Consider the following 71,774-nt stretch of genomic DNA (forward strand, 5'->3'; position numbering starts at 1 on the left):
TCGAGAAAAATAGACTAGGAAGTCCAATTAACAAAACGGAGACGTTTTGTAGATGTTTGGGGATGATCCGGACACAGCGGTGACGACTGCCCGGATCGGGTCCGGGACAGCTTTCGGACGCGCGCGGGAGGAGGTCCGTGGACTGACGAGAGAGCCTAGGTTAGGCCTGGCAGTAGGTAGTGGACTGTGCAAAAGGTCTCAGGCTGAGAGACGAGAAGAGAGGCCCGGCGACTGTTTCCGGAGACCGAAAACGTCCGACGATAGACCGGCTACATTGCCGCTATAGTTATCCGTTGGGGCGTCAAACGAACTCCGAATGCGATGAAACTTGGCAGGCGGCCTACTGACAACAAAAAAACACCGCATGCCAACTTTCAACCCATTCTGAGAATATTTTCCGTCCACTTATAAAATACCATTTTGAACATGCCGCGGGCGCGTGCAAGTGTGTCTGGGCTCAGAACGGACAACGGAAGGAACTGGGAGAACCCGGGCGAATGCAAGTTTTGAAAACATGATGATGCAATGCACATGATGACATGACAAGAAGCGACACGCAAGAAAATGACAAAGCAACAATAGCGAATACTGGAAGACACCTGGCGCAACGGTCTCGGGGCGTTACATCCATGCTATATTATCTACTATTTTGGACATTATTGGGCTTTATTATCCACTTTTATATTATTTTTGGGACTAACCTATTAACCGGAGGCCCAACCCAGAATTGCTGTTTTTTTGCCTGTTTTAGGGTTTCGAAGAAAAGGAATATCAAACGGAGTCCAAACGGAATGAAACCTTCGGGAACGTGATTTTCTCATCGAATACAACTCAGGAGACTTGGACCCTACGTCAAGGCACGTAACAGGAGGCCACGAGGTAGGGGGGCGCGCCCTACCCTACAAGGCGCGGCCCCACCCTTGTGGGCCCCCTGTTGCTCCACCGACGTGCTTCTTCCTCCTATATATACCCACGTAACCCCAAACGATCAGATACGGAGCCAAAACCCTAATTCCACCGCCGCAACTTTCTGTATCTACGAGATCCCATATTGGGGCCTGTTCCGAAGCTCCGCTGGAGGGGGCATCGATCACGGAGGGCTTCTACATCAACACCATAGCCTCTCCGATGAAGTGTGAGTAGTTTACTTCAGACCTACGGGTCCATAGTTAGTAGCTAGGTGGCTTCTTCTCTCTTTTTAGATCTCAATACAATGTCCTCCCCTCTCTTGTGTAGATCTATTCGATGTAATCTTCTTTTTGCGGTATGTTTGTTAATACCGATGAATTGTGGGTTTATGATCAAGTCTATCTATGAATAATATTTGAATCTTCTCTGAATTCTTTTATGTATGATTGGTTTTCTTTGCAAGTCTCTTTGAATTATCAGTTTGGTTTGGCCTACTAGATTGATCTTTCTTGCAATAGGAGAAGTGCTTAGCTTTGGGTTCAATCTTGCGGTGTCCTTTCCCGGTGACAGTAAGGGCAGCAAGGCACGTATTGTATTGTTGCCATCGAGGATAACAAGATGGGGTTTTCTTCATATTGCATGATTCTATCCCTCTACATCATGTCATCTTGCTTAAGGCGTTACTCTGTTTTTAACTTAATACTCTAGATGCATGCTGGATAGCGGTCGATGAGTGGAGTAATAGTAGTAGATGCAGGCAGGAGTCGGTCTACTTGTCTCGGACGTGATGCCTATATACATGATCATACCTAGATATTCTCATAACTATGCTCAATTCTGTCAATTGCTCAACAATAATTTGTTCACCCACTGTAGAATACTTATGCTCTCGAGAGAAGCCACTAGTGAAACCTATGGCCCCCGGGTCTATCTTTATCATATCAATCTCCTACTACTTAGTTATTTGCTTTGCTATTTACTTTGAGTTTATTTTACTTTGCATCTTTATCATAAAAATACTAAAAAAATTATCTTTATCATATCTATCAGATCTCACTCTCGTAAGTGGCCCTATAGGGATTGACAACCCCTATTTGCGTTGGTTGCGAGGATTTATTTGTTTTGTGCAGGTGCGAGGGACTCGCGCGTAGCCTCCTACTGGATTGATACCTTGGTTATCAAAACTGAGGGAAATACTTACGCTACTTTGCTGCATCATCCCTTCCTCTTCGGGGAAAACCAACGCAGTGTTAAAAGAGGTAGCAGTAAGTCAGCAAGCAATGCAGTTCATCCGTTTGGTGTTTAAATTAAGGTAGGCAATGCATCACCTGATCATCGATCAGAAGGCAGTCAAGGCCGAACAAAGTGTTGTTTTTTGGATTGAAGGACTCCCACAACCGCGAGATGCGCACCCGCACTTTACATTTGTCCATTCCATACTTTAACTGAGACAGTGGGATGAACTCATCCTCAATTGAACACATTTTGGCCTGGAGGGCTTGAAGATGCAAGTTAGCATAGAGACAAAAGGAAATAGTGATCAATCTTTTGTGTTGTATATTCTTTAATCCCACATATAGATATGCTTAAGAGTCCGGCGATAAATTTCTCAGTTGTGTTTTTGTGATGAAAAGGTGTCGGTTGTGTTGCCTGTACATCTATTTTTGGATGAAATCTCTTCTAATTTTCGTGGATTTATTAACAGTGATTTCAAATCAAGTGATGAGTTTGGAGGGCAGATTAGAATAATAGAAATGCTAGTGTGAGTTCCAATGCTGCTGCCACTATGTGGTGTATATGGAAAATGAGAATAACAAGATTTTCTATCTACAAGTGTGGCGTCAACAACTAGAATATGGCGTCAGCAACTAGCGGAACAAGGGGGAAATCACCACAAGAGAAGTACTAAACTGAGGCCTCTGCCTGTCCATAGGATGCAAACATTTATAGGAGTATATAAATCAACTTAACCACAGGTTGTGGCGGAAAACTAAAACGAATCTGAATAAAGATATTCGAGGATAACAAGATGGGATTTTCTTCATATTGCATGAGTCTATACCTCTACATCATGTCATCTTGCTTAAGGCGTTACTGAGGTCATAAGTCAGCAACCGGCGCACTGAGGCCATCTCAGATCACAGACTCAACACCGTAGTGGAAGCTTGAAACTATTCGAGGATGGGGAAGCACTACTCGAGAATCAGGATTGTCGGAGAGGAATCCTTCGTGAGGACATCCCGGAGAAAATCGATGGCGATGAGACAAGAAACCAGATAAGAACTACTACTCGTAAATTAGTAATGCAAGGGCTAGAAAAAAGAGGTTGCTCTGCTCTTTTCCCCATTGGAAGACCTGGGTTACCTCCATCCTCCGGAACCGAAGTCGTAGATGTAACTGATATTCTCCTCGCCGTCGCCGAGAACAAAGACCAAATGAGGAGGAGAGCTCCTCGTCGGCGCCTTTAGCGCTCGTAAGGAGTTCGGGTGCCCACGCGAGCTCCCTTTATGGGCCGGCCCACTCTGCCATCGGTCCGCACTCCCGGGCATCACTCGCTCGCTCGCTCGATCGATCAAGTCGCGTCGCCTGCTCTTCATTTTTTTCTGCTTTGCTACTTTTTAGGGCAAAAATGGAGGGAATATGCTTGTAAGTTTTTCATAAATATGAAAAAATATGATTAAGAAAAAAATTCATTGAATAGGAAAAAAGTTCATCGATTTTGAAAAGAGTTCATCGAATACGAAGAAAGCTCATCAAATTTAAAAAAAAAGTTCATCGAATTTGAAGAAGAAAAGTTCATCGAATACGAAAAAGGTTCATCGATGTTGAAAAAAGTTCAACGCTTTTGAAGAAAAGTAATCGAATTTGAAGAAAAGTTCATCGAATTTGAGTTCATCGAGTTTGAAAAAGTTCATCGGATTTGAAAAAAAGTTCACCGAATTTGAAAAAGTTCATCAAATTTGGAAAAAAAAGGTCATCGAATTTGAAAAAAGTTCATCAAGATTTAAAAAAATTCATCAATTTTGCAGAAAAAAACTTGAAGAAAAAAATTCTCGAATTTGAAAAAGGAAAGAAAAAAAAAGAAAAAACAGAAGAAAGATAAAAGAGAACAAAAACATGTAAGTAAACACAATAGCTTGGGTGGTCTGGTGGTTGTCGTGTTCTACTTTCAACTCGCTCGACGTGGGTTTGATTCTTGGCTCTCCCATGCTTTTTGCGCTTTAGAAACAGAAGAAAAAGACCCCAAAGGGGCAAATTCAATTAATTTTGGCCGTCAAATCATGTCAATTCAATGACCTAAACTATTTCAATGTCGAGCGCTTAATACGTTTAGTGTGTAGTTAATTTCATACCAAAAATAGTGTTAATCACATAATAACATGAAAATAATATCCTACTTAATATCCGCATGCACTTAATATATTTCTAATGCACGTACACATTGACTAGTTTGAAAAAGAGCAGAATCTATATCTATACCAATATAAAAAGAGCCAAAGAGGCAGGTCCAATTAATCTTGACCGTCAAATCATGTCAATCCAACGACCTAGACTGCTTCAATATCGAGCGCTCAACACATTTAGCGTGTAGTTAATGTCATGCCAAAAATAGTACTAATCACATAATAACATAAAAATAATATCCTGTTTAATATCCGCATGTACTTAATATATTTTTAAATTAACGTGCATTGCATATACACATTGACTAGTTTGAAAAAGAGCAGAAGAGAAGAAGAGCAGAAGGGCGAAGAGACGACGGTCTCCTACACGGTGTACAGTGGCCGAGCCTGGGCCGGTGTCCTGACAAGCCCAAGAGGAAAGTATAGAAAAATGCACCTAGTCTTAAAAGCCTATGGGTTCATGTCAGGCCCATTGATGGGACGAGACAGCCTCAGTCCCGTCATTTCTTCTTTTGACCATTTTAGAACTCGTGTAAAGTTAACACAAAGGTGAGATATTTATTTATGTTCACGTCAAAAAGACATATTTATTTATGTTAAAAAAGTTGAAACATTTATTTTGATACGACCATAATAGTATATATATTTTCAACAACAGAAATTCCTTACATTTTTTACCCTTAAATCTCTAAAGTCCAAACCCTTGTAAATCACTCACTTAAGTGGTTGGAGTTGCCCGTTGTGTCTATGTGTTGAGTACTTTTCAAATCATCGGCCCCCAACCTTTTGGAACAAGCTTGCGTCTTGCTTTATATATAATAAAGCAGCAACCGAACAAAGTATACGGCATTGGCTTCGACCTAGCACCACAACACACCACGTACATCGTGGGTGTGCTTGGTTGTAGCATTCAGCATGTGGATGCAAAATAAACCTCTTTAGTTGTCTTGGCTACTTTTAAGTTGTGGCACTCATGCTTATTTAAAGCAGCCATGGATACGGTTGTGGAGAAAATGTTTCCTCATGGCCAGGCTCCAGCGGACGCAGTGTAGCACGAGGTTTCTGAAGGAAATATGTCCTAGAGGCAATAATAAAGTTGTTATTTATATTTCTTTATATCATGATAAATATTTATTATTCATTCTAGAATTATATTAACTGGAAACCTAGTACATGTGTGAATACATAGACAAAACAGAGTGTCAGTAGGATGCCTCTACTTGACTAGCTCGTTAATCAAAGATGGTTAAGTTTCCTAGCCATAGACATGAGTTGTCATTTGATGAACGGGATCACATCATTAGAGAATGATGTGATTGACTTGACCCATCCGTTAGCTTAGTACTATGATCGTTTAGTTTATTGCTATTGCTTTCTCCATATCTTATACATGTTCCTATGACTATGAGATTATGCAACTCCCGAATACCGCAGGAACACTTAGTGTGCTATCAAACGTCACAACGTAATTGAGTGATTATAAAGATGCTCTACAGGTGTCTCCGATGGTGTTTGTTGAGTTGGCATAGATCGAGATTAGGATTTGTCACTCCGATTGTCAGAGAGGTATCTCCAGGCCCTCTCGGTAATGCACATCACTATAAGCCTTGCAAGCAATGTGACTAATGAGTTAGTTACAGGATGATGCATTACAGAACGAGTAAAGAGACTTGCTGGTAATGAGATTGAACTAGGTATGATGATACCGATGATCGAATCTCGGGCAAGTAACATACCGATGACAAAGGGAACAACGTATGTTGTTATGCGGTTTGACCGGTAAAGATCTTCGTAGAATATGTAGGAAACAATATGAGCATCCAGGTTCCGCTATTGGTTATTGACCGGGGATGAGTCTCGGTCATGTCTACATAGTTCTCGAACCCGTAGGGTCCGCACGCTTAACGTTCGATGACGATCGGTATTATGAGTTTATGTGTTTTGATGTACCGAAGATAGTTTGGAGTCCCAGATGTGATCACGGACATGACGAGGAGTCTCTAAATAGTCGGGACATGAAGATTGATATATTGGAAGGTTATGTTTGGACACCGGAATGGTTTCGGATGAGTTCGGGCATATACCGGAGTACTGGGGGGTTACCGGACCCCCCCCCGGGGGGGGAGTTAATGGGCCTTAATGGGCCATGGTGGGAGAGAGGAGGAGGCGGCCAAGTGGGAGCCGCGCGCCCCCCAATCCCAATCTGAATTGAGAGGGAGCCCCCCCCCCTTTCCTTCCCTCTCTCTCCCTCTTCCTTCTTCTCCTACTCCAACTAGGGAAGGGGGAAAACCTACTCCTACTGGGAGTGGGAATCCCCCCTTGGACGCGCCACAGAGAGGCCGGCCCTCCCCTCCTTCACTCCTTTATATACGGGGGAGGGGGCACCCCATAGACACACAAGTTGATTCTTAGCCGTGTGTGGTGCCCCCTGTTGGAAATATGCCCTAGAGGCAATAATAAAATGGTTATTATTATTTCCTTGTTCATGATAATTGTCTATTGTTCATTCTATAATTGTGTTATCCGGAAATCATAATACATGTGTGAATACATAGACCACAACACGTCCCTAGTGAGCCTCTAGTTGACTAGCTCGTTGATCAAAAGATAGTCATGGTTTCCTGACTATGGACATTAGATGTCATTGATAACGGGATCACATCATTAGGAGAATGATGTGATGGACAAGACCCAATCCTAAGCATAGCTCAAAGATCGTGTAGTTCGTTTGCTAGAGCTTTTCCGAATGTCAAGTATCATTTCCTTAGACCATGAGATTGTGCAACTCCCGGATACCGTAGGAGTGCTTTGGGTGTGCCAAACATCACAACGTAACTGGGTGACTATAGGGGTGCACTACGGGTATCTCCGAAAGTGTCTGTTGGGTTGGCACGAATCGAGACTGGGATTTGTCACTCCGTATGACGGAGAGGTATCTCTGGGCCCACTCGGTAATGCATCATCATAATGAGCTCAATGTGACCAAGTGGTTGATCACAGGATCATGCATTACGGTACGAGTAAAGTGACTTGCCGGTAACGAGATTGAATGAGGTATTGGGATACCGATGATCGAGTCTCGGGCGAGTAACGTACCGATTAACAAAGGGAATTGTATACGGGATTGATTGAATCCACGACATCGTGGTTCATCCGATGAGATCATCGAGGAGCATGTGGGAGCCAACATGGGTATCCAGATCCCGTTGTTGGTTATTGACCGGAGAGTCGTCTCGGTCATGTCTACATGTCTCCCGAACCCGTAGGGTCTACACACTTAAGGTTCGGTGACGCTAGGGTTGTAGAGATATTAGTATGCGGTAACCCGAAAGTTGTTCGGAGTCCCGGATGAGATCCCGGACGTCACGAGGAGTTCCGGAATGGTCCGGAGGTGAAGAATTATATATAGGAAGTCCAGTTTCGGCCATCAGGAAAGTTTCGGGGGTCACCGATATCGTACCGAGACCACCGGAAGGGTCCCGGGGGTCCACCGTGTGGGACCACCTATCCCGGAGGGCCCCATGGGCTGAAGTGGGGAAGGGAACCAGCCCCTGGTGGGCTCGTGCGCCCCCCTTGGGCCTCCCCCTGCGCCTAGGGTTGGAAACCCTAGGGGTGGGGGCGCCCCACTTGGCTTGGGGGGCAAGCCACCCCCCTTGGCCGCTGCCCCCTTGAGATCCAATCTCTAGGGCCGGCGCCCCCCCTAGGGGCCCTATATATAGTGGGGGGAGGGAAGGCAGCCGGACCCTAGCCCCTGGAGCCTCCCTCTCCCTCCCGTGACACCTCTCCCTCTCGCTGAGCTTGGCGAAGCCCTGCCAAGAACACCGTTGCTTCCACCACCACGCCGTCGTGCTGCTGGATCTCCATCAACCTCTCCTTCCCCCTTGCTGGATCAAGAAGGAGGAGACGTCTTCCCAACCGTACGTGTGTTGAACGCGGAGGTGTCGTCCGTTCGGCGCTCGGTCATCGGTGATTTGGATCACGACGAGTACGACTCCATCAACCCCGTTCTCTTGAACGCTTCCGCTCGCGATCTACAACGGTATGTAGATGCACTCCCCTTTCCCTCGTTGCTAGATAACTCCATAGATTGATCTTGGTGATGCGTAGAAAATTTTAAATTCTGCTACGTTCCCCAACAGTAGCATCATGAGCTAGGTCTATGCGTAGTTTCTATGCACGAGTAGAACACAAAGCAGTTGTGGGCGTCGATATTGTCAATTTACTTGCCATTACTAGTCTTATCTTGATTCGGCGGCATCGTGGGATGAAGAGGCCCGGACCGAACTTACACGTACGCTTACGTGAGACTGGTTCCACCGACTGACATGCACTAGTTGCATAAGGTGGCTAGCGGGTGTCTGTCTCTCCCACTTTAGTCGGATCGGATTCGATGAAAAGGGTCCTTATGAAGGGTAAATAGAAATTGGCATATCACGTTGTGGTTTTGGCGTAGGTAAGAAACGTTCTTGCTAGAAACCTACAGCAGCCACGTAAAAAACTTGCAACAACAATTAGAGGACGCCTAACTTGTTTTTGCAGCATGTGCCGTGTGATGTGATATGGCCAAAAGGATGTGATGAATGATATATGTGATGTATGAGATTGATCATGTTCTTGTAATAGGAATCACGACTTGCATGTCGATGAGTATGACAACCGGCAGGAGCCACAGGAGTTGTCTTAATTTATTTATGACCTGCGTGTCAACATAACCGTCATGTAGTTACTTTACTTTATTGCTAAACCGTTAGTCATAGTAGTAGAAGTAATAGATGACGAGACAACTTCATGAAGACACGATGATGGAGATCATGGTGTCATGCCGGTGACGATGATGATCATGGCACCCCGAAGATGGAGATCAAAAGGAGCAAATGATATTGGCCATATCATGTCACTATTTGATTGCATGTGATGTTTATCATGTTTTTACATCTTATTTGCTTAGAACGACGGTAGCTTAAATAAGATGATCCCTCACATAATTTCAAGAAAGTGTTCCCCCTAACTGTGCACCGTTGCGAAGGTTCGTTGTTACGAAGCACCACGTGATGATCGGGTGTGATAGATTCTAACGTTCGAATACAATGGGTGTAAGCCAGATTTACACACGCAATACACTTAGGTTGACTTGACGAGCCTAGCATGTATAGGCATGGCCTCGGAACACGGAATACCGAAAGGTCGAGCATGAGTCGTATAGAAGATACGATCAACATGAAGATGTTCACCGATGTTGACTAGTCCGTCTCACGTGATGATCGGAGACGGCCTAGTTGACTCGGATCATGTTTCGCTTAGATGACTAGAGGGATGTCTATCTGAGTGGGATTTCATTGAATAATTTGATTAGATGAACTTAATTATCATGAACTTAGTCTAAAATCTTTACAATATGTCTTGTAGATCAAATGGCCCACACTAATGTTGCCCTCAACTTCAACGCGTTCCTAGAGAAAACCAAGCTGAAAGATGATGGCAGCAACTATACGGACTGGGTCCGGAACCTGAGGATCATCCTCATAGCTGCCAAGAAAGATTATGTCCTGGAAGCACCGCTAGGTGACGCACCCATCCCAGAGAACCAAGACGTTATGAACGCTTCGCAGTCACATGCTGATGATTACTCCCTCGTTCAGTGCGGCATGCTTTACAGCTTAGAACCGGGGCTCCAAAAGCGTTTTGAGCAACACGGAGCATATGAGATGTTTGAAGGGCTGAAAATGGTTTTCCAAGCTCATGCCCGGGTCGAGAGATATGAAGTCTCCGACAAGTTCTTCAGTTGTAAGATGGAGGAAAATAGTTCTGTCAGTGAGCACATACTCAAAATGTCTGGGTTGCATAACCGCTTGACTCAACTGGGAGTTAATCTCCCAGATGACGCGGTCATTGACAGAATCCTTCAGTCGCTTCCACCGAGCTACAAGAGCTTTGTGATGAACTTCAATATGCAGGGGATGGAAAAGACCATTCCTGAGGTATATTCAATGCTAAAATCAGCGGAGGTGGAGATCAAAAAGGAACATCAAGTGTTGATGGTGAATAAAACCACTAAGTTTAGGAAAGGAAAGGGCAAGAAGAACTTCAGGAAGGACAGCAAGGGGGTTGCCGTGCCCGGTAAGCAAGCTGCCGGGAAGAAGCCAAAGAATGGACCCAAGCCCGAGACTGAGTGTTTTTATTGCAAGGGAAGTGGTCACTAGAAGCGGAACTTCCCCAAATACTTAGCGGACAAGAAGGTCGGCAACACTAAAAGTATATGTGATATACATGTAATTGATGTGTACCTTACCAATACTCGTAGTAGCTCCTGGGTATTTGATACCGGTGCGGTTTCTCACATTTGTAACTCAAAGCAAGAGCTGCAGAATAAGCGGAGACTGGCGAAGGACGAGGTGACGATGCGCGTCAGGAATGGTTCCAAGGTCGATGTGATCGCCGTCGGCACGCTGCCTCTACATTTACCTACGGGATTAGTCTTGAACCTCAATAATTGTTATTTAGTGCCAACTTTGAGCATGAACATTGTATCAGGATCTCGTTTAGTTTGAGATGGCTACTCATTTAAATCCGAGAATAATGGTTGTTCTATTTATATGAGAGATATGTTTTATGGTCATGCCCTGCTGGTGAATGGTTTATTCTTAATGAATCTCGAGCGTAATGTTACACATATTCATAGTGTGAATACCAAAAGATGTAAGGTTGATAATGATAGTCCCACATACTTGTGGCACTGCCGCCTTGGTCACATAGGTGTCAAACGCATGAAGAAGCTCCATGCAGATGGACTTTTGGAGTCTCTTGATTATGAATCATTTGACACGTGCGAACCATGCCTCATGGGGAAAATGACCAAGACTCCGTTCTCAGGAACAATGGAGCGAGCAACCAACTTATTGGAAATCATACATACTGATGTGTGCGGTCCAATGAGTGTTGAAGCTCGCGGTGGCTATCGTTATGTTCTCACCCTCACGGATGACTTGAGTAGATATGGGTATGTCTACTTAATGAAACACAAGTTTGAGACCTTTGAAAAGTTCAAGGAATTTCAGAGTGAGGTTGAGAATCAACGTGACAGGAAAATCAAGTTCTTGCGATCAGATCGTGGGGGGAGAATACTTGAGTCATGAATTTGGCACGCACTTAAGGAAATGTGGAATAGTTTCACAACTCATGCCGCCTGGAACACCTCAGCGTAATGGTGTGTCCGAACGCCGTAATCGCACTCTATTGGATATGGTGCGATCTATGATGTCTCTTACCGATCTACCGCTGTCATTTTGGAGCTATGCTTTAGAGACTACCGCATTCAATTTAAATAGGGCTCCGTCGAAATCCGTTGAGACGACACCGTATGAATTATGGTTTGGGAAGAAACCTAAGCTGTCGTTTCTAAAAGTTTGGGGATGCGATGCTTATTTCAAGAAACTTCAACCTGAAAAGCTCGAACCCAAATCGGAAAAATGTGCCTTCATAGGATACCCTAAAGAAACTATTGGGTATACCTTCTACCTCAGATCCGAAGGCAAGATCTTTGTTGCCAAGAATGGATCCTTTCTAGAGAAAGAGTTTCTCTCGAAAGAAGTAAGTGGGAGGAAAGTAGAACTTGATGTAGTATTGCCTCTTGAACCGGAGAGTGGCACAGCTCAAGAAAATGTTCCTGAGGTGCCTGCACCGACTAGAGAGGAAGTTAATGATGATGATCATGAAACTTCAGATCAAGTTGCTACTGAACTTCGTAGGTCCACAAGGGCACGTTCCGCACCAGAGTGGTACGACAACCCTGTCCTGGAAATCATGTTTTTAGACAATGGTGAACCTTCGAACTATGAAGAAGCGATGGCGGGCCCAGATTCCGAGAAATGGTTGGAAGCCATGAAATCTGAGAAAGGATCCATGTATGAAAACGAAGTATGGACTTTGACTGACTTGCCCGATGATCGGCGAGCCATAGAAAATAAATGGATCTTTAAGAAGAAGACAGACGCGGATGGTAATGTAACCATCTATAAAGCTCGGCTTGTCGCTAAGGGTTATCGACAAGTTCAAGGGGTTGACTACGATGAGACTTTCTCACCCATAGCGAAGCTGAAGTCCGTCCGAATCATGTTAGCAATTGCCGCATTCTATGATTATGAGATATGGCAAATGGACGTCAAAACGGCATTCCTTAATGGTTTCCTTAAGGAAGAATTGTATATGATGTATCCGGAAGGTTTTGTTGATCCTAAGAATGCTGACAAGGTGTGCAAGCTCCAACGCTCGATCTATGGGCTGGTGCAAGCATCTCGGAGTTGGAACATTTGTTTTGATGAGATGATCAAAGTGTTTGGGTTTACGCAGACTTATGGAGAAGCCTGCATTTACAAGAAAGTGAGTGGGAGCTCTATAGCATTTCTCATATTGTATGTGGATGACATAATGTTGATGGGAAATGATATAGAATTCTTGGAAAGCATAAAGGCCTACTTGAACAAGTGTTTTTCAATGAAGGATCTTGGGGAAGCTGCTTACATATTAGGCATCAAGATCTATAGAGATAGATCGAGACGCCTCATTGGTCTTTCACAGAGTACATACCTTGACAAGATATTGAAGAAGTTCAATATGGATCAGTCAAAGAAGGGGTTCTTGCCTGTGTTGCAAGGTACGAGATTGAGCACGGCTCAATGCCCGACCACGACAGAAGATAAAGAAAAGATGAGTGTCGTCCCCTATGCCTCGGCCATAGGGTCTATCAAGTTTGCTATGCTGTGTACCAGACCTGATGTAAACCTTGCCGTAAGTTTGGTAGGAAGGTACCAAAGTAATCCCGGCATGGAACACTGGACAGCGGTCAAGAATATCCTGAAGTACCTCAAGAGGACTAAGGATATGTTTCTTGTTTATGGAGGTGACGAAGAGCTCGTCGTAAAGGGTTACGTCGATGCTAGCTTCGACACAGATCTGGATGACTCTAAGTCACAAACCGGATACGCGTATATTTTGAATGGTGGGGCAGTAAGCTGGTGCAGTTGTAAGCAAAGCGTTGTGGCAGGATCTACATGTGAAGCGGAGTACATGGCAGCCTCGGAGGCAGCACAAGAAGCAATCTGGGTGAAGGAGTTCATTACCGACCTAGGAGTCATTCCCAATGCATCGGGCCCGATGACTCTCTTCTGTGATAACACTGGAGCTATTGCCCTTGCCAAGGAGCCCAGGTTTCATAGGAAGACCAGGCATATCAAGCGTCGCTTCAGCTCCATTTGTGAAAGTGTTCAAAATGGAGACACACATATTTGTAAAGTACATACGGACCTGAATGTAGCAGATCCGTTGACTAAACCTCTCCCTAGAGCAAAACATGATCAACACCAGAACTCTATGGGTGTTCGATTCATCACAATGTAACTAGATTATTGACTCTAGTGCAAGTGGGAGACTGTTGGAAATATGCCCTAGAGGCAATAATAAAATGGTTATTATTATCTTTCCTTGTTCATGATAATTGTCTATTGTTCAGGCTATAATTGTGCTATCCGGAAATCGTAATACATGAGTGAATACGTAGACCACAACACGTCCCTAGTGAGCCTCTAGTTGACTAGCTCGTTGATCAAAAGATAGTCATGGTTTCCTGACTATGGACATTAGATGTCATTGATAACGGGATCACATCATTAGGAGAATGATGTGATGGACAAGACCCAATCCTAAGCATAGCTCAAAGATCATGTAGTTCGTTTGCTAGAGCTTTTCCGAATGTCAAGTATCATTTCCTTAGACCATGAGATTGTGCAACTCCCGGATACCGTAGGAGTGCTTTGGGTGTGCCCAACATCACAACGTAACTGGGTGACTATAGGGGTGCACTACGGGTATCTCCGAAAGTGTCTGTTGGGTTGGCACGAATCGAGACTGGGATTTGTCACTCCGTATGACGGAGAGGTATCTCTGGGCCCACTCGGTAATGCATCATCATAATGAGCTCAATGTGACCAAGTGGTTGATCACAGGATCATGCATTACGGTACGAGTAAAGTGACTTGCCGGTAACGAGATTGAATGAGGTATTGGGATACCGATGATCGAGTCTCGGGCGAGTAACGTACCGATTAACAAAGGGAATTGTATACGGGATTGATTGAATCCACGACATCGTGGTTCATCCGATGAGATCATCGAGGAGCATGTGGGAGCCAACATGGGTATCCAGATCCCGTTGTTGGTTATTGACCGGAGAGTCGTCTCGGTCATGTCTACATGTCTCCCGAACCCGTAGGGTCTACACACTTAAGGTTCGGTGACGCTAGGGTTGTAGAGATATTAGTATGCGGTAACCCGAAAGTTGTCCGGAGTCCCGGATGAGATCCCGGACGTCACGAGGAGTTCCGGAATGGTCCGGAGGTGAAGAATTATATATAGGAAGTCCAGTTTCGGCCATCGGGAAAGTTTTGGGGGTCACCCGTATTGTACCGGGACCACCGGAAGGGTCCCGGGGGTCCACCGGGTGGGGCCACCTATCCCGGAGGGCCCCATGGGCTGAAGTGGGGAAGGGAACCAGCCCCTGGTGGGCTCGTGCGCCCCCCTTGGGCCTCCCCCTGCGCCTAGGGTTGGAAACCCTAGGGGGGCGCCCCACTTGGCTTGGGGGGCAAGCCACCCCCCTTGCCCCCCCTTGAGATCCAATCTCTAGGGCCAGCGCCCCCCCTAGGGGCCCTATATATAGTGGGGGGAGGGAGGGCAGCCGGACCCTATCCCCTGGCGCCTCCCTCTCCCTCCCGTGACACCTCTCCCTCTCGCTGAGCTTGGCGAAGCCCTACCGAGAACATCGTTGCTTCCACCACCACGCCGTCGTGCTGCTGGATCTCCATCAACCTCTCCTTCCCCCTTGCTGGATCAAGAAGGAGGAGATGTCTTCCCAACCGTACGTGTGTTGAACGCGGAGGTGCCGTCCGTTCGGCGCTCGGTCATCGGTGATTTGGATCACGACGAGTACGACTCCATCAACCCCGTTCTCTTGAACGCTTCCGCTCGCGATCTACAAGGGTATCTAAATGCACTCCCCTTTCCCTCGTTGCTAGATAACTCCATAGATTGATCTTGGTGACGCGTAGAAATTTTTTAAATTCTGCTACGTTCCCCAACACCCCCCTCCACATATTTCCACCTCGGTCATATCATCGTAGTGCTTAGGCGAAGCCCTGTGCCGGTAACTTCAACATCACCGTCAACACGCCGTCGTGCTAACGAAAATCTCCCTCGGCCTCAAATGGATCAAGAGTACGAGGGGTGTCACCGAGCTGAACGTGTGCAGATCGCGGAGGTGTCGTGCGTTCGGTTCTTGGATCGGTTGGATCGAGAAGACGTTCAACTACATCAACCGCGTTACTAAACGCTTTTGCTTTCGGTCTACGAGGGTACGTAGACACACTATCCCCCTCTCGTTGCTATGCATCCCCTAGATAGATCTTGCTGATCGTAGGAAAAAATTTAAATACTGCGATCCCCAATAGTGGCATCCGAGCCAGGTCTATGCGTAGATGTTATATGCACGAGTAGAACACAAAGGAGTTGTGGGCATGGGTACATACATATTGATTACCGTCACTAATTGTTTCTTGATTCGGCGGTATTGTTGGAAGAAGCGGCCCGGACCGACATTACATGACCGTGTTCATGAGACTGGTTGTACCGATGTGCTTTGCACACAGGTGGCTGGCGGGTGTCAGTTTCTCCAACTTTAGTTGAATCGGATTCAATGAACAGGTTTCTTTCTAAATATCAAAAAGCAATCACTATAGCGCGTTGTGGTTTTTGATGCGTAGGTAAGAACGGTTCTTGCTAAGCCCGTAGCAGCCACGTAAAATTTGCAACAACAAAGTAGAGGACCTCTAACTTGTTTTTGCAGGGCATGTTGTGATGTGATATGGTCAAGCAGTGATTATATAAATTGTTGTATGAGATGATCATGTTTTGTAACATAGTTATCGGCAACTGGCAGGAGCCATATGGTTGTCGCTTTATTGTATGAAATGCAATCGCCATGTAATTTCTTTACTTTATCACTAAGCGGTAGCAATAGTCATAGAAGCAATAGTTGGCGAGATGACAACGATGCTACGATGGAGATCAAGGTGTCAAGCCGGTGATGATGGTGATCATGACGGTGCTTTGGAGATGGAGATCAAAAGGCACAAGATGATGATGGTCATATCATATCACTTTTATTGATTGCATGTGATGTTTATCCTTTATGCATCTTATTTTGCTTAGTACGGTGGTAGCATTATAAGATGATCTCTCACTAAATTTCAAGGTATAAGTGTTCTCCCTGAGTATGCACCGTTGCTACAGTTCGTTGTGCCGAGACACCACATGATGATCGGGTGTGATAAGCTCTACGTTCACATACAACCGGTGCAAGCCAGTTTTGCACAAGCAGAATACTCGGGTTAAACTTGACGAGCCTAGCATATGCAGATATGGCCTCGGGACACTGAGACCGAAAGGTCGAGCATGAATCATATAGTAGATATGATCAACATAGTGATGTTCACCATTGAAAACTACTCCATCTCACGTGATGATCGGACATGGTTTAGTTGATATGGATCATGTGATCACTTAGATGATTAGAGGGATGTCTATCTAAGTGGGAGTTCTTAAGTAATATGATTAATTGAACTTTAATTTATCATGAACTTAGTACCTGGTAGTATTTTGCATGTCTATGTTGTTGTAGATAAATGGCCCATGTTGTTGTTCCGTTGAATTTTAATGCGTTCCTAGAGAAAGCTAGGTTGAAAGATGATGGTAGCAATTACACGGATTGGGTCCATAACTTGAGGATTATTCTCATTGCTGCATAGAAGAATTACATCCTGGAAGCACCGCTAGGTGCCAAACCCGCTCTAGGAGCAACTCCAGATGTTATGAACACCAGGCAGAGCAAAGCTGATGACTACTCGATAGTTCAGTGTGCCATGCTTTACGGCTTAGAACCGGGACTTCAACGACGTTTTGAACATCATGGAGCATATGAGATGTTCCAGGAGTTGAAGTTAATATTTCAAGCAAATGCCCGGATTGAGAGATATGAAGTCTCTAATAAGTTCTACAGCTGCAAAATGGAGGAGAATAGTTCTGTCAGTGAACACATACTCAGAATGTCTGGGTACCACAATCACTTGACTCAGCTAGGAGTTAATCTTTCGGTTGATAGTGTCATTGACAGAGTTTTTCAATCACTGCCACCAAGCTACAAAAGCTTTGTGATGAACTATAATATGCAAGGGATGGATAAGACAATTCCCGAGCTCTCTGCGATGCTAAAGGCTGCGGAGGTAGAAATTAAGACGGAGCATCAAGTGTTGATGGTCAACAAGACCACTAGTTTCAAGAAAAAGGGTAAAGGGAAGAAGGGGAACTTCAAGAAGAACGGCAAGCAAGTTGTTGCTCAAGTGAAGAAGCCCAAGTCTGAACCTAAGCTTGAGACTGAGTGCTTCTACTACAAAGGGACTAGTCACTGGAAGCGGAACTACCCCAAGTATTTGGCGGATAAGAAGGATGGCAAAGCGAAAGGTATATTTGATATACATGTTATTGATGTGTACCTTACTAATGCTCGCAGTAGCGCCTGGGTATTTGATACTGGTTCTATTGATAATATTTGCAACTCGAAACAGGGGCTACAGATTATGCGAAGATTGGTTAAGGACGAGGTGACGATGCGCGTGGGAAATGGTTCCAAAGTCGATGTGATCACCGCCGGCACACTACCTCTACATCTACCTTCGGGATTAGTTTTAGACCTGAATAATTGTTATTTGGTGCCAGCGTTAAGCATGAACATTATATCTGGTTCTTGTTTGATGCGAGACGATTATTCATTTAAATCAGAGAATAATGGTTGTTCAATTTATATGAGTAATATCTTTTATGGTCATGCACCCTTGATGAGTGGTCTATTTTTACTGAATCTTGATAGTAGTGATAAACATATTCATAGTATTGAAGCCAAAAGATATAAGTTTAATAATGATAGTGCAACTTATTTGGGGGACTGCCGTTTAGGTCATATTGGTGTAAAGCGCATGAAGAAACTCCATACTGATGGACTTTTGGAATCACTTGATGCTTGCGAACCATGCCTTATGGGCAAGATGACTAAAACTCCGTTCTCCGGAACAATGAAACGAGCAACAGACTTATTGGAAATAATACATACTGATGTATGCGGTCCGATGAGTGTTGATGCTCGTGGCGGGTATCGTTATTTTCTGACCTTCACAGATGATTTGAGCAGATATGAGTATATCTACTTGATGAAACATAAGTCTGAAATACTTGAAAAGTTCAAAGAATTTCAGAGTGAAGTGGAAAATCATCGTAACAAGAAAACAAAGTTTCTATGATCTGATCGTGGAGGAGAATATTTGAGTTACGAGTTTGGTCTTCATTTGAAACAATGCAGAATAGTTTCGCAACTCACGCCACCTGGAACACCATAGCGTAATGAACGTCATAATCATATTTTATTAGATATGGTGTGATCTATGATGTCTCTTACTAATTTACCGCTATCGTTTTGGGGTTATGCTTTAGATACGGCTGCATTCATGTTAAATAGGGCACCATCGAAGTTCGTTGAGAGGACACCTTATGAACTATGGTTTGGCAAGAAACCCAAGTTGTCATTTCTTAAAGTTTGGGGTTGCGATGCTTATGTGAAAAAGCTTCAACCGGATAAGCTCGGACCCAAATCAGAGAAATGTGTCTTCATAGGATACCCAAAGGAGATTGTTGGGTACACCTTCTATCACAGATCTGAAGGCAAGATATTCATTGCTAAGAATGGATCCTTTCTAGAGAAGGAGTTTCTCTCGAAAGAAGTGAGTGGGAGGAAAGTAGAACTTGATGAGGTAATTGTACCTGCTCCCTTATTGGAAAGTAGTTCATAATTGAAATCAGTTCCAGTGATTCATGCACCAATTAGTGAGGAAGCTAATGATGATGATCATAAAACTTCTGATCAAGTTACTACCGAACCTCGTAGGTCAACCAGAGTAAGATCCGCACCAGAGTGGTACGATAATCCTGTTCTGGAAGTCATGTTACTTGACCATGACAAACCTACGAACTATGAGGAAGCGATGATGAGCCCAGATTCCACAAAATAGCTTGAAGCCATAAACTCTGAGATGGGATCCATGTATGAGAACAAAGTGTGGACTTCGGTTGACTTGCCCGTTTACCGGCAAGCCATAGAGAATAAATGGATCTTCAAGATGAAGACTGACGCTGACGATAATATTACTGTCTACAAAGCTCGACTTGTTGCAAAAGGTTTTCGACAAGTTCAAGGAGTTGACTACGATGAGACCTTCTCACCCGTAGCGATGCTTAAGTCCGTCCGAATCATGTTAGCAATTGCCACATTTTATGTTTATGAAATTTGGCAAATGGATGTCAAAATTGCATTCATTAATGGATATCTTAAAGAAGATTTGTATATGATGCAACCAGAAGGTTTTGTCGATCCAAAAGGTGCTAACAAAGTGTGCAAGCTCCAGTGATCCATTTATGGACTGGTGCAAGCCTCTCGGAGTTGGAATATACGCTTTGATAATGTGATCAAAGCATATGGTTTTATACAGACTTTTGGAGAAGCTTGTATTTACAAGAAAGTGAGTGGGAGCTCTGTAGCATTTCTGATATTATATGTGGATGACATATTGCTGATTGGAAATGATACTGAATTTCTGAATAGCATAAAAGGATACTTGAATAAGAATTTTTCAATGAAAGACCTCGGTGAAGCTGCTTATATATTGGGCATCAAGATCTATAGAGATAGATCAAGACGCTTAATTGGACTTTCACAAAGCACATACCTTGATAAAGTTTTGAAGAAGTTCAAAATGGATCAAGCAAATAAAAGGTTCTTGCCTGTGTTACAAGGTGTGAAGTTGAGTCGGACTCAATGCCCGACCACTGCAGAAGATAGAGAGAAAATGAAAGTCATTCCCTATGCTTCAGCCATAGGTTCTATCATGTATGCAATGCTGTGTACCAGACCTGATGTGTGCCTTGCTATTAGTTTAGCAGGGAGGTACCAAAGTAATCCAGGAGTGGATCACTGGACAACGGTCAAGAATATCCTGAAATACCTGAAAAGGACTAAGGATATGTTTCTCGTTTATGGAGGTCACAAAGAGCTCGTCGTAAATGGTTACGTCGATGCAAGCTTTGACACTGATCCGGATGACTCTAAGTCACAAACCGGATACGTATTTTTATTGAATGATGGAGTTGTCAGTTGGTGCAGTTCTGAGCAAAGCGTCGTGGCGGGATCTACGTGTGAAGCGGAATACATAGCTACTTCAGAAGCAGCAAATGAAGAAGTCTGGATGAAGGAGTTCATATCCGATCTAGGTGTCATACCTAGTGCATCGGGTCCAACGAAAATCTTTTGTGACAATACTGGTGCAATTGCCTTGGCAAAGGAATCCAGATTTCACAAGAGAACCAAGCATATCAAGAGACGCTTCAATTCCATTCACAATCAAGTCAAGGAGGGAGACATAGAGATTTGCAAGATACATACGGATCTGAATGTTGCAGACCCGTTAACTAAGCATCTCTCACGAGCAAAACATGATCAGCACCAAGACTCCATGGGTGTTAGAATCATTACAATGTAATCTAGATTATTGACTCTAGTGCAAGTGGGAGACTGAAGGAAATATGCCCTAGAGCCAATAATAAAGTTGTTATTTATATTTCCTTATATCATGATAGATGTTTATTATTCATGATAGAATTGTATTAACCGGAAACTTAGTGCATGTGTGAATACATAGACAAACAGAGTGTCACTAGTATGCCTCTACTTGACTAGCTCATTAATCAAAGATGGTTAAGTTTCCTAGCCATAGACATGAGTTGTCATTTGATGAACGGGATCACATCATTAGAGAATGATGTGATTGACTTGACCCATCCGTTATCTTAGCACTATGATCGTTTAGTTTATTGTTGTTGCTTTCTCCATAACTTATACATGTTCCTATGACTATGAGATTATGCAACTCCTGAATACCGGAGGAACACTTAGTGTGCTATCAAACGTCACAACGTAACTGGGTGATTATAAAGATGCTCTACAGGTGTCTCTGATGGTTTTTGTTGAGTTGGCATAGATCGAGATTAGGATTTGTCACTCCGATTGTCGGAGAGGTATCTCTGGGCCCTCTCGGTAATGCACATCACTAAGCCTTGCAAGCAATGTGATTAATGAGTTAGTTACGGGATGATGCATTACGTAACGAGTAAAGAGACTTGCCGGTAACGAGATTGAACTAGGTATGATGATACCGATGATCGAATCTTGGGCAAGTAACATACCGATGACAAAGGGAACAATGTATGTTGTTATGCGGTTTGACCGATAAAGATCTTCGTAGAATATGTATGAACCAATATGAGCATCTAGGTTCCGCTATTGGTTATTGGGCAGAGATGAGTATCGGTCATGTATACATAGTTCTCGAACCCGTAGGGTCCGCACACTTAACGTTTGATGACGATCGGTATTATGAGTTTATGTGTTTTGATGTACCGAATGTAGTTTGGAGTCCCGGATGTGATCACAGACATGACGATGAGTCTCGAAATGGTCGATACATGAAGATTGATATATTGGAAGGTTATGTTTGGACATTGGAATGGTTTCAGATGAGTTCGGGCATATACCAGAGTACCGGGGGGTTACCAACCCCCCCCCCTGGGGGAGTTAATGGGACTTAATGGGCCATGGTGGGAGAGAGGAGGAGGCGGCTAAGTGGGAGGTGCACGCCCCCCAAGCCCAATCCCAATTGGGAGGGGGGTGGCCCCCCTTTCCTTCCCTCTCTCTCCCTCTTCCTTCTTCTCCTACTCCAACTAGGGAAGGGGGAAAACCTACTCCTACTGGGAGTAGGAATCCCCCCTTGGGTGTGCCATGGAGAGGCCGACCCTCCCCTCCTCCACTCCTTTATATATGGGGGAGGGGGCACCCCATATACACACACGTTGATTCTTAGCCGTGTGCGGTGCCCCCTCCACATATTTCCACCTCGGTCATATCATCGTAGTGCTTAGGCGAAGCCCTGCGCCGGTAACTTCATCATCACCATCAACACGCCGTCGTGCTGAGAAACTCTCCCTCGGCCTCAACTGGATCAAGAGTATGAGGGACGTCACCGAGATGAACGTGTGCAGATCGCGGAGGTGCCGTGCATTCGGTACTTGGATCGGTTGGATCGCGAAGACGTTCGACTACATCAACCGCGTTACTAAACGCTTCCGCTTTCGGTCTACGAGGGTACGTAGATACACTCTCCCCCTCTCGTTGCTATGCATCTCCTAGATAGATCTTGCATGATCGTAGGAAAAAAATTCAATACTGTGTTCCCCAATAGTTTCATACTTGGGAAGCCCCGAAGATGAGACGCTTCGGCCTTAACTTCCAATACACTTCATCCATGGTCCAAACCCCTATTCTCTCACTACCTCTTCATTGTCATCGATGGTCGGCTCTGCTCCACCACCATACCGCATGAATCCTTGCCCCCTTACACTAGTGTTCATCTTTGGTGGCTTGTCAGCATTGAGTCGAGGAGCCTCAAGCCCGGGGATTTGGCGAAGATGCTAAGGGCCCCTTCCCCCTTCTGCATCCACTCAACATGTATTGATCCCCCATATATAGCATGTACCTCGACTGCGGCCGATGGGAGTTCTACTTCGGCGGTGAGGCACTTTCGACGCACTTCCCTGGACATCCGTACTGGCCGAGGCTGCGATTGCAACAGCCTTCACGGCAACCACGATTGAAGCGTAGGGAGCTTCTTCTTTCGCGCTGGTTGCAGCAACTCCAACTCTGGCGGCCACCATAAGTACCTCCAACCACAATTTTGCTAACATTTCTATATAGATGTAGAATGAGCGATGTGGTGGGGTATTGGATACATGGTTAGAGTTTTTAGGTCGATTCACGACGCTTGCTACTCCACCTATGAGGGCAATGCTATTTTCCCGGAGAGGGTACATGGTCATGTTTTTTATATCTGTAGATTCGATTGATTGTGGTAGGCAATGTGCATGCCAATCCACAGATTCAATTGGATTTCATGCTTACTCGTCTTGCTTATGCTTTGCAAGTTAATCTGCATGCCTTTGGTTATGCTTTACTGTGCACTGCATTAGTCTTGGATCATACTAAAGGGGGAAATATATCAACTAGAGGGGTGAATGGACATGAGAATATCACCCGTCAGGTTGACTCGGGATCCACTTTCCAGGGAACCACTTGTAGGATCGGAAGTATGTCTAGAGGGGGGTGATTAGACTACTTGACCAAATAAAAATCTAGCCTTTTCCCAATTTTAGTTCTTGGCAGATTTTAGCAGCTTAGCACAAACAAGTAATCCACCTACACATGCAATTCTAAGAGTATAGCAGTGGAATGTAAAATAATTGCATATGAAGGTAAAGGGATGAGTTTGAGGGAGCAAATGCAATGTTGACATGGAGATTTTTGGTGTGGTTCCGATAGGTGGTGCTATCGTACATCCACGTTGATGGAGACTTCAACCCACGAAGGGTAACGGTCGTGCGAGTCCACGGAGGGCTCCACCCACGAAGGGTCCATGAAGAAGCAACCTTGTCTATCCCACCATGGCCGTCGCCCACGAAGGACTTGCCTCACTAGGGTAGATCTTCACGAAGTAGGCGATCTCCTTGCCCTTAAAAACTCCTTGGTTCAACTCCACAATCTTGTTGGAGGCTCCCAAGTGACACCTAGCCAATCTAGGAGACACCGCTCTCCAAGAAGTAACAAATGGTGTGTTGATGATGAACTCCTTGCTCTTGTGCTTCAAATGATAGTCTCCCCAACACTTAACTATCTCTCATATGATTGGATTTGGTAGAAAGAAGATTTGAGTGGGAAGCAACTTGGGGAAGGCTAGAGATCAAGATTTATGTGCTTGGAATGGACTACCTTAACCTCAACACAAGTGTAGGTGGTTCTCTCTCAGAAAATGTGTATTAGAAGTGTAGGCATATTCTGATGGCTCTCTTTACGAATGAAGAGTGGGTGGAGGGGTATATATAGCCTCCACACAAAATCTAACCGTTACACACGAATCACCAAACTCGATGGGGCCGAATCATTAAACTCGGTGGGACTAATTTAGTTCAAAATGTGAACGTTAGGATTCTCGGTGGGACCGACAAGTCAACTCGGTGGGACCGATGTCATTAGGGTTAGGGCATAACGTAATCTCGGTGAGACCGACTACACAAACTCGGTGAGACCGATTTTGTTAATAGCCAAACAGAGAGTTGGTCTGGCAAACTCGGTGGGACCGATTCACTCTTTCGGCTGGACTGAAACGTTACAAAAAGGAAACAAAGAGTTTGCATTGCAATCTCAGTGGGACCGATCGCTCATCTCGGTTAGACCGAAACGTTACGAAGGGAAACAGAGAGTTTGCAACCCCATCTCGATGAGACCGAGATCCCTATCGGTGAGACCGAATTGATTAGGGTTTCTGGCAGTGGCTATGTCAACTGAACTCGGTGGCTCCGGATGAGAAACTTCGGTGGGGCCGAGTTGGACTTTTTGGTTTAGGCCATATGTGGAAGTGAGAAAGTACTGGAGGGTTTTGGAGCATACCACTAAGCATTTTGAGCAAGATTCTCATTAAGCAACACCTCATCCCTTCTTAATAGTATTGGCTTTTCCTATAGACTCAATGTGATCTTGGATCACTAAAATAGAAAATGTAGAGTCTTGTGCTTTGAGCTTGAGCCAATCCTTTGTCCTCAGCATTTTGAAGGGTCCACTTTCTAATCCATGCCATGCCAAACATTGAGCTTTCCTGAAATATTTATCTTGGAATAGCATTAGCTCAATGAGCTATATGTTGTTAGGAATTACCAAAACCACCCAGGGATAGTTGCACTTTCAATCTCCCCCTTTTTGGTAATTGATGACAACATATAGATCAAAGCTTCGACAAATGATAAATGAGATTGAAAATACATCTTCGCTTTGAGAAGTATGTGATAAGCAAGAGCTCCCCCTAAATTTGTGCATTATTTAATATTTGCTTTTGAATGCAAATGCACAGTCGATTAGGATCATGGGTTACTCTTCCATGTCACATACATCTTGGTGGAGTGCTCAAAATGATAGAGATTAAAGACATGCACTCATCACCAAGCAAAGTGAATGATCATAGTAGGATATGAAAGATAGCATTATCCAACAAGCATTAAGGGTAGAATATGATCAAACACTTGACCAAGCAAGTATCTCAAAAGGACAGAAAATAGTATCACACAAGCACGCAATAAAGTTTCAAACCAAACCAAATAAGTGCAAAGAGAGATAAAAACCAACACTCTCTCTCGAAGCCTATGATCTATACATTTTTCTCCCCCTTTGGCAACAAGTTACCAAAAAATTTGAAAATACACAGTGCTAAACGACTCTCAGGCTTGATCTTCGGGGGGTGGAGTAGATAGGACTCCAACGACGAATGCTTCCGATGAACTAGTTGGAGCAGATGGAGTGGGTGCTGGAGGTGGCACTGGAGCTGTGGTTGCTGGTGCTGACACTGAAGCACGAGTATCTGTCACAAGCACTGTAGCAGACCATGGACCTCGTGGCACTCGCTTGAAAGCATCAGTAGTGGACTTGCCCTTCCTCTCCTCTGCTTCCTCCTGTAGCTGCTCAACTGCAGATTGGATCTCAGTTACCTTGGTATCTAGATCATAGAACTTTTGCTCAACAATCCTCTCCATGCTCTCCTGGTTCTTGGTCAGGGTGGCCAACCCCTTCTCAATCCTCAGGGTGGATTGGATCAGATATCCAAGCTGGTCTTGCTTGGTCTTCAATAATACCTGAGATGCCTCCTCAACAGTTGGCATCTTTGCAGCCTTTTCTGCCCTTGCCTTCTCTCTCTTCTCATGTGCTTGAGCTGAAGATGGTTCATTTTCATCCATCACCACAGTGTTGTCTTCAAATTCAGGATAGATGGGCAGGTGCTCCTTGTCCAAAAGATATGTGTTTGTGCCCATTTTTGAGTTAATGAGCTCCTGATAGCATATGGATCAGACTGTCTCCATAGTCTCAATCTTGCATCCTTCCTGATTTTCATGTTTTCTGCAACTGGGTGAGCATCAGTGTGGTCAGGGACCTTTGGCTTCAGCTTCCTCAAAACAACATAATCATCTTCCTCTTCTTCTTCAGCAGCTTGAGGCACTGGGGCCTTGTTCTTCTCCTCAGCAGGGATGTTCCTGGTGCTCCTCTTGGGTTTTGGCTTTGGAGCTGGAGCAGCTGTCTTGGGAGCAGTTTTGGGCTTAGATGGAGCAGCCCCTGATCTTATTGCATCTCCCATGAGCTTTTGAGATTTGGGTGCTGGTGCAGCATCCTCTTCCTCTTCATCATCATCTCTCATAATTGATTATCTGCCAAGCACTCTGGCAGTGGTCTTCTTGACCCTTTCCTTCCTTTTCTTGCCTTCTCCAACTGCCTCTTCAGATGGCTTGGAGGTTTCAGCAGTGGATGCTCTGGCTTTAGACATGGGAACTCTCTTTGCTGGTGCCTTCTTGTGCAACCCAGGCTTGACTGTAGCAGGTGAGCCATACTCTTTCTTCAGCACTTTCTTCTTTGAAGTGGCTTCATCTTCAACAACCACATAGTCTTCATCTTCAGAGTCAGAAGTCCTCTTCTTCCTCGTTCTGGTAGCAGCCTTTGGCAGATTGCTTGGAGTGCTCCTATTGCCTTCCTCATAGCTGCTAGAGGGACTAGTGCCATCACTTAACTGAACCTGTTCCTCCGACTTATTCTGGCTGTCACTTTGGTCAAACATCTTGCAAGTACACTGTCACCAGACCTTGTGAATAGGTTATAGATGAGGTAGAGTAGATGAGCATCACAAAGTACAGGAGTTTTTGCAAAACAGATGACTTAAAAACTTAGTTTTAGTTCTTCACGGAAAGCATTTCGGATCTACCGTTTTGTAAACTCGGTGACACCGAAGCCGCTTTTGGAACCTGAACTAGTGAACTCGGTCAGACCGAGTCACAGTTTGGTGGTACTGAGACTGCTAGAGTTTCACAGAGAATCAAACTCGGTCACACCGATTTGCAATTTTCGGTTGGACCGAAAATGCGTGTGCTCTGGCCTAAGCCAAAATCGGTGAGACCGATTTCTACAACTCGGTCAGTCCGAGATGAATTCGGCGGAGACCTAACCCTAAATTTTCAAATCAAAACTAATCTATGGGACGTTTTTGCTGGACAGGATGATTTCAATCATGGCAAGAAACATGGCAAACCAATGTGCTAAGAATCGGAGTGAAGGATTAGCACAACGATCAAGTTCGTACGCTAGTTCGGTGACGAACTTGCTATGGCGGCAACGGCGGTGAAGATTTCCATTGACGGTGGTGGAGACCAGCGGCGGGAGGTCATTGGCAACGAGAGGACGATCCGGAGACTAGAGGAGGCAGAGCAGGTTACGCGCGGGCGAAGGGGTTCAGAGAAATTTCCAAAATTTGACCCTGCGGTATATATAACCTGACCCTGTCGGTGTGATTGAGTGGAACGACTCGGTGGCACCGAGATGCAAAACTACAAGCAGTTACTGCAACTCGGTGTGACCGAAAAGTTCTAATCGGTTGCACCAAGATTGAAAACCCTAGATCAACTTGGTGACTCGGTAGGACCGAAAAGGATGAATCGGTCAGACCGCGATGCACAAAGAGGTTTTGGGGGTTTAAGTCTATGACGAATCGGGATCTCCGAGTGCTCCTCACACAGAGTGGTTCAAATCTGACTTGATCAAACTTTGTGATGTAGCATGAATAGAGTTTGAGATGAGAAAAGCATATATAGCTAGAGGGTGTTCTTAGGCATTCTTGTCCATCCATTTGGCAAAAAGAGAAAGAGCCAAACAATCAAAGCAACAAACGGATGTCCTCGGATGAGTAAAATATGCAATCAACATGCTCACACAATAAAGTGGCAAATGAAATATGTGACAAAGCATGCACAAACATTCTAGCATCTATCAGGCAATTGGCGATGACTAGGTCATCTATATATGAGTATATTGACTTAGGAGTCAAATGAGAACATTTGATCATAGGTCATACTCATCGTTTAAGCACAAGCGGGGTTACCACTTTTACATAAAGCATTATTGTGTTCACACCATTAGATTTGCTTTAGCTCATAGATTTGAGTAAAGCTCCCCCTAGATGTGATATTCCCCCTAAAGGGAATGAACTAACCTTGGGTTTTGTCGATGATGACTTCATGTAGGTGTTGAAGATGTAGATGCTCAATGTTGATGTAGATCATTTGGAGCAATCCTTTGGAGTGAGTTGCACTTTCAATACCTACACGGGTTACTCCCACAAGGAACAAACAAGGATATCCATAGACATAGAGTGACGTATGCACAAGATGATGTCCATGAAATCATTAAGTTACCTTGTCCCTTGTCTTACCAACAAGAGGGTTTGTGACTCCTTGAACTAGTGCAAGATATGGAAGTAGTTTGCACTCATCCTTGCCAGAATGATAAGAGTGAAGTATGTTGGCGGAGTCATCCTCGGGAACTCTCTAGTTCTTCTTCTTCTGGATCCACACCAACTTGATGGGAACACTTGGAGTCGTAGTTGTACTTGATGAAGTGGAACTTGATGTAGTCTTGGGAATCCACTTGACCAAGGCCTTAGGTGCTTCTTCAAATGCATCAATTTCCTCTTGAAGCTTGTCCTTGCCTTTTTGCTTGTGGTCTTGTGGTGGAAGATCGTCTTGAGCTTGTGTTCGTTTGAAAGAAGTAGGATCATACTTCTCTTGTTGAGGAACAAACTTCGTCTTGGGGTATTGATCTTCTTCCCACTCAACTCCATTGGCATTGAACTTTCATTCGAAACCAACACCTTGATTCTTCCGGTGTCTTCCTTGCTTGCGCACAATTTCCTCAAATTGCTTACTTCCGGCAAGACTCTTGTAAAAGCCTTTCTCTATGATTCCCTTCAATAAGCTATTTTCTTGCTCAAGTGTAACTTGGCTAAGAGAATCATTAGTTGAATCGAGAGAACTACTAGAAGCAACAATATTGGATTTAGCATGATTATTGTTACTACTAGATGAAGAATCTTTCTTGCTCTTGTTGTTAGATTTAACTTGTGGCATGTAAGTAGACAAGAGTAAACGCTTGGCAATGTAAGAAGAACTTTTCTTGCGAAGATCATCATTGATTGCCTTTAAAAACTCATGCTCTTCCTCAAGGTTGAGCTTTTCAAAGCGTAGATTATCATGAGTCTTTAAAAGTTCTCGATGATTTTCCAAGGTAGTTTCATGAGCTAACTTAAGAGTGTTTAGTTCTTTAGTTAGACGCTCAATCTCCTTTTTATCATCATCATTCGTTTTATCTTGATTATAATGATTAATAGTATGCTCATCATAGTTTTCATCACTAGAGTTGTCAACAAGTAAATCATCATCTCTTAGCAAATCATCTTCATCACTATTGAAATCAACATACTCGGGGTGTGTTACCTTTGGACCTTTAGCCATGAAGCATCTCCCAATTCCTTCATTTGGTGAGTCAAATATGTTGTAGTAGTTGGTTGTCACAAGTGCTAGTTCGGCAACACCTTCATCTTGAGTATAATCGGAATCGGAGTGATAACTTCTTTCGGAGTGATCGTTGGAGTCAGAGCTGGATACTCATTCACCAACATGAGATTGATGTCTTCTTTTTGTGTAGCTCCTTGATGACTTTTCTTTTCTTTCCGAATCCTTGCTTCTACGAGAGTGTCTCCGTTCATAACGATCATCTCTACTCCTCCTTTCTCTTGGTAGTGATTCTTCTCTTCTACTCCTTCTTTTGGGAGAATCATCTCTTCTTTTGTAGGGGGGTGTACACTCATTGGAGTAGTGTCCGGGTCTTCCACAATTATAGCAATTACGCTCACGACTAGAAGATCTTTTGTCATTGTAGGACCTTGACTTGGAGTTTATTTCTTTGCTTCTATTCTTGTAGAACTTGTTGAAGTTCTTCACCATTAAGCTCAATTATTCATTAAAGATTTGTTTCTCACTTGAAGATGTGGGAGTATCACATGAGGCTTTGTAAGCACCACTTGACTTGTTGTGAAGCTCCTCCTTATCCTTGAGTGACATCTCATGTGCAACAATTCCTCCAATGACTTCCGTTGGCTTGAGATCTTTGTAGTTGGGCATCATTTGGATCAATGTGCACACGGTATCATATTTTCCATCCAAGGCTCTTAGGATCTTCTTGATGATGAATTTGTCGGTCATCTCTTCACTTCCTAAGCCGGCAATCTCATTTGTGATGAGAGCAGGCCTAGAGTACATTTCAGCGACACCTTCACCATCCTTCATTTTGAACTTGTCAAGTTGACTTTGAAGCACATCCAATTTGGATTCTTTGACGGAGTCGGTACCTTCGTGCATATCAATCAAAGTATCCCAAATTTCCTTTGCATTCTCAAGACAGCTGATTTTGTTGAATTCTTCGGGGCACAATCCGTTGAAGAGAATATCACAAGCTTAAGCATTGTATTGTAGCATCTTCAACTCTTCTGCGGTAGCTTCACGGTTCGGTTCTCTCCCATCAAAGAATTCACCTTGCAAGCCAACACACACAATAGCCCAAACGACGGGGTTATGTCCAAGAATATGCATTTTCATCGTATGCTGCCAACTAGCAAAATTAGTATCATCAAAGTAAGGACCTCTATGGTGGTAATTTCCCTCGCTAGACGCCATACTCTCCTAGGTTGTGAAACCAAGGCTATGACTATCAAAAGCTATGGAAATCAAAGCAAATGGAGACCAAAACTCTGATACCACTTGTAGGATCGAAAGTATGTCTAGAGGGGGGTGATTAGACTACTTGACCAAATAAAAATCTAGCCTTTTCCCAATTTTAGTTCTTGGCAGATTTTAGCAGCTTAGCACAAACAAGTAATCAACCTACACATGCAATTCTAAGAGTATAGCAGCGGAATGTAAAACAATTGCATATGAAGGTAAAGGGATGAGTTTGAGGGAGCAAATGCAATGTTGACAAGAAGATTTTTGGCGTGGTTTCGATAGGTGGTGCTATCGTACATCCACGTTGATGGAGACTTCAACCCACAAAGGGTAACGGTCGCACGAGTCCACGGAGGGCTCCACCCACGAAGGGTCCACGAAGAAGCAACCTTGTCTATCCCACCATGGCCGTCGACCACGAAGGACTTGCCTCACTAGGGTAGATCTTCACGAAGTAGGCGATCTCCTTGCCCTTACAAACTCCTTGGTTCAACTCCACAATCTTGTCGGAGGCTCCCAAGTGACACCTAGCCAATCTAGGAGACACCACTCTCCAAGAAGTAACAAATGGTGTGTTGATGATGAACTCCTTGCTCTTGTGCTTCAAATGATAGTCTCCCCAACACTCAACTCTCTCTCATATGATTGGATTTGGTAGGAAGAAGATTTGAGTGGAAAGCAACTTGGGGAAGGCTAGAGATCAAGATTTATGTGGTTGGAATGGAATATCTTGACCTCAACACAAGTGTAGGTGGTTCTCTCTCAGAAAATGTGTATTGGAAGTGTAGGCATATTCTAATGGCTCTCTTTAAGAATGAAGAGTGGGTGGAGGGGTATATATAGCCTCCACACAAAATCTAACCGTTACACACAAATCACCAAACTCGGTGGGACCGAATCATTAAGCTCGGTGGGACCGATTTAGTTCAAAATGTGAACGTTAGGATTCTCGGTGGGACCGACAAGTCAACTCGGTGGGACCGATGTCATTGGGGTTAGGGCATAACGTAATCTCGGTGAGACCGATTTTGGTAATAGCCAAACAGAGAGTTGGTCTAGCAAACTCGGTGGGACCGGTTCGCTCTTTCAGTTGGACTGAAACATTACGAAAAGGAAACAGAGAGTTTGCATTGCAATCTCAGTGGGACCAATCGCTCATCTCGGTTAGACCGAAACGTTACAAAGGGAAACAGAGAGTTTGCAACCCATCTCAGTGAGACCGAGATCCCTATCGGTGAGACCGAATTGATTAGGGTTTCTGGCAGTGGCTATGTCAACTGAACTCGGTGGCTCCGGATGAGAAACTTCGGTTGGGCCAAGTTGGACTTTTTGGTTTAGGACATATGTGGAAGTGAGAAAGTAGTGGAGGGTTTTGGAGCATACCACTAAGCATTTTGAGCAAGATTCTCATTAAGCAACACCTCATCCCTTCTTAATAGTATTGGCTTTTCCTATAGACTCAATGTGATCTTGGATCACTAAAATAGAAAATGTAGAGTCTTGTGCTTTGAGCTTGAGTCAATCCTTTGTCCTTGGTATTTTGAAGGGTCCACTTTCTAATCCATGACATGCCAAACATTGAGCTTTCCTGAAATATTTATCTTGGAATAGCATTAGCTCAATGAGCTATATGTTGTTAGGAATTACCAAAACCACCCAGGGATAGTTGCACTTTCACCACTACTCAAGCATAGTAGTGGAATGCTTTCGGCATGTTCCCAAAATTCTGGGGGGGGGGGGACAAGTTGTTTAAAGAAAAGTAGTAGTACCAAAGTAATGTTATACATAACAAAAGACAAACTACGCCGAAGCAATAGACTATATGAAGTAAACTAGTACGACTGAGATAGCGACGGAAGTAATCTAGCTAGAAGAATAACTAGGTAGCAGTAAATGTACTTAAGTCTAGCAAACATGCAGATGTCATTAAGTATAGTAAGCGTAAACACAAAGTGGAACATAATGATATGTAGAAGAATAGAGATAAACTCAACAAAGTTTTCAGAGAGAGGTAAGAGCAATTTCTTTAGAACCAGCAAAATGCATGATGTAAATTGGACGAACAAATAAGAACCCGGATGCCTGGTGAAGACAAACAATTTGATGACCTGGTTCAAGTTGACAACTCTACATATGGTTGGAGGGGCTAAGATTTAACCAGAAGACCATGCATGTCTTCAACCTATTTTCCTTGAGCTAAGATCACTCGAACATAGCCCAACCACTCATGGTAGATCTTCAAGGTGACCTCCAAGCCTTCACAGACTTGTTCTTCAGCTAGTCCACGGGCTGGAGGCTCTAAACGGATACATAACTGTCTGGAAGATGCACAATTTCCAAGAATAACAGGTCTTTGGTGAACTTAGAACAGATTCTTCAGTGACACTCAACCACTTGGGATTTTAAGGTTGTGGGTTTTTCCTCACTCAGGGTTCACTCGAATTCTTCAAGATAATGGGTTGCAGAGAGAACATGCATTGATTCTAATGGAGCAGCCAACCAACTTATGGTAGAGGATCGAGCTATTTATAGGACCTGTTTGGTTCGGCTGTGGATTTCTAAAAGCAGCTGTGAAAAATCTGTTGTGGAAAAACAGCTGTGGAAAATCTGATGTGAAAAAGATGTAGGTCATTTGGCAAACCAGCTGATACAGCTTTTTCAGATTTTGGCCCGCAGCAAAATCAGATTTTGGAAAGCACGTCTTGGGCTGCTTCCGCTTTTGGTTCAGATTTTGGCAGCGGATTTCTGAAATCGGATTCTGCTGGGTTCGCCCTTTGGTTTAGATTCTGCTGCGCGGCAACGAAATCCGTCGATAAAAGCTGAACCAAACAGGGCCATAGTCGGTGGTCGCAACCCGAGGGCTGAAGTGACCATTGGAGGGAACGGGCATGTCAACGTGCTGGCGCAACGGTCAAAAATTAAAAATCTCAAATTCCTCACGTAGGACAACCCAAATACATGCTTCCTGACTCCTCAGCGAAGAAATTAAACCTGGGTGTAATGAAGAATCACCTTCAACACGCAAGCTTGATGACTTTTGCCGAAAGGAGGTTTCCATGTCTTCAACTCTGGAGAAATAAATTCGACTTAGCAGAAATGAAGACACACTATCTTAGTAACACCTGGACCCCGCCTTAACAGTACGTTTTGCCTTATTGACTTAAAAAGGAATAAAATGAACAAGTAAAGAGTTAAGTCTTCACACTCCAATTCATCGTCTAATTCTTCAAAGGGTCCACACGTCTTCAATTTTCCCTTCACATTTTTAGGGATCATACACCATTGGTTAAACCAAATCCCACTACAAAATTTGCTATTTTGTGACGAAAATCCTCTTAATGAAACAAAATGTTGCCTCAGATCATTTTTCGTGACGGAAACCGTCAGCAGTTGATTTCGTCGCAGGGCAACCCCCTTGGTAATTTTGGTAATGTTCCGGCCTGATTTTAGGCGATGCTTTTGGACGTCTCAATTCATTTCCATTTTTCGTGACAGGTTTAAGTGTTGCCTAAAATGATATAAGGGTTAGTTCTCGGCAAAAAAAAAGATGGCCAAGGGGTTGAAATGCGTGATCTTGGATTTTGTTTGCCATGGCAAAGTTTTAGACATGTTAAAGTCACATTTGTTTTCCCTATGACTTGAGTTGCTCAAACTGAAATCTAGTGATTCCTTTTCGTACATGCTCACGTTGATTCTGTCAATACTGTGGTCTGACATTTCTATATTTTTTTAGTACTACCTCCATTCCATAATATAGTGTGTCCGCACTTCTCGAGATCCAAGTTTGACTCTAAATTTAACCAACGAGACCAATTGCGGCAGGGGCAAAAATTATATCGTTGAATTCATATAAAAAATACGAATTCAGTGGTATAATTTTCACTCCCGCCGCGGTCGATCTTGTTGGTTAAATTTACGTTCAAACTTGAATCTGGGGAAACGCGAGCGCACTACATTGTGGAGTTGAGGGAGTATTTAACAATTGTGTATCACGGTCATTTTCATAGGAAACAACTAACTTCCTTAACATACCATAATATAATGCATGCCACTGTTCACCAAAATCTCATGACAGAAGGATGGCTAGAAAGTAGTATTTTTTTTTGAAAAAGGGGGCTTGCCCCCGGCCTCTGCATCTGAACGATGCATGCAGTCATCTTATTAAAAAGTCGTAAAGTAGCACAAAGTCATAAAAATATTAGAAAGTACTAATTAACCGTACTTAATTAGTGTACGCGTACAGCATAGCAACATGATATTCGATAGCACATCTATGAACGGACATCTTGTCTTTATAGTGCATAATTAGATATAGTACAACAAACATTTGATACATCAGCACGTGTTTGCCAATAGTAAAGGTCAACAAACATTTGGTAAATGGAATGCACGTACAGATGCCATTTTTTGAAAATTTTGATATTTTATTTGCATTTTGCTGGGTTCATATGAATTTTCAAAGTAATGGTCAAATGACTTTAACTAGACGAAAGGGCATTCGGGCGACCTAAAATGCCTTTTGGGCAAAATTTGAGCACAACGGGTCACAGTTTCTTGCCACTGACTAGAGGCGCTCTTTTTTAAGCGAAAAAAGATCTCAAAGAACCCAGCTGAACTGTACACGGAACATAGGTTCAGAACATAGTTCACTACGTACGCTGTATACCCCATACCCCCTCCCTCATCACCCACAAAACTGTTGCAGAGTCCTCCGCACAGAATCAAAGCATCACTTAAACGACCTACGTGCTGGGTCCTGAATCCACTCGATAGCACTGCAACTTGCCGAGGAAGATGCGCTGTACTACATTTGATGGTTAGCATCCGCCGATTCAGCAATCCCGTGAGATATCTCACGGGGAAGCACAGTTTCTTGTCGATCGGCCTCTCGGGATCCAATCTGATCTCTGCGAGCGTTGCATGCATGCGTATGAAGAACCAAAACTGCATTATTAGGACGCTCTGGATCAGTATGGAAGGGTCCAAGGTATGCCCCAGCAGCTGGTACAGTGTGGAGAGTGAGAAGGTGGCGAGCTTCGTCTGCAATCTGCATCGCCATGAGCGGACAAGGCGCCCGTGACCTGCCTTCCTTTGGAGCTGGTAGATGGAGAGGCTAGGCCTGGCTGTGTTGATTGTGATAGATTAATCGACCCGTCCATGAGATTAGCAGGTGTGTGAGACCCATGCATGGTTTATTAGTAGGGACGAGAAGACGGGCAATCTATAGTGGACGACTTAACGACGAAAGCAAGCACACAATAGGATGATCCCTGGTTTCCTGATGAAGCGATGAGTCTGTCCGTAGCCGTGGAAGGATGCTTGTCATGCATGAATTAATGGATGGATGGATGATGTGCTTTTGCGTACACATATGCATGTGAGATGTTCTGCGTCTTTGTTAATAGTGCTGTATTGGCAGCTCAGGTGTCGATGTCAAAGTTAGTATTAAGTTGATCATTCTGCTTGTCGTAAGAGTTGAACTGAACCTACGGATTGTGGATGCGGTCGACTGGCCGGTAACTGTTTAGGATTGCAGTATGAAAAGCTGGCCGGTGAAAACATTTGTACACTTTGTAAGCTTTTGGCTGCTAGCTGGTGCACGTCGCGTACACGCTTTGTGTCGTACGTACGCACATCGCATGCCAGGCCAATTCATGTGATCCTTGAGCATCATCCGATCGAATCACGTGCAGCTGATCGATCCAGTACAATAGTAGAGTGGCGCGAGCATTGTAGTGTGCCTTGTACTGTCGGCTCAGGGAATGAGCAGTGCGGCGAGTTGATCCGTTCTAATCTCAGCTGAGGAATATTTGATCGACGACAATGTGCAAGATAGTAAGTATATTATGTGCCCATTACAACATCTACAGCCGGGCGTCCTCGAACCCTCCCCAAACGACTTGGACGGGCGCCACGGTTACTGATTGGTCAAAAAGTCCAATTTAGATGAACCGGCTTTAAACGCTCGGCTGACGGACACCCCTTATATAGCTAAAATATGGGACAGATATAGGATGGCGTGGGCGTGATCGGACGCGTCCGCCATGTTGGACCCAGCTCATACTAGCTCACCCGACTCACATATATTCGTTGACATCCAATTTTCGGACCAAATCCTAGTCACTTCACTTCACTCCCTATCACTCCACTCTCTCAACCAAGCTCTCGTCCGGCAATCTCCGGCCTTTTTCAACATGACGGGCAGCGGATCCGAGTCCTACACCTTGAGATCCATTGATCCAGAGCTCGTTCCATGCGGCCTCTAGGAGGAGATGACCGTCCATCTTGCGCTCCGCCGTTTCTGGGAGGAGGCCGCCCAACGGCAGCACTCGGTACTCCTTTCGTCGGGAATCCATTGCATCCGCTCAAATGGCGCATGGATCCGACATGAGGTGTGTTGCCACTACATCACCAAAGGCAGTGCGATCTCTTTGGCGTCTGGACGCGGTGGCGGATGCGCAACTGCTTCGTTGGCGCGCTGAGGCGGAGGTGAACACATGGACGTCGTCCGACGCAAATATAGCGCTGCGTGCCCACTATGCAAGCCAACGGGTGTGGGAGGCGATGACAGCCCTCGCGGCGGTGGACATTGTTGAGGTGGTGTCACATTCTTCAGCACCCCATATGATGCACGACCAGTCCGGGCGCCGGAACCGCGTCATGGTGGACGTCACCAGCTCCTTCCACGACAGATCCATCATCGATCTCACGTCCACCAGCGCTCCGGACTCCGACAAGAAAGAGTAGGACATGGGAGACGGCGGCACCTTGAGTCTGCGAGCCGGTGTGTGTGTCACATGTCCTACTCTACCTCGCCGGCTATCGAAGCAACACTTCAAGGGACGCGGCCAGCCGCCAGACATGACGAAGCAACGCATACTGATTCCTTAATTGGGATTTCATGTTGCATGTAATAATATGGATTTAAGATTTGTTAATTAAAATGTTCGATTGTGGAAGAAATTATTTAAGACGGGTCACTGTCTGCGGGTATTTGAGAGGTCAGATTTGTTGTATCCAGGGTAGACGATCGTACGTGCAGCGCGAAGAGCAGCAGCAGAGTGATGATAACAAGATACACAGCCGATTCGATGGTAGCGCCGTGCCAGCTTGCTGCTAGGTGGTGGTCATTCGGCCGACGAGATGTGAATGTGACGAACCTTGTCCTCTTGTTGACCCGTGAGGACAAGCTGTCGACGAGGCCGTGTCACGCTGTCTGCGAGTTCCATGAAACCCGCGGATTCTAGAGTACGGTGGTCATTTTACTTCCTTGCGCTGTAGTAAATCCGGTCGCATAAATCATCAACTAGACTTTTTTTTTGCGGAATAAATCATCAACTAGACTACGGAGTAGATATGTAGAAAAACTCATGCAATATACGCGGTGGATTCCAGATTACCAGGGTTTACCATAGGGGGGATGGCATGATATGCATAGTTAAAAAGTCAATTGAACACAGTTGGTAGCTAGCTTCATCCGAAAGTCTTTTTTTTTACAAAATTCACCATTTTTTTTAGGTTTTGCTATTTATAGGGTATCCAAACTTTTTGTTGCGTAAGTCATTTCTTCTTCTTCTTCATAAGCGTGTGATATCTCATCAGAGAAGAAGCAACCCCATTATCTATCTTTAAAATATGACGAGGGTGCAGTTTCGCTGGGGAGCGGCAACCTCACTACCTACCTTAGGGGTGTGGGGTGCAGGGGATCGCCGGAGTTGTTTCGCCGGTGCGGGGCTTAGAGGAATGGCCGAGGCGTTGGCCAGCAATGGCAATGAGAGGAGGTTGAGGAAATGGTGGAGCAAGGCGGTTCGCAGTAGTGCCCGCCGTCCACTGGTGGTGGAGGCCAGCTATTGGGGCTGGGCGGGCCGGAGGCGTGCGTGAGGAGGAAGAAGATGAATAGTATGTGGTCTGTTTCAGGCCGTTGGATGAAGATTTGACGGTTCAAATGAGAACTGTCTGATGCAACACTTTTTTCAAGTGCACTCTCCCTTTTTTTAACTTTTTCATATATCTTTTTTAATAGTTTAATTTGAATTGCTTTTTTTGTTTGTAGATTTTGGAATCCAACTAATATCAAAATTTCAACAGGGACGGAAATGAAAATGCAAGCAAGGCCCCAAAATGTACAAACAAAAAGGCCAAAACCCCTATATAAACCCACGCCACACTCCTCACTCCCTCGCAGTGACCGACACTCTCCTAGCTCAAGCTAAGCTCCGCAGCCATGGCGGCCACCAGGTTGCCTCTCCTCCTCCTCCTCCTCGCCGCCACCGTCGCTGCGGCGGCCGACCTCTCCGTCTACCACAACGTCCACCCTCATTCCGCCTCCCCGCTCGAGTCCATCATCGCGCTCGCCCGCGACGACGACGCGCGCCTCCTCTTCCTCTCCTCCAAGGCCGCCTCCGCCGGCGCCGCCTCGGCGCCCGTCGCCTCCGGCCAGACCCCGCCCTCCTACGTGGTGCGCGCCGGGCTCGGCTCGCCGGCCCAGCCCATGCTCCTGGCCCTCGACACCAGCGCCGACGCCACCTGGGCGCACTGCTCCCCGTGCGGCACCTGCCCCGCCAGCAGCCTCTTCGTCCCGGCCAACTCCTCCTCCTACGCGCCCCTCCCCTGCTCCTCGTCCATGTGCCCCATCCTCCAGGGCCAGCCCTGCCCGGACCGGGACCCCTTCGACAGCGCGGCGCCGCTGCCGTCGTGCGCCTTCTCCAAGCCCTTCGCCGACGCCTCCTTCCAGGCGGCGCTGGCCAGCGACTGGCTGCATCTGGGCAAGGACTCCATCCCCAACTACGCATTCGGATGCGTGGGCTCGGTGAGCGGGCCGACGTCGAACCTCCCGAAGCAGGGCCTCCTGGGCCTGGGCCGGGGCCCCATGGCCCTGCTGTCCCAGGTCGGGAACATGTACAACGGCGTCTTCTCCTACTGCCTCCCGAGCTACAAGTCGTACTACTTCTCCGGGTCGCTCCGGCTGGGCGCCGCCGGGCAGCCCCGGGCGGCGCGGTACACGCCGATGCTGAGGAACCCGCACCGGTCGTCGCTCTACTACGTGAACGTGACGGGGCTGAGCGTGGGGCGGTCCCCGGTGAAGGTGCCGGCGGGGTCGTTCGCGTTCGACCCCAGCACGGGCGCGGGCACGGTGGTGGACTCCGGCACGGTGATCACGCGGTGGACGGCGCCCGTGTACGCGGCGCTGCGGGAGGAGTTCCGGCGGCACGTGGCGGCGCCGAGCGGGTACACGTCGCTGGGCGCGTTCGACACGTGCTTCAACACGGACGAGGTGGCGGCCGGGGGCGCGCCGGCCGTGACGATCCACATGGACGGCGGCGTGGACCTGGCGCTGCCGATGGAGAACACGCTGATCCACAGCAGCGCCACGCCGCTGGCGTGCCTGGCCATGGCGGAGGCGCCGCAGAACGTGAACGCCGTCGTCAACGTCGTCGCCAACCTGCAGCAGCAGAACCTCCGGGTCGTCTTCGACGTCGCCAACTCGCGCGTCGGCTTCGCCCGGGAGTCATGCAACTAGTTCATGCGGTTAATCGAATCATTAGCCATGCATTTGGGTGTACGTACTACGTACTACGTGTGCGTGTGAATTTGTGATTGTTAATTTGCGGCTTAGTAATTTTCAGTGTGTGCAATAAGGAATGTGGCATCAAAGTTTGTCAGGGGTGGGTGCGCGTGTGTTGTGCTGTGCGTGCCGATAGAACTAGAGAATTACTGTGCTGGTCGTCGTGACTATTTACTGGTGTGATGTGTGGTGCATTTAATTAAGGAACTTGTTTGTTTCGTTTGGCTGCTGCGCAAGGTGTACGTTCGAGACTTTCACGCTGCACATACGTACAAGTAGGGTTAATGCAAAAGCTGGCTCGTTTTGGAGTGTACTGACAGCCCGTGCTGCCAATCTGCACAGTGCCCAGACCAATGGGGCTTCCAAGCAAAGCTAAAAAAAAAAGGGCTAGCATGCAAGCCTCCTTTCAAAATTTGAAGTTTGGACAATCGTGTTGCTCATGATGATATTGTCGAAATAGGACCGATGGTGGTTTAATAATGTTTTCACTATTAGTCCTTGCAGCTTCTTTATTACGTGCAGTCAAGACATGGAGTTTCTGCCACTTGACAAGAGTGGTAAGCTATGTCAAAAACATTGAAAAAAGGCACCAAGTTTCTACTTCAGAATGCATATGCACTCGGGTGAACAGTAAAAATAAAAAGAAGAGGTAAAAATAAAAAAAAATCTTGATTTTTCATTTCTTTTAGCATGAGTGCAGTAGGGAAGGCTCTACCATGTCTCATTTCTATTTAAAAAAATTGATAATGTACATATGGAAGGGTCGTAGGGGAATGAGAATGAAAAAAATTACAAAGTGCCAGGCCAAGCTTGCATACCATCTTCAGAATGGGCTTTTCCCTGTTCATTACCATTTGGAAATCCTCTTTGAAAGAATAGCAACACTAATCCATATCTCTCTGTTTGTTTTCAGATATGATAGCATTCATGTGCATCCAATGATAAGAGTTTCTCTGAAACAAATGCTTTCCATTCCATTTTGTCGTTCAGTCATAATATCAAATATATTTAAATCTGTGTTCCACACCGTGACCATTGTCATCCCTTTTTATGAAAATGACATATAAAAAAGATGATGGATGAGATCCCCATTGGTACCTTCGTCCCAACGCACACAAGTAGTGTCATCAATGTGAAAATGTTTCTTGGAAAGCAAATCCCTGCTATTAAATTTGTCCTAAATGGGTAACCAGAAAAGAATTTTTGTTTACACAAGCAACTGATTCCCATGTCCATCTGAAGGGAGCATCAATGTTTGGTGGTGGGGTGGGGTGGGGGTCGAGTTAATTCATAAAAAAATTGTTGGAGTATTTCAGTCCACTCCAGTTGAAAGTCCAAATGTCAGTGGTATAATTGAGATCGATGCCATTCATAATGCTAGCAAATTCATCACACGTTGGAGGACGATGCCTGGCAATGGTACATGGAACATATCGTATATGTCATTATCAGATATGGCTTTAATTAGAGGGAGATAATGTGATCTTTTTTTGTTTTTGCAAGTCAGTGAAGTTGAGGAAATCTTTCCTTCATGCTATCATCATGCCAATTGTCATTTCATAATAGAATAAATGAACCATCATCAGGGCTACATGTTGTGATATTCTTAAAATCCTCAATAAGTTTACAACAATCTTTCCAGAAGAATCGATCAGTGTTGGAGGAAGCATTATGAGTAGTACCATTGTTGTCATAAGCTCTCCATACAAGGTTAACTCATGGAGTGTCATGATGATTGAAGAATTTGTAAACTTTTTTCATAAGTAGGGTTCTATCTTGTTGTCTCGGGCCTTTGACACCAAGGCCGCATGCATTCTTGGGCAAGCAGTCATTGTCCCATTTGTATGGACATTTGCCTTGCTTGTTAATATCTTTAGGGAAGAAATGTTCTGCGAGACTTTTTAACATGATCAGTGATAGTAAACGTCACTCTAACTGAACACAAAGAAGCTTCAAATGTACTAATCTTCTAGAGTATGTGGAAGCATACTGTGAAATACTGTGAAATACTCTGATCAGAATTTATTTCCTTGACTAGTGGAAGAATTTCAGATGTTCAAAGGCCAATGAAAGACAATCCTAGATTTACTTGTTTTTTCATTGTTAAGTCTTTCATCAATGTGCAAAAGTTTCATGATGAGAAAACAATCGTGATGTTTTGAGCAAAAGTAATAAAATTGATGTTACAAAAAAAAATTGAAAGCATTTTGGAGCACTTTTTGGTTGTCACACGCATTCTATCAAGTGCGTGAAAATAAGTAGAAAACTAGTAAACGTGTTGCCAAAAACCCAGTAATTTTTATTTTTGCCTTCAGATTTTGCTGTTCATATCAGTGCTGTCTTTTATATTTTATCCTGGGTAAAATTGTATTTGTCACAACATAAAACATAGTGAAATTGCATTTTACTATCAAAATGTCCATTAGAAACACGCACTCGTGTTGCTAGAGCATTCTCCATGTGTTTTCTTATTTCTTATTTTTTTATTTTTTATTTGTTTCGACAGCAGCCGTAATTTCCGACGTTGTTTTTATATTTTCAGAGATTGTTCGGAAAATATATATTTTGGAGTGGAGGGAAATAATTCTTTTCAGGAGTTTATTTTAGCAAATTTTGAGGAGGTTGAAAATAAATGTATACTCCGTAAACTAAAAAGAGAGCAGGCCGGGCCCGAGGAGTGACGCAGATTACTTTCCTCTCTGCTCCTGGGCTGCCCTCCAGTGGGCCACTTGGGCTCTCCTCGTTTTATTCCTTCTTTGCATTCCCGTGCGAACGCTTGATTCTTAAGCACTCGTCCCCTCCTCTCCACACCCAGAGGACAGAACCCCCAAAACCCTACGAGCAAGCCGCCGCCACCGCCACCGCCTCCGACACCGCCTCCGTGTCCCCGGCTACGATCTCCGGCCACCCTCCCGCGCGCACCTCCGGCCATGGCTGAACCCGAGGTAGCGGCCGCCGCAGCCGCGGCCATGGAGACCGAGGCCCCGGAGGCGAACCCTAGCCTGAAGAGGGAGCGGGAGGAAGGGGACGACTCCGCCCCGGTGGCTGCGGCCGAGGAGGCGGAGGAGGCGCCGGCCAAGAAGGCGAAGGTGGAGGAAGAGGCGAAGAAGGCGGAGGATGTCGCCGGGAACGGGGAGGAAGAGGGGGCCAAGGGTGAGGAAGGGAAGCCCGTCAAGCTGGGGCCCAAGGAGTTCGCCACGGCCGTCGACATGTTCGACTACTTCTTCGCGCTGCTCCACTCGTGGTCGCCGAACCTCGAGTTCAACAAGGTGAGACCGTCAGCGTTAGGATTCAGCCAATCGCTCGTGCCATGGTGATGTTATTGGTGTTGCGCCTATATTGTGATTTGCTATGAGTATTGCGTTTGTAGTCCGGTCCACGGTAGTCACAAGCTGGTAGGTTGATTTGATTAGCTGGGGGAGTTCGTGGTGCCTGGGCCTGCGTTAGGCAAATCATTTTTTACATCGATTTGTTCCAAGTAATCTAACTAATTGTACTCGACAAATGCACTGTGAAGGTTACAAATTTGCAGTTGGTCAAGGTTGAACGAACTGGTTGTAAGTTGGATCTAATATTATGCCATGCGTAGACCTCACAGCTTCCTGATTTGACCCTTTACCTGTTTAGAGGTCTAGTTATTTACTTTCTAATGCAATTATGTATCCTGAAATGTTAGTTTACTAGGGTGGTAGCAACCTATTGGTTTGATTTGATTAATTTCAGTGTTCTAGTATACTTGGATTAAGCAAGGTTGATCTTCTACTTCCATTTACCTGTGTTTATTATTACTCCCTCCGCCCAAAAAAGTGACGCAGATTTAGTACATAGTTAGTACAAAGTTGTACTAAATCAGCGACACTTATTTTGGGAGGGAGTGTGAATTATCATATATAGTGTTAGATTACACCTGCTAATTAAGGTCTTCTTTCTTTGACTGGGTTGTTTGGGTTTCCATATGACTTTTGTCATTCAGTGGTTTGTGGTTGTTTTTGGTGCATAAGTTGATTTTTTTTCATGGTGCTCTGCCCCAAGTGTGTGTAATAGTTTGTCTTTAGCGTTCATGGTCAGCGTTGATATCACAATCACAAGTTGATCTAGTCAAGACATTAACCTTCTCTTTCCATATGAGTTTTGTAATGAGTGTATATGTGGTTGTTTTTGGTGCATATGTTGATTTTTTTTCATGGTGCTCTGCCTGAAGTGTATGTAAATAGTTTGTCTCTAGAGTTCATGGTTAGAGTTGATATCTCAATCACACTTAGATCCTGTCAAGACATGAAAACTCATTGGTTTTCTGGTTCCATACGAGGTTTGCTATTGGTTGGTTATCTCTTTTTTTCCGGTGCATCTTATTTGCCCTCCTCGCACAATGTTCTGTGTTCTGCTCCAAAATATTTTAGTCAGTTGAATTTAGTATTGCTGTCAATCAGGAGGATATATAGGCCATAAGCTGTGTTGTGTTGATCTGATCCTGCAGATTAAGGATTTGGCGTTAATATTGACTATGTAAAGTCATTGCGTGAATATTGTTAACATTCCTTTCAAGTTTGCAGTGCCTATGTGGTTATGCAATACTGGAGAGTGAACCTTTTGCTCTTTCTGCTGGGCATTGCTAGACTTATGAAAACTTGCGGTGCTTTGCTATGTAAACTTTATTACAGCTTAAGGATGGTATAAATGAAATAAATTTGACTTGTCTTCTATTGCGTTGGTGTAATCTTATTTAAATTTGATTTAGAAACTTTGAATTGGCTGGCCCAGATTGTGCTGCATATATTCATTTATCATATTGATATATTGACCACTTCTTAGGATCATGTTACTTGATGCTTTTGAGTTGCCTCTGGTGTACTGTATGCCCTTCAAGCTTTAGTTATTATCCAGATGAAAGTTTGTTATTGCATCTGGGCTGTGAAACAATGTAGGATTATGTTAGTTGATGCTTTTGAGTTGCCTCCAAGGTACTGTATGCCCTTCAAGCTTAGTTCTTATTATCCAGATGAAAGTTTGTTATTGGCATCTTCATTCGGACACATAGAGTGCTAACTTGAATATTACCTTTTACAGTACGAGCAGATGGTGTTGGAGGACCTGGTGAAGAAAGGCCACGCTGAGCCCGCCAAGAAGATTGGATCAGGCGTGGAAGCCTTTGAGATCCGCAACCACCCAGTGTGGCAGAGCCGCTGTTTCTTCATCCGCAGGGTTGATGGGTCCGCCGATGATTTCAGCTTCCGCAAGTGCGTCGACAACATACTCCCTCTCCCCGAGGACCTGAAGGCCGGCAACAAGAACTCAAATGGCAAGAAGGGTCACCACTTTAAGGGCAACGGTGGCAGAGGAGGAGGACGAGGCGGTGGCCGTGGTGGAGGTGGCTTCCGTGGCGGTCGCGGCCGGGGCAGGCGGGGCAACTAGGAACCAACAATATTCCCCACAATTTTGCGTGCCCAATGCCAACCCTTGCAGCTGAGGCATTTATCATGAGCTATGCGTGTTTGTTTGCCTGTCCTAGAGACCCATTATCCACCTATATGTACTACTGCGCGACTGATATATGATGATCCTTGGATGCTTTGCCATCATGTTGTTTCCGCTTTCTGTTATTCGGTTATCACTCGAGCTTGGCGTGAATTGAAGGAATATTCCCCGTGGCGCCCGGCCGGTGCTGGTCTTTTTACGACGGCGAGGTGATGATGATTCTCTGCGGGTGATCACCGGAATTGACCGCTGGGTGGCCGCTTTCTCCGGGAAGGGAAAAAGAATGGATGCTTTCTTGGCCACTTGTAGGCATATTTATCCGGCTATGCACTAGTGCTGTCTCTCCGTTTGTCTGCTGAATTGCCGGCTTGTTCAGCCACCACTAGGCTACGGGTCGGCCGAATGGCTGGCACTGCTGTTGCTGGATTCTTGACGGTAGCTTTTCGCTCCATGGGAATTCCCTTTACATGGCCATCATCGACCTGTAGCAGCCTTTGGCAACGGTGATTGTCAGTGAAACTCTGTGCGCATATAGGAAGAAGAAAATAATAATATGCCCGTGTAATATCCTATTCGAACCAGACGTAGCAACTGGGTTTGCTCGGTGACGTGCGTGCTTTAGGTAGGAAAAAAAGTTTGGATGCGCACGAACGGGGTGTGTCCGTGTGTGTGTGTGTGGATAAGATCATAAGATCCACATCGAGCTGCTGCGATTGGTCTTTCCTGCTGAAATCAGCGTGCGCCGCTGTCGCCGTCTGCCGGAGCCTTGGAAGCGTGACGGCGTCGCTAGCAAAATCGCTCCGGCAACCCAGTTTAGCTCGTCACCCTCCCCGTGTTCTTAGATACTGTGCGTGGCAAGGGCTATGCTTGACATCGGGAACGATGGAGAATAATAAGGGCATCTTTGATTCAAAGGGTTTTTATAGGATTTTTAAGGGATTGAAATCCTTACGAATTTTCTCTGTATTGGTCGTTTAATTCATAGGAATTTTTCTAAAAGTTGACTTGCAAAACAGTCATTAAAATTTACTTTGATACCTGTAATCTGAGTTTGTGGCCTTGTATAAGGGAATAGAGGGATTCTAGCATCCACCCTTTCCCGCAAAAAAAAAAGCATCCATCCTAACCTTTTGTAAGAAATCCTTTATTTTTCCTGTGATACAATCAAACAAACTCAAATCATATAGAAATCCAATGATCATATCATTTCAATCCTATATTTTTCCTATTCCCGCATTTTTGCAATCCTGCGAATCAAAGAGGCCCTAACCTTTGCCAAAAGGGTTGATTAGATGTTCATTCCCCTTTTTTGCGATGAATTAGATGTTCGTCTTACAATGCACGCTAAGTCAATTTGCATGCTTGCCCGCAAAAAAAAGTCGATTTGCATGCAAATTAATCTCTCGAAAGTTGCAGACTTCTCTATTCATGAGAAAAGTGTTTTTAGGATTTTTTTTATTTTTACAATATTCATAAAGAGAAGTGGAAGGACAAATAGCGACGTGATGTATCGCCACACACAATCTTTGGCCTATATGAGTATAGGACTTAGCACTCATCTGCGTAGCATATTATTATTTTTGGTACAAGACAACAGTATATTTATAAGAAAACATGTTTTGCATTGTAACCGATGTAACAGTTCAATACTCCTCCCTTTTCGGTTTATTTAGCTCGTCTCACTTTCATACTTTTTTTCATATTATAAGTCTTTTTTACACTGTTATCCTGTAACATCCACGATGCGGCTATATCTCTCACGTGTCGGGGCATGACTTAGAGGCATAACCACATTGTAGGCAATGTCGCAAGAGGGGTAATCTTTACACATCACATGTACGGAATAAGGAAAGAGGTACATAGTTAGCTTACAATCGCCACTTCACACAATAGCATAAATATATCATTACAATCATCCAGATACAATCAAGGTCCAACTACGGAACCAAAATAAAGACAACCCCAAATGCATAATGTCCCCGATCGCCCCAACTGGGCACCACTACTGATCGTCTGAAAAGAAAACGTAGTATCGTCCTGAGTCCTCATCGAACTCCCACTTGAGCTCAGTCGAATCTCCTGAAATGGTATCATCGGTCCCTGCATCTGGTTTTGAAGTAATCTGCGAGTCACGGGGACTCAGCAATCTCACACCCTCGCGATCAAGACTATTTAAGCTTATAGGTAAGGTAAAAGGTATGAGGTGGAGCTGCAGCAAGCACTAGCATATATGGTGGCTAACATACATAAATGAGAGCGAGAAGAGAAGGCAATGGCACGATCGAGAAACTATGATCAAGAAGTGATCCTAGAACAACCTGCGTTCAAGCATAACACGAGACCGTGTTCTTTTCCCGGACTCCGTCGAAAAGAGACCATCAGGCCACACACTCTGTTGATTCATTTTAATTAAATTAAGTTTCAGGTTTTCTACAACCGGACATTAACAAATTTCCATCTGACCATAACCGCGGGCACGGCTTTCGAAAGTTCAAAACCCTGCATGGGTGTCCCAACATAGCCCATCACAAGCTCTCACGGTCAACGAAGGATATTCCTTCTCCCAAGACAACCCGATCAGACTCGGAATCCCGGTTACAAAACATCTCGACAATGGTAAAACTAAACCAGCAAAGCCACCCGAATGTGCCGACAAATCCCGATAGGAGCTGCACATATCTCGTTCTCAGGGCACATCGGATGAGCGCTCCGTACAACTAAAACCAAACATCGAGTTTCCCCGAGGGGGCGCTGCAAAGGGCTCTAGTTTGGACCAACACTCGGAGGAGCACTGGCCCGGGGGTTTAAATAAAGATGACCCTTAAGTCCGCGGAACCCAAGGGAAAAGAGGCTAGGTGGTGAATGGTAAAACTAAGGTTGGGCCTTGCTGGAGGAGTTTTATTCAAGGCGAACTGTCAAGGGGTTCCCATTATAACCCAACCGTGTGAGGAATGCAAAATCAAGGAACATAACACCGGTATGACGGAAACTAGGGCGGCAAGAGTGGAACAAAACACCAGGCATAAGGCCGAGGCTTCCATCCTTTACCAAGTGTATAGATGCATTAAAGTAAACAAGATATAATAATGATATCCCAACAATAAACATGTTCCAACAAGGAACAAACTCCAATCTTCACCTGCAACTAACAACGCTATAAGAGGGGTTGAGCAAAGGGGTAACATAGTCAAACAACGGTTTGCTAGGACAAGGTGGGTTAGAGGTTTAACATGGCAATATGGGAGGCAGAGTAAAGTATGTGGTAGGTATCATAGCATAGGCATAGCAATATAGCGAGCATCTAGCAAGTAAAGATAGAAATGATTTTGAGGGTATGGTCATCTTGCCTGCAAAGTTCTCCGAGTTGACGTTAGCTTGATCCTTGTAAGCGTACTCAACGGGTTCCTCGATTACGTACTCGTCTTCCGGCTCTACCCAAAGCAAGAACACAAGCAAAGGGAGACACAATCAAACACGATGCAATGCACAATCAACATGATGCAAAACATGGCATGATATGTGGGATGTGATATGCGATGCATATGCATGTTTCTGAAATGAAAGATTTAACCTGGCCTCAACTTGGAAAACCAAGAGTGCCACTGGAAAGATGAGTTGATTTCGGTCGAAATCGATATAAAGATCACCGGAATCGGATGCACGGTTTGCCAATGGCAAGCAAAACAATAATGGCGCAAAGCTGCGATTAACAGCACGAGGCCATCTAAATGCATCAAGAACAATAAGCTACTGCACTCTAACATAACAACAAATCACATGGCAGTGATCCACTCAAGATGCTTGACAAAAGATGAACACTGAGCTATGGCTAATTCACACAATAGCAGGTTCAAACAAGCATGGCAAAAGTGCAAAAAATATCAGGTTACAGGCTTAGTAAAAATAATAACATGTCAGGAATTTAATATCAGGAAGCAATGTTTAGAGCAAGATAACAACATGCTATATGAACATATCATGGCAAGGCAAGGCATGACATGAAGCTACTCAAGCATACAACAAAAGTTCCTTACTTACCATAAGCCAAAAGGGATCAGAAGATACAATGGCAACCATGTGAACATAGCAAGTTTCGTTAACAGGTTCAGACTTAGCAGACGACTGGAACATGGCAAAACAGATTCGCGTAGGCATGTTTACGAGCTCGATGCACTCACCACAAGGCATTGCATGACAAAGTAAGCATACCCCCAGCAAGTATACATGTCATAGAAGCTAAACATGGCAAGAACAACCTCATAGAATGCATGGATCAATTACAACAACCTCGGCAAAATTACTTAACACATAAACAATCTGCCAGAAACATTTTATAGCAAAAATAGAGCAAGATTTAGTCATGCTAGAGCACTCCATAATTGCAAACAAAGACATGGATGGATAGAACACAACTATATCTCAAAAACATCCTTACTGAACATGCTCAAAAGAGACATGGATCACTCTGTAGCAACAAGAATACATGGCATAAACATATTATCAGGGAAAAGACTTGAAAGATTTCTAAGTCCCTGAAATCAGCAACATCACGAGAGCTACTTTGCATGCTTGTGCTAGTCACCACAGAGATCACAAAAATACATGGCATACACCCCTGTAAAGATGACATGACATACTTCAAAACACATGTAGGGCTCAAATTCATAGGAGGCACACATTAAACATGGCAAAAATGACAAATGCCCAAACTCTGCTAAGAATCTGAAACTAACATTGCATAGCACTCTTGCGACAGCATTTAGGGCATCAAGATGAACTCAAATGAACATGATGCAATGGAACGAAATGAAGTGCTCATCGAGACGAATAATTTGATATGCTACACGCCCAAAACAAAGTCACGGATGCAAAGTTATGACATGACAAAGAATGCTAAAAATTACTGGGACTTAGGGAAAAAGTTAACCCGGCTAGGGTTTGTCCAGATCTGGATCGAGCGGCACGCAAAATGAGGTTGAACGGATCCTCGCCGGAGTTGACGAACTCGCCGGATCTTCGAGGGGAAGGGGTCGCCGGAGCGGGGATCGCCGGATCCGACGTCGGGGCGGCGCGGGCGGCGGTCGGGGTCGGCGGCATGCGGAGAGGAGACGACGGACGGCGGAGGCGGCCGGCGACGCGCTCGGGTGGCGGAGCGGCGACCTGACGGCGCGGCAACGAGGAGGAGGCGCGCGCGGGCGGGCGGCGACGGCTTCGGGCCGGGAGGGCCCCGCCTGGGCCCCGGCGGGCCGGCGTGGGGGAAGTGGGCGCGGCCCACGTGGCGGCGTGCGACTGGTCGGGCGGCGGCGGGCGGACACGTCCGTCGGTGGGGAGTTTCGTCCGACGACGGAGGGGGGGTTAGGTTAGGGTTTCATCCGTGATTTTCAGGGGGAGATGCCTTTTTATAGGTAGAGGGAGTTAGGAGGCTCCAAATTGAGCACGATTTTCGGCCACGCGATCATGATCGAACGGCCGAGATGATGGAGGGGGTTTAGGTGGGTTTTGGGCCACTTTAGAAAGGTGTTGGGCTGCAACACACACGAGGCCTTTACGGTTCCTCGGTTAACCGTTGGAGTATCAAACGAAGTCCAAATGGCACGAAACTTGACAGGCGGTCTACCGGTAGTAAACCAAGGCTGCTGGGCAAGTCTCTGTCCAATCCGAAAACGTTTAACACCCGCACACGAAAAGAGGTAGAAAGGGACACCGGAGGACATAGGAGCTCCGGAATGCAAAACGGACAACGAGGAAAATGTTCGGATGCATGAGACGAACACGTATGCAAATGCAATGCACATGATGACATGATATGAGATGCATGACAAAGACAAAAGCAACACGAAGGCAAAAACCCGACAACGAGGAAATATCATAACTTAGTGCCGGAAATGGCAAGAGTTGGAAAACAAATATGACAGGTTACATATGGGGCGTTACATATCCATTACATGTTCATATTTTAAGATGCATTAAATTGATACACGCAAATATTAAAAGAAACCAACAAATGCATGTAACCATTCCTACTCATTTGGTGGTCATCCATGCATACACTATAATTAATGCAGATTAAATTTTGAGTAATTTTATTAACTACACGATATATTCCTCCACTCGCCATCTACTTTGGTTGATGAGATTTCGGATTTCAGCCCTATAAACCGGAAAGGAGGGAGTACCAAACCACAAAGCTAAACAAATCCACTTTCTCACGGAACTATCTAAACACACCGCTCCGGCAACTCGAATGTGAGTGACGAGGGCTGAGACGGTCCGCTGCTACTCCAAGTTCTGAAAGACCCTTGCATTGCGCTATTTTCAGAGATTCCACGTAATGAGAATGACCATTGAATCAAAACCTCTCCTGATGCATTTAAAAAAAAACTCTCCTGATTCATATATATAATACTCTCCTGATTCTCTTCAACAAAGGTTTTCTTGACCTCAGATACCACTCCGCAAGGCAGTCACACTTTGTTGGGACCGCAACCTAAATCTGAAGCTCCATGAAGCATTTGCACCAAAGCTCTCTCGCATTCACATATTGCATAAGTATGTGATCCACGTTGTACTCCTCCTGATTGCAAATAAAGCAAGGCGAAGTGCTCTGTTGCAAGATAAATATATTTAAAGTAGAGTAAAGAAAGACGGTACACTGTAGGTAAGAAATGAATACAAGATCATACATGTGGATATTTTGGTTGGGACATGAGTTGGGTAATAAATCTTCCTAACCCCATGTACATAAATATAAGGGTATGCATTGGTTGAGAAAACTTGCGTGCCATATCCTTCCGTGTTATATCTAGCACTTAATACTAACATAACTGTATTTTTTTGCGGTGAATGATTTTAAGCTGAAATATACGACCAAAACATCACATATAGTACAACGGGGAGGAACATTTATCTTAAACGTTAAGAAACGTGAGACAATCACATTATTTTCTCATTAACCTTTTTTTACCAATTTAGCAAAACCTCATGTGACATGTCACTTTTTTGCCGTAATAAATATGAATATGCGTATAAAATACATGTCGTAAGGCCTCAGGTCTCATATTCAATTTTTTTTACTTAAATGCGCACATGACCTAGCATGTTGCTTGTGGGGGAGTGCAAGGAAGATAAGCCCTCAAATTGTAATGCAAATTATACATGGTCGTCGATTTTGTGCTATGGAGGTTTGAAAAATTCAAATAACTTGCACATTGTTTTCATAACACAAATTGTGCGCGCGCGCATGTTTTCCCCAAGAAAACATTCCTTTTTACATCATACGAGATGAAGAACTCCACACAAGAAATAAGAAGTTGAGAGGCACTATGGATTTATTTATTTTTTTACATATTTTTGATTAAAAAATACAAGTGCAACATTTTTTTTTACCCTTGGTCACCTCAGCGTTTGACGGGCGAGGGGCACCGGCGTAAATTCATATTCACCAACATACATAGTACTCCTTCTGTCAGATAATGTAAGACGTTTTTTGACACAATTGTAATGTTAAAAAATGTCCTACATTATGGGACGGAGGGAGTGCATGCCAATGTTTTTCTCGAGACGAGGGAGTACACCACGGCGTGCATTCGATCGTCCTCTGTGCAGTTAGCCCTAGAAATCAATCATCATACCTTGCAAAAAAGAAAAAGAATCATCATGTCAGAAATACAGCTATCTCAACGAAGGGATCTGTATTTCTTTTTTTTTGAGACAAAGGGATCTGTATTTCTGCATCTGTAAAGGAAACGAAAAGGGCGAGAGAGCCCACCCAGGCAGCAAACCCGGAAATTAAAATTAATAACCAAACTCAATCAAAAAGGGAAAAAAAATTACACGATTTCTGCGCCCTTCTCTTCGGCGTCTTCGCTACTCTCCGCCAGCGGAGCCCCAACACGACCAACCCTCCCCGCCGGCGCCGCCGCTCGCGCAGGCGCGGGCGATGTACAAGCTCGGCGGCGGCCGCGGCGCCGGGCGCGGCGGCGCCGGCGCCAAGCGCCCGCCCGCGCCCCATGGCCGCGGCCGGGGCGCCTCCTCCTCCATGGGCAAGGGCCCGCCTCCCCGCGGCCGCGCCGCCGCCGCCGCCGCGGCCTCGGCGGCGGCCGCCGCCCAGGCGGCCGGGCGCGAGGAGTCCTTCAGCCTCGAGTCCAGCGGCCCGCCCGCCTTCGCGGCAATCATAAGGCTCACCCCCGACCTCGTCGACGAGATCCGGCGGGCGGAGGAGGCCGGCGGCGGCGCCCGCATCATGTTCAACTCCAGCATCAACCCTGCGGAGAACGTGAGCTCTCCCTCGCCCTCCCTCCGCCGTCTAGTTTTTTTTTCCCTTTCCCTTCGAGTCGGTTACGAAGTTTAACCTAACCAATTTGGATGTTCTACGCATTACGGTTGTTTGGTCGAGGGCGACCCTTTCTGTTTTCCCTTTTCCGTCCATGACATGACACTGTTCCTGATTCTGGGGTAGGTTCGTAGGTTCATTGTGTGTTTGGTTTTGCATTCAGATTGCTCGAATTTACTGCTGGGTACTTGAACTCTGAACTGTTAGCACGTGTTGATCTCTTAGCTCATCTCATGTTAGAACTGCCAATTTTCATTTTATCACTGTGTGGTTTTTCCCCTCCGCTCCGGTTTTTAGAGGACGGCCTTTTAATTGAATCCTTTCAGTACGTGGTGGTCCGGATGAGTCTGATTTGGCTTAAGACTGCATGGTTATTGTTGGGTGGAGTTCATGTTGTAGATTATCCAAATTACTTTTCAATTCGCAGTTAGTTTGATATGCTGGAGGGAAATGCTCTGTTACTTTCTCATTGGAGGCCTCAGTTCAGTGTTCTGCCTGGGGATTGGTTTGGTGACTTCGGGCACGAGCTCTCAAGTTTTTGCATGCATTTCCTTTCCTGCCTAATATGACTTTCCTTAGAATTTCTGCACAGTGGGAGCAAGTGTATTGTTTGTTGATGATTCTTTTGTGTAGTCCGTGCAGCATACAGTAAGCCGCATACAATCTGATTTGAAGCTGTTGAAATTTAACTGTGCCTCCATACTATCTAACATATAATTCTTCTCAAAACAATTATCTACCTATAATTTATCATTTTGTGCAGTTCAGTGGGTTCTTGGCTTGGTACATTCTATGCTGTAAGCTTAAGATTAGTTTGGTGTCTTATGTTGTTTAGGATCATTAAAAGTTTTCCTTTGAGTGACGATCCAAACTTTAGGTTCCAACTTCATGAGGCCCATTTGAATGATTTAGTTGAAAACGTTTTTGTTAATTTTAGTGCATAACAAGCTGACAAATTTCTCACTGGTTCTTTTATCTTTAGTGTGAGATTTTTTTAGGTACTGTAACTCGGTGGTGCTTTTGGAATTACTAATAGTGGGATATGTATGTTTCCTTTTAGAAAAAAACGATCACCCATATAAAGATTTCTCGCTGAAGAGTCTCATGAATGATGGGCTCCAAAACCCATCACTTGTTTCAAATAGAACCCTGCAAAATCTAAAATCTATCCCCATTTCCCCTTTTCGGAATAAATTAGTGCTGACGAACTCTTCAAATCTAAAAATTAATTATATACAATGAACTGTTTTATGATATGCATGAACTGAAATCTGGTTTTTAAAAAAAGAGGAAAATAGCAGCTAGCTGGTATTTTGGGTCTCTTGTGAAGACTGGATTCTTACCTTTCTACATTACATGTCAAGTCTACTGGGACTGAACTCTTATGTCTGGCTGGTTATTTCTGTGGATCCTTGTTGTACTATTTTGTTTCGTTTGTAGAATAAATATCAGTTCCATAACATGTTGCTTCAACACCACTAAATATTCTGTTGTATCTACTGTAGTAAGCTTTGTTAAGTGATAAGCTTACTAGTTATAAATTTGTGTATTTGCGCTTCACATGTGTATGGAACTTACTTCTTATAGTGTCCAATAGTTAGAACTGTACTCCATCCGCCCCAAAATAATAGTACAAAGTTAGTACAAAGTTGAGACACTTATTTAGGGATGGAGGGAGTAGATCATTTAGGATTTGAAGGTTGCTGGAAGATCAGCAGTTGACTTGGTATTCATGATCGCGTTGTATGTGGTTTGATGAGAAAATACAAACATGTTTTACGTACATACAAATGGAACAGTAAGGCCTGTATTCATGTATCCAGTCATGCAATTTTCTGTTGTTTAAGTAATAAATAATACCAGTGCCATGATACTTGTGCACTGGAGTATTTATAACTGCTGTCTCCTTATTTACCTTAGTACCATGGAGGAGGGTTTAACTTTGAAAGAAATAGTACCCCCCCCCCCCCCCCTGTTACTGGTTTTTGGTATGACGCAAAGCTCGTGCAACATGAGAATTACTGTTGTGCATTTAACTTGTTTAACTGAAAGTTCTTTTCTTGAACTAGGTTATCGAGGTTGATGGTAAAGAATTCAATTTTGCATGGGCATCCGAACGGGGTGAGTTATGTGATATTTATGAAGAACAACAGAGTGGAGAGGGTGGAAATGGCTTGCTTGTGGAACGTGGATCTGCTTGGCGCAAGGTGACTGTGGACCGCACTTTGGATGAATCAGCAAAGAACCTTGTGAAAGCGCGCTCAGAGGAGGCTGAACGTCTCGCGAAATCTCGAAAGTTTGTCTGCTTTCCCTGATACATAATTCTCTCACTGATTAATCATCATCCTGATTTATAGGTTTCTTAGATCTTTTCTAAGTACTGCATAGAAGTCCAATTTTTTACTTATGCATCCTTGTTTAATTTTCTGTTGTATAGATCAATTGTGCTGGACCCTGGGAATCCATCTGTCAGGAATCAGGCCAAGTCAATGGTTGCAGCCGGAGAAGGTTTGAACTTTGATAACTCGTTTTGTTTTTCTTGAACGAGTTCATTATTTCTACCTCACTTTTACATTCATGCTTCGTTAGTAGAAATGTGTGATGTGCTCAGTTTTTCTATGTGCAATGTAAATGCTGGTTTTGAATTTGATTAGTGCCGAAAGTTCGTTAGACTGTATAACGGCTAAAGTTTGTATGAGATTGTATAATTTAGTGTTGCTATCTCTTCCAGGTAATATGCGGAGGGGGAAATGGAACCAGAAGAAGGACAATTTCAATAAGAAGCAAGGTTTCAATTCTCTCTGATCTTCTCTTTTGTAGTACTTTATTCTTTCTATGTATATAAATGTCCTTCTATTCTACCACTAAAAAACCCTGCATTACCATGTACCTGACTTTGTTTTCGTGGGTCTACTCCAGCTACTGTCATTCCAACCAAATCAATTTCTAAAGTAAAGCTGCCTAACAGTATTCCCAAAGGAAGTATCTCGACTTCACCTGTGCCTTCTCCTGAGCAACCTGGACCAAGCATTCATTCATTTCCTGTTGGGTCAGATGCAAATAATGAAGTCATAGTACCTTTTGATTTGAATAAAGAGGAAAACAACAAATTTGAGAAAGCAACACCAAATAGGATCTCTCGAGGACTAAATCATGGGGCAGGTTCTGTTTCTGCAAGTGTTGAGGATAATACAACTGATTTGCGAAGCCTGCTGATATCTACACTCTCAGAAAATCCAAAAGGAATGAATTTAAAGGTAACCCCCCCAACCTCCCCTTTAGCATGTGCAAATAGGAAAAGGAATCCAGAAGTTTTAAAATGAAGTACCAGTAAGTTTTAAATATTGCAAGCTTCCATGCTAACTTAACTGCACTTGTTTGAAAGACAACCATAGTTCCATGAGTTTGCTGTATGAGATGTCACTTCAATTATGGCTGACCTTGTGGTCTGATGACAGTTCTGTATCTTATGATTTTTTTCACCTTTATACATGATGTACTGTGATATCATCCATAGTTGGCTTGATCATATGCTACAAATGCTTTTGTTCATGATCTTAGATGCCTTTGTTCTTGTCATTTGTTTAGTTGCCTGATTCCCGAAGGCTTACCCCAAAAGGAATTTCCTGATGTTTCTCTTCACTACATGTTGTGAAACATATGTAGGCCTTGGAGAAAGCTGTTGCAGATGCAATTCCAAATGCTTCAAAGAAAATAGAGCATATCCTTAAGAATGTGAGTAACAAACATTATCCACCACCTTTTTTCTCGGTAAGGAAACATTAAGAATATATTGTGATGCACACTTAACATATTTTTATTTATCCAGGTTGCAGATTGCCAGTCATCAGGGAGATATTTGCTGAAACCTGAACTGGAAGTAGAAAACTCTAATCATGCATCTGGCAGTGGAAGGTATTATCTTTCTCCTACAAGTTCAGTTCCGTGCTTCTTGTTTAACCGGGCATTGCCTTCATGATGCCCTCTCCATAGTTTTGTGTATAGTTATTTTCTGCATGTTTGCTACTTCCGCCCACAAGCACCTCAGTATCCAACTGATGTATCTAACAGGACTATCGATGAGAACATCGAAGAAATTGCTCCAAGCTTAAGCATAGATGATCCTGATATTGAGAAGATTGAAATTGGGGGCTCCCCGGTTTCAGCTGCAGGAGACGAAAAGGTCAATGACAGTGATGGCAAAGCAGGTAGCTCTAGTGAGAGTGGAAGTGATAGTGATAGCGACAGTGACAGTAGTGGCAGTGGAAGTGATAGTGGCAGTCAGAGTAGAAGTGCTGGCAGTGGCAGTGGGAGCAGCAGCGACAGCGATAGTGATGCTTCATCAAGCAGCAAAGAAGGATCTGATGCATTTGTGGATATTACAAGTGATGATAACAAGCCAGATACAGCACGTAGGAAAGTAGCAGATGAACTGAAGTTGTCTTCCTCGCCAAGAGATTTCCCAACATTTGATGGCGATGATGAGCAAATTGATATTGGAACAAATCTCGATTATAAGAGCACATCATCACACATTGATCTGAATAATTTGAATGTCGACAATGATGAGCCGGCATATGCCGCTACAGCAACTGAGAAATTCGGTGCAAGCAATGTAGACATGCCATCAGAATTTCCAGAAAGCGAAAACATGGTGAGTACCAGGTTAGATCCAAGTATAGTTGATGGCGAATATCCTGCAAACAAAATGTCTTATGAGGACAATTATTTTGATGACCCCTTAGCAGTGAGTAGTGAGAACATACCAAATGAAGAAGCTATTCAGTTCACGGAGCAGCATGGTAGCAGAAGAAAGTCAATCTCAAAGGATGGAACAAACCATGTGCCCACAAGAATATCAGAGAAAGGTGCCAAACCCACCTTGAAAAGGTTTCCGGGTGATGAGAATGCTATTACAAAGCCAGAAAGTGCCAAAAAGGCCAAGGTTGACTTTGCCTATTCAGGAGCTACAGGTTCTTTATCAGCACAGAGACAGAACTTGCCTCCTGACAAACATATCAATGAGAGGTCAAGCAAGGAGACAGGGAATGTTGGATGGGACACACATACTGAGCTACAGGTACAAGATATTAGTCCTAAGGAAGGAAGGCCTGTGACTCCTGGAGATCTACAAAAGATAAATCAGAGCCAAAATCTGCCCATCCCAACTCACTCTGAAGGAAAACAAGAAAAGATCATGAAAACAAGCTCTAAGAAGAAACTAGATAAGGTGCAGAAACCTTTGAATAGTATGGATGGCAGCCCTGGGAATGTCAATTTTGACAACACTGATGATTCTGCTGCAAGAAAAAGGGGTAGGCATGGGGGATCTTCTCTTGATGGGAAAAAGCACAAGCGCTCAAAGGATCCTAATATTGATACAAATCCCATGAATTTGACCAAAGGTGTCAGAGGAAATGTTAACCACAACATGATGATGTCTCTTCCTGAATGCACTGAAACTAATGGCAAGCCACCAATTTTGCAAAGAAACAGTGCTGAGAAATCATCTCCAAAAAAGGTGCTCCAGAGAGAGCATTCTGATCTCGAGTTGGGTGAACTTCGTGAGTTTCCTTTGGAAAATGACAACGGGAGGACAAGGAAACAACTTGAGAGAAATAGTTCTTCTAAGTCGCTTGATGGTAAAGCAACTAATGTAGATAATTTCTACCCCAATATGAATACCAGGAAGGTTGCTCTATCTGCTTCCCATGATCAGAGGAAACCATCACCGCAAGAATTTAATACTGGAGGTAATATAAACCAGGAAGGATTCCCAAGGAAGACCGCCGGATACGACTTTGATGATAATAGGTCTCAGCATAGAGGAAATGTTTCACAGGGTCGGCAATTGCCAAGGACTGATGATTCAGATTCAGAGAACGTATTATATCCAGACAGATTGATAGAGAAAACAGGCAAAGGAGAAACAAAAATGGCACAGGGTGGAATGCTAGATCATGTAGATCCGAAGAAGACTACTCCCAAGCTTCCTCAGAATGGTACCAAGAATGGCATAGAGTGTAGAACACGGAAATCAATTTCACCTGCAGAAAATGAGGAAAGAAGTAGGAATGACTCTTTGATAGAGACTGAGACAGGTAGGAAGAGAAGAGACAGTTCTTCGGAAGAAGACAATCTATTCTTTAAGAAGTACGATAAAGCTAAGCCAGAACTGAAAGGTCCAATAAAAGATTTTTCACAGTAAGTGACAATATACTAGATGCGTTTTTATGCCCTTTTGAAGTATTTCTGCTAGTGCATTTAATTTGTTTAGCTTGTTTGCACACTCGTCACCAAGATTTACACTACCTTGTGAAAATATTTGATTAAATCAGAATTTTCCTTGAGATTTTCAGCTGATGCTAGAAATAATTTTCTGCTCTAACATACACACACGCCTGTGTACGGTCGCAAAATATAAGGTGTATTCTGTTTTGCCAGAGCAAGACTTTGACCAACAATTACTTTACAAAATCAGAGTAATGTAGTACTCCCTCCGTTCCAAAATAGATGAGTCAACTTTGTACTAACTTTGTACTAAAGTTAGTACAAAGTTGACTCATCTATTTTGGAATGGATGGAGTAAGTGTTTTGTAATGAATTTTCTTTTGACTAGAAGATCAAACTAAATAATATAATAAGGTCTGATGAGTAATGTTTAACAAATTGGGATTTTAAGGACATCATTTTCATGTCACATAAACTATAGAGAATTATTGATCAAGGACTTGTTGTAAATAAACAAAATAAGCCATATATTTTGGGACAGTCATGGAGGGATTACAGTTTACCTCTGGGGTAATTTTTGTGTCTCGAAATCCAATAATGATAACAGTACTACACTTAGCACAAATATAGGTCCCAGTCATACAGAAGTGTAACGCAGCATCATATTCACTAAGAGATTCAAAATGCAACTGTTTTCCTTGAGAGATAGACCACACATAGGCAATTACTCAATAGCTGGTATATCTTCGTTGCAGTCTTACTTTTTGTTCATGCAGGCAACTAACTGATTTTATCCATTTTCAGATACGAAGATTATTTGCAGGAGTACAATGAGAAATATAAGGTCTACTCTTACTTGAACAGTCAGATAGAGAAAACACAGTATGTGCTGACCTGAATTTTTCCTTCTAAAATTCCCCTTTGTACTCTTTTTTAAATCCTTCAGAGTCCATGTTCTATCTTCTCCTATAACTTAGCATGCTTTTTATGCAGGTCTGAGTTCCTAAAGGTTCAGGAGGATTTCAATGTTGCCAAAGAAAGAGACAAGGATAAGTACTATAACATTGTTGACAGACTCAGAGACATGTACCATGAATCGGGAACAGTATGCTTTCTGCCTGCCTTTTTCTTCATTGATTGAACCTGAGTATACATGACTTTTTACAGTTAACTGATAATCTGTGCTTTGGGTGGTGTGTGCGTGTGTGTGTGTGGTGGGGTGGGTGGGGTGGGGGGGGGGGGGGGTGGCATTGCATTAATCAAGATCTTGGCATTCTCTGCATTTCTTCATTATTTCTTACTGAGGACATTATATTCTCCAGAGGCATAAATTGATGAAGAAGGTCTTCGTATTGCTTCATGAAGAATTGCAGGTGTGTAATATGATCTTTGAGTATGCTTTTTGGTAGTTGACTCCAGTTGATTTCATTATCATTTGAGTTGACCTCCATGTGTTTTGTTTCACTTCGGTTTGTGGCATGTATTTTGATTCTATTGGTTATTAATTCCCCAGAGTATCAAGCAAAGAATGAAGGACTTCGCAAAGGACTATTCGAAGGATTAATGGTCCACCCACATATCATGTCAGTGGTTTTGAAGTAATCTTTTGCCTGAAGTACGTTGATACATCTTACAGATGACAACTGACTGCAGTACTGACATGACTTTCTGCCCATGCATGCAGGGCATTCGCAACTTTTTTTTCAGAAGCTGTTACCCAGCATCTACTCTGAAAAATGTCAGGAACCTCGCTTCATGCTTTGCCTTTCTAAGAAAGGAGTCCCTGGTTTGAACATTCAGATAAGGCATTCATCAGGTGACGGAAAGCTGGGAAAGCTCACGGTTTCATCAATTGTTCTGCTGAATTTCCTAGTGATCACAGCAGCAACAATCGAGGGTGATGCGGTGTGGTACAAGGAGTAACACCAACGCCTCCACACGCGCCATGTCCGTGGCAGTGTGAACAGGTGAAACTTACCTAACAGCGGTACTGTTGAAGGCGGTTTTACAACATCAATTTTGCAGGCAGGTAGATAGGAACTGTGCCGGGACGGGGTTCCCCCTTTGTAGATTTTTTCCTTCTTTCTTTCTTTCAGTGAGATCCCTCCCCGTCCTAGCTTTTGTATCAATGTGATCAACTCAATTCTGTTTCACCTTGTACATAATCTGTAGACCAAACTAGAGTAGTATTTGATGGAGGTGGGGTAATCACGGTGTATTCCTCACGTAACGTGTTGATGCAGTGAAGCTGTTGAAGTGTGTTAACATGGGAAGTGACGAGCTTGTCAAAACTATTTATCTTTGGCCAGTTCTTCTCAGTACTGTAGATGTAGATTAACGTGTGTGATTGTTTTTAGAACTAATAAGATCTACTCCCTCTGTTCCTTCGTTCAAAATATAAGGTGCATTAATTTTTTAAAAGGTCAAACTTATCAATGTTTGTCCACAAATTTATTGAGAAAGATATCAATACAGACACTACCAAATCAATATCATTAGATCATCATGCAACTTTCATATCTATTTATTTGATATATTGAAGGCGTTAATATATCTTTTCTATAATGTCAACTCTAGAAATGTTAGTTAAAAAAAACTCTAGAAATGTTAGAAGTTTTGAGAAATTAATACATCTTAGGGCATCTATAGCTGGACTAGACCGTCACAAAATTTGACCCCTCAAAAGTTGGCGGACGCGCATGATCAATTCGATCAATGTTCGTTTTGAGTCCCTATTCATCTATGCATGCAGCCATGTCCCTCACTTTTTTTACCTATACGTCCAATCATATGCATGTGATTGACGGGGAGGAAGAAAAAATGGTTCGTGGTGGGTCAAATTCTATGTGAAGAAAAAATGGTTCGCGGTGGGTCAAATTCTATGTGATGGATGCATGACCACTGACGGGATATATCCGGGCCTCGTATTGTCCCCTATATGGCTGAGTATGAGGAGTACTGCGGGTTTAGGAGGCTTTGAGTGGTCTGGTTGAGTTAACCTTTTTTCCTTCTCTTCCCTGCCCGGTCAGTAGTCCTAATTTTGCCCAGTCAATTTGAAGAATCCGTCTGTAGATACTCTTATGAAGTATTACCCTTGTCCTGGTTTATTGGTCTTTTTTGTTTTTTGTGTCAAATTTTAACTTTAGATTTAACTAACAAAAAGTTAATGCATGTCACAAAAACTATGTACAAATACAAGGATACATTTTGGGTGACATGCATTTATATTTTGTTAGTTAAATCTATAGTTAAAAGTTGACACAAAATACAATGAGGACCAATAAACCAGGACATAAGTAGTATGTTTATTGATTAAGTAAAAAAAGGTACAAAAAATCAGAGTAACTAAAACATACACCATCTACAAATATGTCAATAAACTCTGAAAGTTACAAATGTTCTATGGAGCACAGAGTCAACATCTCTAAGTTTGTCGTTCATATTCTGATATCTCCATGCTTTAGCTGGTGATGAAAACTAAAGTTCAAAAGGCTGAAAACTGTGCATGTATTTTAAGCAATAATTGATCATCAATTTGATTGATAAAATATGAGTCATATGTCGTAAAAATTATACTCTCTCCTTTTGACAATGTAGTGCATATTAAGTTTTCAAAAGTCAAACTTGTCTACACTCGACCAAGTTTATATAATAAACTATCAACATGTAAAATGCTAAATAAATAAGATATAAAAAATACACTTCTTGATGAATCTAATGATACTAGTTTTGTATTGCGGATGTTGATATTTTTTCTATAAATTCAGTTAAACATTTACATGGTGGACTTTTCAAAATTCTAATATGCACTACATTTTTGAAACGGAGGGTGTACCATTGATTTTTTTTTTAAATGTCAATTCAGCGAGATATATTTTGTCGCATATAACTAATATTGTAGTCAATTTTTCTTCAAAAAATCGTGTAGGCCTCGTAAACTTGAACAGAGGGAGTATGTTTTGAAGAGCCGCACGAGTCGTTCACCCCAAAGAGGCCAGAACATAATGTCATTAAATGAAACATGGTCTTGGTTAACCCCCCACAAAACATGTGAATAAATTGTTGCTTGGGAGCGACACTAAAGAAGACAAAATCTGATTAGTGTGTGCCTAGTATGGTGAACCACTAATGATCCCATCCAAACTCAATGGATCAAATGTAATGACTGATGTATGTCGATGTATGAATCTTGTCATGGCATATTCAGTTTGATGCCAAAAGAATTAGCACATCTCAGATTTAGTAGCAAACTAGATAAAATGCTTACCTTTCTTCCAACCAGTTTTTTAACTCATATGGTTACTACGTCTGCAAAGGCATGGTTTAACATGATATTAAAGAAGACATGATGCGAGTTTGCTTTTTGCTCAATCATGTGAAATAATATAAACCTCAAAACTAATATTATTTCCTATATATGTCATCATATTTAGTGTTGTTCCTTATATATATTGTGCTAGTTAGTTTTCCTTGTAGGTTCTAAATGATACTAGGAAGGGATACCAGAGGCAACGAAGAACTTTTATCTTACCAAAGTTTGGTAGGGTACATTTGGATGGTTATCAAAGCTCACTCTATCAATTTTTGGGGCATGCCAAAAAATTGGTCTTTATGTTAGTTGCCATTTACTCTTTTTTGCATAGCAATGACTCTTTTTTCACTTTTAACTTTTTTTGCTTTTTGATGTTGACTAACTCAAAAACCAAACATACAACGTCCAAATGCCATAAGCATTTGCGAACCAACCTGTGGTTCAATGGTTAGGAGTATAATGGTATCTCCAACCCACGAGGGTTTAAATTCTAGACTTGGCACCGGTGCTTGCATTTTTCTTTATTTATTTCAGACTTTCCGGCGATGTTCGTTCAGTGATAGGAGATGTTCCCGTCAACTACGAGTCGCCTACGATGACTTCGTCAATCTCAAGATATTGTGCCGGCTCAGTATCTTGGAGGTGCTCATAGGGGTAGCGTGCGTGCGTTCATAGAGGTGAGTATATGTACGTGTTTGTGAGCATCTGCTATTGTACCGTGTTAAAAGATTGCATAAGCATTTTTACATGAAAGAAATAAAACAAGCTCTCGAGGATACACTTCAAGGTTCTGCGCCGTGCTCATCTCAACCATCCACTACCGGTTGGCTCGGGATCCGGAAGACTAGAATATAATCTGTCCTTTAGGTGAGATTGTGGGATTAACCAAAAATAATAACCATATCTAGACAATCCAAAAAATTCTGAAATTATTTGACAACATGATGTATGTATACAACTCAAAAAAAATCAACTTAAAACTTGATCTACAACTGGAGATAAAAAAAATGACAAATTCAACTATGAATAGTGTCAGCTTGGGTGAATAGTGCTTGACAACATCTGTTTTTTTGTTTATATAAGTGTAGATTGAATCAGTAGGTGAAACTTCTTAAGGTTGTACATCAAACATCGATTCATGTCTACAAATTTTTTCAGAATTTTTGAACATGTTTTATGTTTATAAGAAAAAGTTAATCTCATTGATTCTCACCTAAGAGCAGATCCTACACTAGCTGCCCCCGGATCAGACGGCCAGGAGCGCGCCTCCCATCGACGAAAAGAGACTAAAAGCTGGACCCACCTGTCAGTCAGATCCCGTTTCATCGGCGGCAGACCCCACGCGTCCCTGGTCCCACTAGCCGCTTTCTCCCCCCACTGACCCACTCCAACCCGGCTCCCTGGAACCCGAAGCAAACCCCCGCACCGCACCCATCCATTCCCCGGTTCCGTTCCGCCCCCCTCGGCTGGAAGGCGCGAGAGCTTCCGGAAGCATCCACCGAATCGGCGGCGGGCGATCGGGGAGTGTCGCTGCCGCTGGGGTCGCGCTCGCCGGCGCCGGAGATGGAGATGGACGCGACGGAGAGGCTGCGGTGGCGCTTCTCGGACGGCGGCCTCACCGATCTGCTCGACGCTCGCAGCCTCCACGGCTCCCCCGTAAGCCCCCCTCGGAATGGCCGAGCCCTCCCGCCCTCTCCGCGTTCTAGGCCTGGTGGCATCTCTGCGTTCTTAGCTTCGGGGCGAAGTTTCTGGCTCGAATCGCCGAGGGGTTTGCATTTGTACGGCGGTGTTTCTCGATCGGGCTGACATTTGGAAGGGCTTATGAACGTGGGGAGGGAGGGGAGTCCGTCGCTGTTTGAGTCGTTCCTATGTTGGCAACGGGTTGGCGCGGATTATGGTAGCCTTTTTGATCAATTATTAGTTCGGGGTCTGGTCTCTGGTGTAATGCTGCCAATAGCTCGACTGCTTGAAGTCTGAGAGTGACGCAGTTGCTTGTTGATGTATGTATCGGTTGCGTAGCTGCGCAGATATCTGAACATTGGGGTAGATGCTTCTCAGGAAATTGGAATTGATTCTGAACATTGGGGGACGCCAGTATCACCTGTTTTATACTGTTATGTGCAGGTGAGTTATTTAGAATGTAGGCGAAAGAATCAACAACCCTCCTAATGCATTTTTTATGGTGGGCTGTTTTTTAGGCTGAGGAGAACAATATGGGCTGTGGCTAGTGAGTTGTTCGATTACTTGGGCAATGTTATTGGGTACCAATGTCTACTGTATTAGAAGTTGGAACTGTGATGTGAGTTTGGGAGGTCATTATCTATGTGCTATGCTCTTGAACCAGCTTCTTATCACTTTGACCTTGTGTTTGTATATGGTCTCCTTGAATGGGAACTAATTATTATTATTATTATTATTTTTGCGGGAAGAATGGAAACTAACCGTGAGATGAATTCATGGGAACTAGGATTTTTGTTCAAAACCTTGTGTTGGATTCTTGGACATTCTGCAATCATGCATATTTTAGTCACATTAGCAGTCATAGAATAAACACTGATACAACTAGATACAATTAACGATTTTTTCTTTTCCAGGACATTGGAAAGAGAATGCAGTTCCATTCTTCTCTAGTACAAAGGCTTGCTTTAGAAAAGGAGATTGAGGTATTTGACTCCTTTTGTTGTTTATCTTATCATATGCTAGTTTCTTCACAAGAACAGGGAGGTTTGCTTGTTTCCTGTGTTGGAATTTTATTTGCTTAGAAGGAAGCTGAAATAGTGAAGTTCTTCGCTGTATCTTTGATTTTTACTGGATTGCCTTTTGGTTTCCCGTGCCATTTAACAGGGTCACGTAGGTTGCGTGAATGCTATTGCATGGAACTCAAGTGGCTCACTTCTGATATCAGGATCAGATGACACTAGAGTAAGTTTCTGGACGCTAATTTCTCATCCATTATTTTCATGCTCTCTGTAGCTGGTAGAGTTGCATGAACTATTTACTTGTCTTGCAACATACAGTAGAATTTTTCCTGCAGTTCTTTGTTGACTGAGATTTGAATTTTTGTTACAACCTTAAGTGGAAAGCAATCTGAATGATATAACATCATTTTCTTGCAAAATAAATGTTGCTCAGAGTTAGAGATGACACAATCTTGAAGTTGAACATTTTCTATATATGATTTTGTTTCCAATGGTATATCCTTGGACTGGAAAAGGCCGGAGAGTTTGATGGTTGATTCAGTTTACTGCTGTATCAATACGTGTTCTGCAGGTCAACATCTGGAATTATGCTAATCAAGAGCTGTTGCATGAAATTGATACTGGACATTCAGCAAATGTATTTTGCACAAAATTTGTACCGGAAACATGTGATGAAGTAGTAGTTTCAGGAGCAGGAGATGCTGAGGTACAACCTTTTGTGGGATGTGTTTTCACTTTTATCTTTCCGTGTTATTCTGAGGCATCCTTTCAGGAGAAGTTTATTAATTCTTTTTCAGGTTCGTGTTTTCAATTTGTCTCGTTTAAGTGGCACAAGGCCTAGGGAGATTTCCATGGAGCCAGCTGCAGTTTACCAATGTCACTCAAGGAGGGTCAAGAAACTAGCTGTAAGATCCTAGTCTTATGTTGAACGCCATGATTGGAATATGGAACCGTATAGCATGAAGAAAATTTGTCTTTGAATTGCATCTAAGCTTGATGTTGTTCCTAAATGTATGCCCTTCTGGATTTTAGTATCTTTTCGAGAAGAAAGAACGATGTCTTATTTTCAGATCTTTGCACCACTTGAGAGATGTTCTACTTACTGATGCATTAAGATTCACACTGCCTGGTTCAACATTCATAATTATGTTTATATGCAATATGTAGGTCGAAGGTGGCAACCCTAATGTAGTGTGGAGTGCAAGTGAGGATGGTACTGTAAGACAGCATGATTTTAGGGAATGCAGTTCCTGTCCTCGTGCAGGATTGGTTAATCAGGAATGCCGTAACGTGCTTGTGAGTATTCTAACTGTTGGGTTCCGCTTCTATTGTGGTTTCTCGTTGAGCATCTGATTCCACTTGAATTTAGCTTTTGTCCTTGAGAGCCAAATACAAGTGGCCAGTTATAGTATGGTAGCACATTTTGTATTACTTTTAAATGTTTCTCTGTTTGAATTTTGACGTGGTTCTCTTTTTTGTTCCATGAACCCTTGAACAAGTACAGACAGAACTAAATGAGCCTATGTTGTTTTATGCTTCTGCATCACATTGCTATTTACCAGATGAATGGACCTGTAATGCTTCATTTGTGTGGACTATGGTAATATAATTAGTTTAACTTTGCAACCAGCATGTTGTTGCTTTCAGTCACTTCCTCTCAGGATTGGTATGATCTCTGATGTTTATTATGAGTCCTTTTGGAAATGCCATGATAAATATACCCATAGGATAAATGCTGGCTGTAAAGTTAGTTTAGCTGGGTGTGGATTTGGTTTTGATTCCAGTTTCTACATTACATGTGTTTTTGACAGCTAGATCTACGATGTGGAGGAAAGAAGTCTTTAGCTGATCCTCCCAGACAACCGCTGTCGTTTAAGTCTTGTGATATAAGCTCAGTTCGTCCCCATCAGCTCCTTGTTGGTGGGAGGTAACTTGTTGTCATAAATTAGTCAGTGCATGACAGGCCTTGCCCTTCAAATTAAAAAACATCACCTCACAACTTGATTTTTGTGCAGTGATGCGTTTGCCCGGCTGTACGATAGGAGAATGCTTCCACCATTGAGCTCATGTCAAACAAGAAGGAAGCCACCGCCTTGTATAAAAATGTTCTGTCCATTGCACCTTGCTGAGAATGTGAGTTTTTCTCTGTGCTTGAATAGCTTCTTGTGCTGCTCCAGATAGTGCATGGTAAAGGCGGCAGTAGTTACTGCTTGCTGGTATCATATGGACTGCTCTTATATTTTAGAGCTACGGGGTTGCTTGAACTTGATTATTTGAGAAAATACTTTCCTGAAGAGTTCCGTTTTCTCCCAGAAATCGTGCTACAGTATTTGGCATAGAATTGGCAGCTTTGTTTAGTTTGAGTTCAGAATTCTGTTACCTGTTGCTTTCAAAGTGACTTTTCTGTTACATTCATTGACATTTGGCCTCTGCATTTTGTAATCAGAGGAAGTCAAATTTGCACCTTACCCATGTTGCGTTCAGCCCGAATGGGAATGAGGTTCTTTTGAGTTACAGTGGTGAACATGTATATCTATTTGATGTCGACCCAGGTATGATTGTTCAGCCCCCTTTGTGTATGCATCCTCATTTTTGTTATCACACTTTTGCTTGCTTTCTGCCCACTGCCAGTGTTGATATCTTTAATACTATACTGGTCAATTTATCTGTGTATATTTTCAGACAATACGAGTCCAGTGAGATACACAGCAGATGATGTACGTGATCAGTTATGTTTACTGCCTTTTCACAAGGAACCAAGAAAACAAAAGTCAAAACGGGATAAGTTTCCAGCTAAGAGAAATTTGTGTAGGGTGAGCAATCTTCTCTCTGTGCACTTGCTTGGGTGCGCTTGCGCTTCTCACTTTCGTAAACATGGCCTCTTCGTATCACACTATCACATATGTTGCCTGGTTTGCGAGACATGTTGAACTTCTCTGCCTTTCATGGCACCTGTTTCAGGTAGATATGTTGAAGAAACTTATGCAAGTCGTGATAAAATCTCTGGAGACTGGCACAAACCTAATGCATGGCATTGAAGCATGCTGTGAAATACTTGAGGCCCTGGAATCTGATATTGATGATAGCACGAGACATGATTGTTTGTGTACCCGTGCAGGATTGTACCTAAAGGTTTGCTATCATTTGTTTATCGGTTATCAAATCTCTGTTCTGTAACTCAAGCGGGAGCTACGTTCACCGGACCCTGCGCAAGCAGGAGCTACATGCACCGGGCTGCCCTTTTTTCAAATCTCTGTTCTGTAAAAGAATACTGAACTTATGGTTTGCAGCGGAGGTGGAAAAATGATGTTTACATGGCTATTCGGGATTGCAACGAAGCAAGGAGTATTGACTTTGCATCGTTCCAGGCACACTTGTTCATGGCTGATGCACTGTTACAGGTAAAAATGTGTAATTATGTCAAAGGTTGTATGCTTATACTGCAAATAATGCTGTACCATCGTCCATCAAACAAAATTGGTCTAACCCTGGTACTTTGAGTTGCTTTGTGCACGGTACCTCGAGTTGCTTTGCCTTTGTTAGGAGATTCTAAATCTGTGTTCAAGCCTGTTTAGAATGTTCTGTTTGTGCTACCTATTCTTTTGTCAGACGAAAATGAGCATATTCTAAAGCAATTCTGGTTAGGTGGATGCTTAGATCATACCGATTTGATCACCCCTTTGGTTAATCATGTCTGCTATGATTGTCTCCTTGTAGTCCTATAAATAATTATAGACTTATCCACAACCACATGCCTACCAATTGATGCGTCTTGTTATCTCACTAAAATTCTTTATCTCCTAAATCCTCCTCGTTTAGTCTGGAGTGATAAATGAAGAGATGGAAACTCGGTACATTCTCCATCTCTTACAAATATTTGCTTTGCCTTTTGTAGTTAGGAAGACTGAAGGAAGCATGTGAATATGCAGAAGCTGCACATAGTCTTGTTCCACCA

General features: G+C 43.8%; 4 protein-coding genes across 5 annotated transcripts in view; all 4 read left to right on the forward strand.

Moving 5' to 3' along the window:
- The first annotated feature begins 39,364 nt into the window (after positions 1-39,364).
- LOC147976716 (aspartyl protease 25-like) lies at positions 39,365-40,992 on the forward strand. The gene has a single exon (XM_087518994.1). The coding sequence runs from the start codon at positions 39,430-39,432 to the stop codon at positions 40,723-40,725; it is 1,296 nt and encodes a 431-aa protein (XP_087375120.1). The 5' UTR covers positions 39,365-39,429; the 3' UTR covers positions 40,726-40,992.
- Positions 40,993-43,561: 2,569 nt separating this feature from the next.
- LOC147976717 (DCL-like protein) lies at positions 43,562-46,358 on the forward strand. The gene is made up of 2 exons (XM_087518995.1): positions 43,562-44,039; positions 45,838-46,358. The coding sequence occupies exons 1-2, from the start codon at positions 43,701-43,703 to the stop codon at positions 46,180-46,182; spliced, it is 684 nt and encodes a 227-aa protein (XP_087375121.1). The 5' UTR covers positions 43,562-43,700; the 3' UTR covers positions 46,183-46,358.
- Positions 46,359-54,109: 7,751 nt separating this feature from the next.
- Positions 54,110-63,073, forward strand: LOC147976718 (dentin sialophosphoprotein-like protein). 2 transcript variants are annotated; one of them, XM_087518997.1, is made up of 13 exons: positions 54,110-54,520; positions 56,647-56,873; positions 57,015-57,085; positions 57,309-57,365; positions 57,497-57,834; positions 58,244-58,312; positions 58,407-58,492; positions 58,649-60,781; positions 61,613-61,690; positions 61,802-61,913; positions 62,131-62,181; positions 62,322-62,406; positions 62,493-63,073. In XM_087518997.1, exons 1-12 carry the CDS (start codon positions 54,185-54,187, stop codon positions 62,370-62,372), a joined length of 3,609 nt encoding a protein of 1,202 aa, XP_087375123.1. In that variant the 5' UTR covers positions 54,110-54,184; the 3' UTR covers positions 62,373-62,406; positions 62,493-63,073. The 2 variants fall into 2 exon arrangements, with proteins under 2 accessions (XP_087375123.1, XP_087375122.1); XM_087518996.1 differs by having other exon boundaries at positions 54,111-54,520; positions 62,322-62,391.
- Positions 63,074-66,519: 3,446 nt separating this feature from the next.
- Positions 66,520-71,774, forward strand: part of ASG2 (transducin family protein / WD-40 repeat family protein) — an 8,406-nt gene continuing 3,151 nt past the window's right edge. The window contains exons 1-13 of the mRNA XM_087518998.1: positions 66,520-66,776; positions 67,715-67,783; positions 67,965-68,042; positions 68,391-68,525; positions 68,617-68,724; positions 68,987-69,115; positions 69,631-69,746; positions 69,835-69,952; positions 70,266-70,371; positions 70,502-70,632; positions 70,781-70,951; positions 71,110-71,220; positions 71,715-71,774. The exon at positions 71,715-71,774 is cut by the window's right edge and continues 52 nt beyond it. Of these exons, the coding sequence (XP_087375124.1) occupies positions 66,684-66,776; positions 67,715-67,783; positions 67,965-68,042; positions 68,391-68,525; positions 68,617-68,724; positions 68,987-69,115; positions 69,631-69,746; positions 69,835-69,952; positions 70,266-70,371; positions 70,502-70,632; positions 70,781-70,951; positions 71,110-71,220; positions 71,715-71,774 (1,425 nt within the window). The 5' untranslated portion in view covers positions 66,520-66,683. The remainder of the gene's footprint in view (positions 66,777-67,714; positions 67,784-67,964; positions 68,043-68,390; positions 68,526-68,616; positions 68,725-68,986; positions 69,116-69,630; positions 69,747-69,834; positions 69,953-70,265; positions 70,372-70,501; positions 70,633-70,780; positions 70,952-71,109; positions 71,221-71,714) is intronic.

The sequence above is a fragment of the Triticum urartu genome, chromosome 4A (genome assembly GCF_056163025.1).
Source record: "Triticum urartu cultivar PI428250 chromosome 4A, HENAU_Tu73, whole genome shotgun sequence".
In the NCBI taxonomy this organism is placed as follows: Eukaryota; Viridiplantae; Streptophyta; class Magnoliopsida; order Poales; family Poaceae; genus Triticum; species Triticum urartu.

Coding starts and splice junctions, on each gene's coding strand:
- LOC147976716 (XM_087518994.1), top strand. CDS start 39,430: ATGGCGGCCACCAGGTTGCCTCTCCTCCTCCTCCTCCTCGCCGCCACC.
- LOC147976717 (XM_087518995.1), top strand. CDS start 43,701: ATGGCTGAACCCGAGGTAGCGGCCGCCGCAGCCGCGGCCATGGAGACC. Junction 44,040..45,837: donor CGAACCTCGAGTTCAACAAG/GTGAGACCGTCA, acceptor TACCTTTTACAG/TACGAGCAGATGGTGTTGGA.
- LOC147976718 (XM_087518997.1), top strand. CDS start 54,185: ATGTACAAGCTCGGCGGCGGCCGCGGCGCCGGGCGCGGCGGCGCCGGC. Junction 54,521..56,646: donor GCATCAACCCTGCGGAGAAC/GTGAGCTCTCCC, acceptor TTCTTGAACTAG/GTTATCGAGGTTGATGGTAA. Junction 61,914..62,130: donor TGTACCATGAATCGGGAACA/GTATGCTTTCTG, acceptor TATATTCTCCAG/AGGCATAAATTGATGAAGAA.